Source organism: Mus musculus, chromosome Y (genome assembly GCF_000001635.26).
Source record: "Mus musculus strain C57BL/6J chromosome Y, GRCm38.p6 C57BL/6J".
NCBI lineage: Eukaryota > Metazoa > Chordata > Mammalia > Rodentia > Muridae > Mus > Mus musculus.
Window position 1 is genome coordinate 62,181,252 of NC_000087.7, and position 72,089 is coordinate 62,253,340.

The 72,089-nt window shown below is 37.8% G+C and overlaps 1 protein-coding gene across 1 annotated transcript; it reads left to right on the forward strand.

Moving 5' to 3' along the window:
* The first annotated feature begins 11,037 nt into the window (after nucleotides 1-11,037).
* Gm21518 (predicted gene, 21518) lies at nucleotides 11,038-35,691 on the forward strand. The gene is made up of 7 exons (XM_017318712.1): nucleotides 11,038-11,155; nucleotides 16,491-16,557; nucleotides 17,244-17,278; nucleotides 32,176-32,293; nucleotides 33,060-33,159; nucleotides 35,204-35,302; nucleotides 35,662-35,691. Exons 1-7 carry the CDS (start codon nucleotides 11,038-11,040, stop codon nucleotides 35,689-35,691), a joined length of 567 nt encoding a protein of 188 aa, XP_017174201.1.
* The last annotated feature ends 36,398 nt before the right edge of the window (nucleotides 35,692-72,089 follow it).

Sequence of the window (72,089 nt, forward strand, 5' to 3'; positions counted from 1 at the left end):
AAGTGGGAGAAGATAAGCTTTTATGGAATCTGTTTAATTGTATAAGAAAGAGAAACATCACTTTTCTTCACATGCTCAGAATATAAGAGGGGGAAAAGATCCATGTGATAATCCAGTTCTATGTACACAAAATTAAGCAAGATCCTCATAATTAATGTGTGAGTACACAATGTCTGACTCAAATTCTATCATAAACACTCAAGTCCTGTCACTGAAGGCTCATCAGTCTCACTGTATTATTGTTTATTATTATTATTATTATTATTATTATTATTATTATTATTAATTGCTGTTGTTTTTCTTTTTGTTATAATTACATAATTTAAATTTAAAATTTATTCAATTTCAGTAAATGATATTCAAGAAATGTTTAAAACTTTTAATATTGACCAGGGGCAAATGACTCTGCACTAAAAAACTAGATCTCATTCCCCATATTATTATCTGTTAACAGTGTGCACAAGAAGACCTGAGACCTAACAAAGTTGTCCTTTAGTTCCTCAGTTTGCTCACATCAGCATCTGTAAACCATTGCCAAGTTCAGAGGCTAAGAATCTGCATAGTATCTTTCACAGACCAAGTCCTCATCGATGACAGAAACTGTGGCTATGTACTGTGTTTATACTTTATTCCTCATGATGAAGGAAGAGCTGAAAGCAAGAAACTGATGCTCTAAAGGGCTTACCAAGAAACTTCCCTGGACAATATTGGTATGAATTAATACAATTTGACTAAAAGAGCACTTTGTCCACCAGGCTTGGAAGATGTAGAAAATGTAAAAATATTAAAGAGAAAAATGTAAAGCTGTACTTGTAATATGGTTAACAAAACACCCATGGAAGGAGTTACAGAGACAAAATTTGGAGCTGTGACGAAAAGATGGAGCATCTAGTGATTGCCATATCCAGGGATACATCCCATAATTAGCTTCCAAACGCTGACACCATTGCATACACTAGCAAGATTTTGCTGAAAGGATCCAGATATAGCTGTCTCTTGTGAGACTATGCCGAGGCCTAGCAAACACAGAAGTGGATGCTCACAGTTACCTATTGGAATGGGTCAAACGGCCCCCAATGCAGGAGCTAGAGAAAGTACCCAAGGGGCTAAAGGGAACTGCAACCCTATAGGTGGAACAACAATATGAACTAATCAGTACCCCAGAGCTCTTGTCTCTAGCTGCATATGTATCAAAAGATGGCCTAGTGAGCCATCACAGGAAAGAGAGGCCCTTTGGACTTGCAAACTTTATATGCTCCAGTACAGGGGGACGCCAGGGCCAAAAAGGGGGAGTGGGTGGGTAGGGGAGTGGGGGGATGGTATGGGCAACTTTTGGGATAGCATTGGAAATGTAAACGAGGAAAATACCTAATTAATAAAAAGAGAAATAAAAAAGACTTTATGGTTAATGAGAGTAAATTTTTGTTAAGATTTGTTCACATAGCCTGTCTTCCACTTAGCTCTATTTCCATAGCCAATGGAATGAAATTCTGCCAGGCCTTGTCTATCATCAATATGAGTGGATGTGCAACTACAATAGCCAAAACTAGAAGTTATCATGGAAGATCTCTTTTCTGAAGAAAAATTGAGGAAGAGTGGATTGGGGTAGCAGGAGTGGAGGAGAAGTCAGGGAGCAGAGAAGAGAAGGAATACTAGGTTTGGGATGTTGATTGATTAACTAATTTAAAAAATCAGCTCCAGGACAGATTATTTTCTGGTGTTAGAGAAAACTCAGCTCAACAATTATTATTAAGGAGAATTTTATTATCTGAGATCCTACAGTGAATTCGTATTGGTGTTTGTGTCTGTGTCTGTGTGTCTTGGTGTGTGAACCTACTATGTTGCTTAAAGTAGCTAGCAAAATATAATTTGTCTTTCATGAACTCACAAGCCAGGATTCACTTCTCTGACTACACGGCCATGTTAAAAAGTATCCTCCTGACCAAGCAGTTGTTATTTCAACATAAACCTGGGATTCAATCTACCCTGCTTCTAATTGGGACCAAATGTATAAGCCACATGTGTTTCTCTGCCAGACTATTAGTGGATGAGACCCTCGAGTATCAGATGCATACCATGTTGGAGAGGGTACAGAAGCTCCCATGCACTGACCTTATCAATAAATTAATGCTCAAACTTTTCTATAGAGAAAACTGCTATACTCATTTAAAATTAAGAAATCACAAATTGTACATCCCTTTAGGCACAGGAGTGGTATGCAATCATTTAAAAATTCCAGTGTGTGTAATAAAAGCCAAAATAATCAAAGTCACTTTACTGCTCTCTTTTACTTCCACAGAGATGGATAACTAGTATGGACAGTGAGATCTGTAAGTGGACTTCAAATGCTTACAACTTTCTTAGGTTTGTGCTGGCTTTCAGGTCTTCTTGTGTTCCCCAAGCTTCCTTGAAAATAGACAATGTCAAGGGAGAAACTGAGGTGACAACTACCATGCTTACACTGAAGGAAGACACAGTCTTATCATCTTGTTCATAAATTTACCTGAATCTTTGTTTTGGTATTCTATGACGGTCAACATTATAGCCACTGAAACTATGCCATGAATATTAATTCTTTCTGACTTCAAGGGCCATAATAGCATTTTACATCTCTTCTGAGAAAAGTGAAGAATTAAATCATAGTCCATGGTACCTGAAACCAGAGGATAGTGTCTAAGAAAACATTGCTATGGACACAGATGTCTAACAAAAACATAGGTATGGATACAAATGTCAAACAAATACTCATTTCTTTTATTACTAATACAAAAAAAAATGTGTGGATAACACAGATAATGAAAGACAGTGGGAAACAACGTAGAATTCTATTGTATCTTTTTTTATGATATGAAACATAACTCTCCCAAATTTTCTAGATTTTAAACCTTCTTTACATTCTGTCTCTGCAATATGCTATTTTTCCTTAGCTTGGCCATTCTGTCTGAGTTTTCTGACTAAGTACATTCTGGTGTCTGAGAAGCCTTGATCATCTGTTAAACATTTTCTCACACAGGTTACATGTATAGGGATGGTCAGCAATGTGGGTCAGCTGGTGCTTAATGAGGTGACATTTTTGAAGGAATGGTCTCCCACATTCAATACAGTTAAACAGGATTCTCTCCTGTATAAAATCATTCATGTTCAACTAAATTTGTATTATGATTAAAGGTTTTCTGGCAACAGGAACACAGATGTAGTTTTATTTCTTAGTGAGTCAGATAATGTATTTTAAAATCTGAACGGTGTTTTTCTGTGTGTGAGGGTGCATGTGTGTGTGTGTGTGTGTGTGTGTGATATGTATTCAGAATCCAAAGAGACCAGAAGACTTAGAGACACAAGTAGGTTTTTATTCTTGTTTTTTTTTTTGTTCTTTTGTTTTGTTTTGTTTTGTTTTGTTTTCTAGACAAAGTTTGTTTGTTTACCCCTGGCTTTCCAAAAACCCACTCTGTAGACCAAGGTGGCCTCAAACTCAGAAATTCGCCTGCCTATGCCCCCACCCCCCAAATGCTGGGATTGAAGACCTGTTCCCACACTGCCTGACATTAGACAGTTTTTTTGTTAAACTATATTTGGTGCTATAAACAGAACGGGAAGTTTAACATGTACTGTTTAAGAATTGAGCCATCTCTTTCTTCACAATGCAAAGAATAACAAGAATGAATAAAATAGAAAAATATTGTATAATAGATATGAGGGCTTATCTATAATTGTTTAAGAGTTAAATAATAACAACAAAAAGTCAATCAGCTCAGTCTGGACATATGTATAGAAATTGCCAAGTAACTTTTAACAAAACACACAAGCAATTCAATGAAGGAAGGCTATAAATGTCAATAAATGATGGGGAGCCAATTGGACAATGTGATGAGTGTTCTTGGGTTTGAACTTTACTGCATCAAGAATTAACTAAAATCCAACTGACTGGGCAAGACATTAATGGATTTTTTTCTTAATAATTTGAGATGGCAAGATCCATTTTGAATCTGAATCTTTCAAGTGGGAAAAGTCACTTTAAACCTGGCACACACTTATATAAATGTTCTGCAACCTATATGAAAGACATGGAAGAAGAAAGTTTGTTTTCTTTGCCTGTTTGCCCTCATTGGGAAGCCCATTTCTTCACTGTCAATACAAGCCATTTTCAGTATTCCATAATACACTGGAGACTACCTGAGACAATCCACCTCATTAACTGAATAACTATGAGGTTCTTAGAATATCAGTTGGTAGACAGCTATTGTTGGATCACACCCTGTAATTCACTTTAAAGTATATTTAAACTACATTTAAAGTATATTATATAACAAAATATTATAAATGATAAAATATATTACATATAAAATAAATTATATATAATATATACACCATAGTTTTATAAAATTATGCATATATATAATTTGTGCTGTATGTTTTGTTTCACCCGAGAGCAGTGACACATAATAGGTAAAAGAGTCAGCCTCACACTCAATCTCAACTTCATACTGTATGAAAAATAATTCACAAGGGCAGGTAAGAACAAAAAAAATTAGGAAAATTGGAGTATATGTATGATTAAGAGAGTTAAGAGTGCTAGATTTCATGGAAGAAATATTCATTCTAAGAGAAATAATTGATCCTCACTAAAATTAAGAACTTTCACGCTGAGCTGGATGGTGGTGGTGTGTGTTTTAAACCCAGAACTTGGGACACAAAGGCAGGTGAGTTTGTGGTAAACCTGCTGTACAGATTGATCTTGAGGACAGCCAGGGTTATGCAGAGAACTTGTATGTTAAAAAAACAAAGAAAACAAACAACCCCAAAACAAAAAATAACATAGAAAATATTTTATTTTTCTGTAGCAGTTCCTGATTCAACAGTGAGGAAGCAATCTAAATCAATTATAATCCAAAAGGCAATATCTCCCAGAGTATATTTTTCACTGTTACAGTCCAGGTTACACAATGTATACACAAAGGAAAGGAGTTATAGTTAACCAGTTAAACTAGTCAGGTGGTTAGCTTGTAGATGGCCAGCATTACAACACTGTAGAGTGTCTTCTTCCATGGGTTAGCATAGCCCATTCTACCTCAGATAAATAAATTTGTATATCGTCAAATATTAACATTCCTGAAGAAGAGAAAGGACTTGAATTTAATACTGAGTCAGAAGCAGTTGTTGTACCTGTCTGTGAATCATGGCAGGCTGCATACTGAGGAAATTATCAGTAACGAATTTAGGTGGAGAAACTGGGATAACCAGAGGTAGGCAAGTGGACCAGATAATTGGTTGTAAAATATCCAGTTTCCACTCTGATCCTGACAAGTCTAGTCGCCTGGAGATAAGTAAGGTTGAATGTACCAGAGAACACTAGTGGTCTTAGCAGCAGGAAAAATCTAAAATGAGACTGCCTGAATTCAAAAGGGAAATGTTAAAATAAAATAAAACAATAACAAAAAGCAATCTGACTTTCTCCAGCCCCTCTATGGTCCAGTAGCCTCCATGGCTTTTTAACACCAACAAACCACTCGTAAACACTACTGTTGGGCAGATTTGTGTGTTGCTATAAAGCTGCCTTGATCATTTGCTTTCTTGGGTGTTATCCTTCATGAAGTTATTTCTCTCTTTTCCTTCTCTGTAAAATATATAAGACTAAACTTAAAAGCATTTTCTGAAGTGATACATGAGTCCCAACCTCTCTATATAAGATCTGTTTACCATGAGTCAGCCAAAATAAACTCTGCCTGACATTCTTAGGTTGGATTCTGAAAGAGGTGGTTTCTGTTGTCACTGGGGTGTCACTTATTTCCCCATTCACTAGCAGCACCTAGAACATGGCACTAGGGTACAAAGGCCAGTGGAAGTCCTCCTCTCTCAACTCATGGATGTATTTTCATAAAAAAGATATTAATCCCAGCATCTATTCCACCTCTAGAGAACATGAATGCCAGCCTAGGCTCCTATACCTAACAAAACTCTCAATCACCATAGACGGAGAAAACAATATATACAACGACAAAGCCAATTTTACACATAATCTTTCCTTAAATCCAGCCCTACAAAGAATAATAGGTGGAATACAACAACACAAGGAGTGAAACTACACCATAGAAGAAACAAGAAAGTAATCTTACAACAAATCCACAAAAACATGCTTCCACCTCTAAGAATAAAACTAATAGAAAGTAACAATCACTTTACCTTAATATCTATTAATATGAAAATTAATATTACCATCATAACCTAATTGAATGAAATTCAAAATATGAGGAATTAGAAATTGTCCGTTTTTCATTATGTTGTTCCTAATTTGGTAAATAGGATTAATAAGTCCAATATTGTATAATCCATATAGTCTTTCTTCTTGTTTATACATAACACTGTATTGCTGTGTGCCACATAATGGTCTTGAAAACATGGTTCCCCTATCTCAGCCTCTGTATTAGTAGGATTGTTTATTTGATAATTTTACACTATACTATGGTTTTCAGAACAGCTTAAATTTTTCAAAACTCTTTATAAACCAAAATAAATGTAGACAATTAATTTGGGAGGTGGCTTATAAGAGAACAGCAAAGAGTGAGACTAAAGGCTTTGCTTGATATTTATTATTATTGTATAAATTCTGAAGAGGACTTTATAAGTTACTATTATTCTAAGGTGAATGCTTTTGAAAAAACATCACATCCAATAAAACTGAATTCTATCATCAACTAACTTCTGTGACACTCTCCAAGCAGAACAATTCTTCATTGAAACAGTTGATCAATGACTTCATGGATAGACCATCTTAATAAACACCCATTCCATAAGTGAATGTACCCTGTTACATGTGGCCTGAGAATGACAACAATCACTCAAATCAAATAGCTTTGAACATAGCAGGAAATTAGTATCCAAAAATCATGCCTACAGTTCATTCCTTGCCACAGCAGATATATCAACTCTACCCTTAGTACTATGGAGGTAAAATACTTTGGTGATGTGAGGGACATTCAAGTACAGCCTTATTACAATGAAATCCAGTGTCCATAAATTGTTCTTCTTTTTTTCTTTTCTTTTTTTTTTTTTTTGTATCACAGTAAGCCAAGATTTTTTTTTTAATTTTACAATTATTATATACTTTCTTCGTTTACATTCCAAAAGTCCCCTCCCGCCTCCCCCCTTACCTCTCCTTGATCCCCAACATACCTACTCCCACCTACATTCCCTAGCAGTACCCTGAGCTGAGGCATATAACCTTCACAAAACCATAGGCCTCTCTCCCCACAGATGGCCTACCAGACCATCTCCTGCTACACATTCAACTAGAGACATGAGCTCTGGAGGTACTGGTTAGTTAATATTGTTGTTCTTATTTAGGGTTTCAAACCATCTCAGTTCCTTGGGTACTTTCTCTAGCTCCTCCATTGGGAGTCCTGTGTTCCATCCAATAGATGATTGTGAGCATCCACTTCTGTATTTGCCAGTCACTGGACTATCCTCACACAAGACAACTTCAGGGTCCTGTTAGCATAATCTGTAAGTCAAGAATTTTAAGATCTCCTAAAAACACAACAAACAAACAAACAAACAAACAACAAACAAACCAAAAGACTATTTATGTTCACCAAAAAAACTAATAGTGATATATTATTTTAATATATCATAGAGTTAATATATTTGCAGTTATTTAAAATTTATGAGAAAAAAGAATTTTCAGTATTGCTGCAGACAAATATATAAATTGATTGTTGTTTCTATCAAACAACATTTTTAATATTCATTTTTATTGTTACAATATTTTATAAATATTAAGGAACATGATAAAAAATGGAAGGTTGATAGGTTTTGAGTGGGCATCAGCTGGAGGAGTTGGGGTACAAAATAAAAAGAAGAATGTGATGTAAGTCTGTTTACTCAAAATATGTTTTTAGATGTTAACAAATTCAGATAAATTGAAATTATGTATATTTTCTTATCATAATGCAATAAAAATTAAATCAAAATATATTTCTAGAACTGGTGGGATTGCTCAGCAGTTATGAGAACCGGCTATTATTTTACAGTTCCTGAGTTCAATTCCCAGCAACAACATGGTGGCTTACTACCATATATAAAGTGATCTGATGACCCCTTCTTTCATGAAGGTGAACCCATAAAAAGAGGACTCATACATTTTAAAAATGATAGACTTAAACACATTAAAATGTTTCTATTATTATTATTATTATTATTATTATTATTATTATTATTAAAGTGTCTAACTACTTCCTTTCATTTCTTTCCACCAAACCAGCCTTGGAAATCTAATGCACAAGTAGGAAAACACTGCAAGTTAATGGGCGGAATGCTCTTGGGTACATGAAATACACACTAGACTAGTTGAAAAAATGGAAAAACTAGCTGTTAAGGGCAACTTTTGGTTAGGCAGTGGTGGTTCATGCCTTCAATCACAGCACTTGGGAGGCAGAGGACAAGGATTTTTGAGTTCAAAATCAGCCTGGTGTAAGTTCCAGGACAGACAGTGCTACACTGAAAAACCCTGTCTTGAAATTTAATAATAATAATAATAATAATAATAATAATAATAATAATAATAATAATAATAATAATAAAAGCACCTATTCTATGCAGAGGACCAGGCACAAAGCACCCACATTGTGGCTCATAACATATGCACAATCACAGTTTCAGAGAAACAGTGCTCTCTTGCAGCGTCTGTAGGCAACAGAGGCATGAGAGAGAGGGGCTGCTCAGCCTAGCACATAAGTGAGAGAGGGGACCTGTGCAGCCAAGCATATAAGTGAGAGAGAGGCCCTGCCCAGCCTAGCACATAAGTGAAAAAGAGGGCCTGCAAGGACTAACATCTAAGTGAGAGAGAGGTCCTGGGAAGCCTAGCACATAAGAGAGAGAAGGGCCCTGGGCAGTCTAGCACATAAGAGAGAGAGAGGACATGTGAAGCCTAGCACCTAAGAGAGAGAGAGAGAGAGAGAGAGAGAGAGAGAGAGAGAGAGAGAGAGAGATAGGACCTGCCCAGCCTAACTCCTAAGTGAGAGAGTGGGCCTGAGTGGCCAAGCACATAAGTGAGAGAGAGAGGGCCTGCACTGCCTAGCACACTCTTCTATCAAGCTGAGGACTAGGAAAGTAGAGAAAGGAGAGTACCAGGGGTTGTAGGAAATCTGCATGTTCCCTTCTGAACTCTTAGGGCAGCATAGACTCTTCTGGTGTGCGTGTGTACATGCAGAAGTCCACATTATTAAATGTTTATGCACATAAATAAATAAAAAACCAAAAATGCTTACAAGAGCCTCTACAGCTGAAATTAAGTAGAGCCATTTGCTGTATTTCATATGTTACATATTTGTTCTGGATTTTCAAGTTTGTAAGCACTTGTCAACCAACAAACTGGAAATCATTTGTCTTAAAGCCAGTAGATTACTCCCACCTTCTAAAAACTCCCTTCAAAGTACTTGGTATTCCGTGAACGCATGCGCAGGGTGTATTCAGCCAATCAGCACAGTCCTTTGGTGAGACCTATTTGCTCCAGCTGGCATCACAAAGGATCCTCTGAGGCTTCTGTCTGGGTGTGGCCCCTGACAACGGTTTTTTTTTTTTTTTTTTTTTTTTTTTTTTTTTTTGCCATTGAGGAGCTAAGCACAGAAGGGTGCGGTTTGGAAGGTGTTCTCCTCTTAGATGAGCTGTAAGTGATAGTCTGCCCTGATCAGGGTTGTTGGACAGTTAATCGAGGTGTGACAGGGTGGGGAATCTCAGGCCCAGGAGGCCACTATGTGAGGAAAAGCCTCCTGATCGCCATTTTCTGTGGAATCTGAGGGTGAATGGAAGGTGGAGGACCGTATTCATGGAAGAGGATCGAACAGGTCAGGGCCATAGAGAATTGGGAACCCTTGGAAGAGAAAAGCTTGGGGCCTGGGGATAGGATCAGAGAACCAGCTGCAGGACTGTGGGTCAGGGAACAGGGAGCCATTGGTGAGATGCCTTGGCGATTGTCCTGTGTGATATTCAGGATCCCTTAGAAACACACTGAGGATTCCTCCCTCCTCATTGTCTTCTCTATGGTGTGTTCCTTTGGTATAGACTGTATGAACATTGCAGACAGTAGAATGGCATAGGAAGATGAATGAAAAGAAGAAGAGGAGATAATTGTAAGAGATTCATAAGTCATTGGGGATGGATTCTGACCACAGATCTTTCTGTCTCAGTCTCCCATGTATTGGGATTAAAGACTTGCACCACCAAGTTCAGCTTTTTCTCTCAGTTTAGGTTCTGTAGGATGGGATCTATCTTTGTAGTTTCAGCTGGCCCGGCTTGGCCTGGCCTTGAACTTACAATCTTCAGATGTTTGAAATCCTCGGCTTCCCCAAATCCCTAATTTCTCCAATATAAGGTCTTTCTGTGTGGGTGGTGGTGGTAGTTCATGTTTTTTTGTAGACTTAGTGGTGGATCTTTTTGATATGAATATACAGTTACCATGTTCTTTATCTTTCTGGATAGAACTGTGAGTTTACGTTAGACTGAGATAAACTGGTAAACAGAATTGCTGATGTTTTGTTTAAAAATATTCTGTGGGAGATAGGACCAAAATTCAGATACCTCAAAGGTTAAAGGATGTTGCTCATCGTTTTTTGGGAGGAGGGGAGGACTCATAGGTTGAAGGTTGGCCAGTTTTTGTCTCTTTTTAAACTGAGAAATTGCAGACTAATAATTTAGGTTCTAAAGGAGGTTTTTAAAGAAGTGAGTTAAAGAAGTTTTTAAAACAAGTTGTGAGGGAGAGGGACATGATAAATGGGATACACGGAGGAAATGGTACGGGTAAGTGTATATATATATGCATCACCATATTGAATATGTACACAGAACTCTCTGATAAAGGCAATTGATTAAAAATATACATGTTAAGTAAAAAAAGAAATGATCTTTCATTGAGCTAAAATTATTATTTGATTTTTTGTTATTTTTAATTTTTTAAATGATAATTTTTAATCAGGTAACTAAGTTCTTTTTTTTCCTTTTTATTTTTATTGTTTTTTTTTTTTAAACTAAGAAGACTACTGTGTTCTTATGAGAAGAATGGCTCTTAAGAAATTGAAGGTGATACCAAAGGAAGGTTACTTATTACTTTTGGACTTTGATGATGAGGACGATGACATAAAAGTTTCAGAGGAGGCTCTTTCGGAAGGTATCGCATTTCCAGTATTAATTGTGTCCTGCAGTTCATTAGACTTTACCTAGTCACCTGAAATGGAAGAAGTCTTTGTTAAGAGTTTACATATACTTCATTTCTAATTTTACCTATATCTCTCTATTCCTATATACAAGGTTTTGCAGCACATAAACCTACTCTTGGAACTATATCAGCATATGTTGAGAGAGAAGAACTTTCTTGATTTCGCCTCAAGAAAAGACATGAACATTGTTCATATAATATGTTTGCCAAACATGAATTTATTTCATAAAACTTGCAAATAAATTATTTCCTTTCTTTTTCTATTATAACTTTTCCTTATTTACATTTCAAATATTATCCCCGTTTCTAGTTTCCACTCCAAAAAATCTCCTGTCCTCTCCCCTCTCCCCCATCTCCCCAACACATCATCTACCAATTCCTAACCCAGGTATTCCCCCATACTGGGGCATAGGATCTTTACAGGAACAAGTGTCTCTCCTCCCATTGATGCCTGACTAGTCCATCCTCTGCTACATAAGAAGCTGGAATCATATATCCCATTATTTGTTTTCATTGATTGGTGGTTTAATCCCATGGAATTGTGGGGTACTTGTTAGTTCATGTTGTTTTTTCTTCTATGGGCCTGCAAACTCCTTAAGCTCCTTAGGTATTTTCTCCAGCTCCATAATTGGGGACCCTGTGCTAAGTCCAAAGGATGTCTGTGAACATCCACTTTTTTATTTGTCAGGCATTAGCAGATCCTCTCAGGAGACAACTATATCATTCTCCTGCACCCAATCCCTTGTTGGCATCTTCAGTAGATTTGGTGGTTGTATATGGGATGGATCCCCAAGTGAGGCAGTCTCTGTATTCTTTTATTCTCAGCTCCAATCTTTGTCTCTGTAACTCCCTCCATGATAATTTGGTTCCCCATTCTAAGAAGGAACGGCATATCCACACTTTGGTCTTCCTTCTTCAGTTTCATGGGTTTTGCACATTTTACCTTGGTTATTCTGAGCTTCAGGGATAATATCCACTCATCAATGTGTGAATATCATGTGTGTTTTTTGTGATTGGGTTAACTCTCTTAGGAAGATATCATCCAGATCCATCCATTTGTATAAAAATTTCATGAATTCATTGTTTTTAATAGCTGTGTAGTAATTCATTAAGTAAATGTGCCATATTTTCTATATACATTCCTCTAAAGAGAGTCATCTGGGTTCATTTCAGCTTCTTGTTATTATACAAAAGGCTGCTATGGACAAAGTGAAGCATGTTTCCTTATTACAAGTTTGAACTTCTGGGTATAACCTTATCAGTTTATGAGGTCCCATTTGTCCATTTTTAATCTTATAGCACAAGACATTGGTAGTATTTTTTTTCAAGAATATCCCCCCTTTGCCCATGTATTCCAGGCTATTCCCCACTTTCTCCTCTATAAGTTTCAGTGTCTCTGGTTTTATGTGCAGTCCCTTGATCGACTTAGACTTGAGCATTGCACAGGGGATGAGAATAGATCAATTTACATTCTCCTACATGCGAACTGCCAATTGAACCAACACCATTTGTTGAAAATGCTGTCTCCTTTCCACTAGATGGTTTTAGCTCCTTTGTCAAAGATCAAGTGACTAAAGGTTTATTTCTCTGACTTCAGTTCTATTTCATTTATCTACCTGTCTACCACTATACCTGTACCATGTAGTGTTTATCACAATTGCTTTGTAGTGCACTTTGAGGTCAGGCATGGTGATTCCACAAGAGGTTCTTTTATTGTTGGGAATAATTTTTCCTATACCAGGTTTTTGTTTTTTGTTGTTGTTGTTGTTGTTGGTTTTTTGTTGTTGTTGTTGTTGTTGCTTGTTTGTTTTTTTCAAATTCCAGGAGAATTTGTAAATTGCCCTTTCTAACTCAGTAAAGAATTGAGTTGAAATTTTGATGGGGATTATATTGAATCTATAAACTACTTTTGGCAGAACAGCCATTTTTACTATATTAATCCTTCCAATCCATGAGCATGGGAGTTCTTTCCATGTTCTGAGATCTTGTTTCATTTCTTTCTTCAGAGACATGAAGTTTTTATCATATATATCTTTCACTTTCTAAGTTAGAGTCACACCAAGCTATTTTATATTATTTGTGAGTATTGTGAAGGGTGAGTTTTCCCAAATTTCTTTCTCATCCTCTTTTTCCTTTGAGTAGAGAAAGGCCACTGATATGTTTGAGTTAATTTTATATTCACCTACTGCACTGAAGTCATATATATGGTTACGATTTCTCTGGTGCATTTTTGGGTCACTGATACATGCTATCATATATTCTGGAAATAGTGATATTTTGACTTCTTCCTTTCCAATTTGTATTCATTTGTTTTCCTTTTGTTGTCTAATTGCTCTGGTTAGGACTTCAACTACTATATTCAATAGGTATGAAGAAAGTGGGCAGCCTTGTCTAGTCCCTGATTTTAATGAGATTGTTTCATTTAGTTTAATGTTTCCTACTCGTTTGCTGTCTATTGTATTTTTTTTTATGTTTAGATATGGGCCTTGAATTCCTGACCTTTCCTGGACTTTTATTATGAATGGGTGTTGTGTTTTGTCAAATGCTTTCTCAGCATCTAATGAGGTGATCATGTTGGTTTCGTCTTTGAGTTTGTTTCTATAGTGGATTAAGTTGACAAATTTCCATATATTAAACCATCCCTGCATTACAGGGATGAAGTCTACTTGACCATGATGGATGATCGTTTTGATGTATTCTTTTATTTGGTTTGCAGTGATTTTATTGAGTATTTTTGCTTCGAAATTCATAAGGGAAAATGGTCTGAAGTTTCCTTTCTTCATTGTGTTTTTGTATGGTTTGAATATAATTGTAATCTGGCTTCATAGAACAAATTCAATAGTGTTCCTTCTCTTTTGATTTTGCATAATAGTTTGAAGAGTTTTGGTATTAGGTCTCCATGTGTAAGACCCCGAAGATGGACCTCCTCTCAAGTCCAGTAAAGTCCCGGGATGAGCTGGCCAGCACCCCAGTGACTTGAGAGAAATCCACACCTGATGCAAACTGCAAGAGGTTTTATTATCAGCTAGCTAAGGACAAACTCCTTCCACTGTGCAGGGCAGGGGCGTATGACTCTGAGATGTGACAGAAGAAGGTTTTTATTAGCTAGCTGAGGAATTGGGATGAGTTGGGAGGAGAGTTTGGAGGAGTTGGGAAGAGATGGGAGGAGTGTTCTTCTCTGCCCAGATGTCCTTGTCAAAACTCCAATTTTGAATCTCTAGCTGTAAGGCTCAGAAACCAAAAGGATTTTTGGTGGCTGTAGAGAACATAGAGTCTCTTTCTGGCTGTATTTTTATAAATCAGGGAAAACAATCTTGGAGAATGTCCAGGTGCTTTACCTTCCAGGGAGAAACGCTCTAAGTTGTGGTCTCACATTTCCCACTCCTTCTAGTACATAGTTCTGATCTTATAAGTTAGAAAATTAAACCTCTGGCCCAGCTGCCAAACAAAGCCAACATGAGGTCACAGCTTTAGGATATGTAAGATTGAGAACCTCAGAAGCCCATTGAATGAGACAAAAGAGCCTCTTGCCATTGGGAGGAGGGAGGGAGGGAGGTTCCTGTGCAGTGCCCACTGTGTGTGAGCAGTGCCAGGCCAGTGGGCCATGGCAGGCTGGATGCCAGAACTGGGCACATGCTCGAGGTGTGGCAGCAGGGCTTGTGAGAATCATCAGGGAAAGTCCTTTTGATCTGAGTTCAAGTTTGCCAGAATGGTGGCACCAGACCAGGACAGGTACTCCTGTTTGAAATTTATGTGGCACCAAGATGGTTTCTGGTTCGTATGTTTTTTGTTTTTTTTTTGTTTTTGTTTAAGTTTTTTATTGTGTTTCAACATTTCCAAGGCATCTTTTCTGACCAGTTGTAGGTCCTTCAAGTGAGCTAGTGGGAGTTCTGAAAAAGAAACATGAGGGTCAAACATTCCACCTGCTTCTGTTAAAGGGGGGGGGGTCCCCAGTTGAGGAGTTCGAATGGTGTAAGTTTAAATTTCCCTGTGGTGTTCCATACTCAGAACAAGGTGAAGGGAAAAAGAGCTGCATAATCTTTTCTGCAGGTCTCTAAAACCAATTTAGTCAAGGTTTCTTTTAATGCTCTATTCATGTGTGTTTTTGAGCTTTACTAAAGTTTCTTTTATGAGTGTGGATGACATTGCATTTGGCGTATAAATGTTCAGAATTGGGAATTCATTTTGGCAAATTTTAACATTGATGAATATGAAGTGTCCCTCCTCTTTTTTTTTTTTTTTTGATAACTTTGGGTTGAAAGTCGAATTTATTTGATATTAGAATGGCTACTCCAACTTGTTTCTTTGTAACATTTCCTTGGATAATTGTTTTCCAGCCTTTTACTCTAAGGTAATATCTGTATTTGTCCCTGAGATTTGTTTCTAGTATGCTTGGTCTTGCTTACACATCCTGTCTGTTATTCTATGTCTTTTTATTGGTGAATTGTGTCTGCTGATATTATGAGATATTAAGGAAAAGTAGTTGTTGCTTCCTGTTATTTTTGTTGTTAGAGTTGGAATGTGATTCATGTAGCTTTCTTCTTTTAGGTTTGCTTCAAGATCAATTTCTTGGTTTTTCTAGAGTGTAATTTCCCTCCTTATATTGGAGTTTTCCCATTATTATCCACTTGATGGGCTGGATTTGTTCGAGCATATTGTGTAGATATCGTTTTTTTTCACAGAATACCTTGTTTTCTCAATCTATTGTAAAATTTTTTGATGCGTCTAGTAGCCTTGTCTGGCATTTCTTTTCCCTTAGGGTCTGTATGACATCTGCCCTGGATATTATGGCTTTCATAATCTCTGGGGATAAGTTAGGTATAGTTTTGATAGGATTTCCTTTATAAGTCACTTGACCATTTTCCCTTAGTGCTTTTAATATTCTTCTTTTTCTTTTCTTTTTTTTTTATTATGCATTTGGAGTTTTGATTTCTATATGATGGAAGAAATTTCTCTTGTGGTCCAAACTATTTGGAGTTTTGTAGGCTACTTGTATATTCATAGGCAACTCTTTCTTTAGGTTAGGGAAGTTTTCTTCTATAATTTTGTTGAATATATTCACTGTCCCTAAATTTGAAAAACTTACTTGTCATTGATACCTATTATCCTTAAGTTTTGTCATCTCCTTGTGTCCTGGATTTTCTCGGTGTAAATATTTCCTTTCTAAAATCTCTTCCAAAAATTTACATGGAGAGTTTTTCCAGATAAATTCAAATCGATAGTACTTTATTAACTATTACTTATATAGAATCCTTTCAAATGTTTCTGTTTTCTATTGTTAATACAGTAAAGAGCCCAGCATTTGATAAAAATGAGAATATATCGCCTCAAGCAGAAGCAGATGAAGATATGGGGTAACATTTTCAATATTTTTTGCCAGCTCAATAGATTACTTCATAAGTAGTGTTTGTATTACCTTCACTGGAGAAGTAGATTCAGGAAGATAGCAATACAAATCAGACACTGCTATATGTTGAGTTCAAGCCCAGCTTGAGGTCCTTCAGACCTTGTGATAACAAACACATAGCAACTAGTATAATATGACCACCTGCCTGAGATCTTCCAAGATATACACACAAAGAAAAGGAGAAAAATCATGAAAATAAGAGGGGGACCATCTGGCAAGAAGAAGGGTCTCAGCAAGAGTGGGAGAGTAATGAATAAACTACTGTGGGTGTAAATGTATGAATTGGTAAAAGTAAAGGATACAAGATCACTTTGATACTCCACCATGTAATATATACATATATATATATATATATATATATATATATATATACATACACATATATATATATACATACATATACATATGTATATATATATACATACATATATATATACATACATATACATATATATATATGTATATATATATGTATATATATATATATATATGACATTTGTTCTTAACCAAACATTATATATTTATTATAAATAATTAAAAGAAAGTTGTTTTTAAAGTTTTGTGTGGGTAAGAAAAATGCCTACCAGTCCACTATATTTCTTGCATTAATTTTTTATTTTCCTTTCTTCACAGAGATGAAGTAGACAGTATGTTGGATAAATCTGAAGGTATGTGTTTTTGGAGGTATTTGCCTGTTTTTTAAAGAGGTCAGAAGAGGGCATCAGATTTCTAGACTGTATAGCAAAAGGGGATAATTTTGGGTTCACAGTAATTGTAGTTTCCTTTAAAACACATATGAGATAACTTCTCAGCAAACATTCAGAATGCAAGATTAGCTGAAGATGTAGCTCAGTGGTAAATCACCATTTAAAAGTGATGAGTTTCATCTTCAGTGGCAAAAATAAACAAACAAAAACAAACAAAGAAACAAAACAAAACAATAACAATAAAAACCCCAAACAAACCAACAAATGCACCAAATTAACAAAAATCCTACCAAACAAGCAAAACACAGTTATAAGTCTTGCAAATGAAATTTTAGGTTGTCCAGTTTGCCAAATTAACTGCAAATTGTAAAATGAGCAAGAAACCCAGTTTGCTCTTGTAAGGAAACAAGCAAAACCAGCAATAAGCATTTTAGGAGCCTAAACTTAGGCATGATTAGAGAAGAAAAAAAAAATATACAGTGGCTACCACAAGAGAACAAACCTCTCAGAGGGGCTAGAGAGATGGCTGTTTTGGTAACGTGCTTTATTTGAAAGTATATAAATTAAGGAGGGGGTCTTAAATCGGCTTTAAAAATGCAGGCTGCAACCCAGTGAAAAGTAGTTGGAGACAGCTTGCTGGCTAGCCAGGCTAGTGGCATTGGTGAGCTGCAGATTCAGAGAGAATCTGTCTCATGTTTTAAATTTGGGTAGTCAGAGGTGGTTCATGCCATAATCCCAGCAGTTGGTAACCAGGGTGAGGTCCAGGACTACAACCCTGCCTTGAAAAAAAAAAAAAAAAAAAAAAAAAAAGGAAGTTGGAATGTGATTGAGAATGCAGCAAATGTCTATTTGTCGCCCTCTTATGCATACTTATACTGGAATGTATATGCATCAGTTTTTTACAATGCTCTTTATCTGATTTACACAATCCATTAAAATGATGGTTTTTGTCTTTTTGTTTTTTCTCTATGAGCAAATTGTCAATATTAAGAAAGTGTTATAATTTTGTAATCTCCACTGTATAGTACAAATAAACATCTTTCAAAAAAAATGATCAGCACACCTTAAAAGACACAAAGTCAGGGATGGAAAGATGGCTTAGAAATTAAGAGCACTTGTTGTTCTTGGACAGAACCAAGTTTTAGTTCCTAGGACCCACACAATGGCTCAAAACCATTTTTAATTCTATATCCATGGGTTTTGGAATTCTCTTCTAGTTTCTATGTGCACCACACATGCATGTTTATAAACACAAACATGCAAAAACAAATTACTTAAATAAATAAAACAATTGAAAATTACAAACAACAGCACCTTCATCTGAAACAAAGTAGGAGAGTCTTGTTTGGGATCCGTTTTATTTTAGCTTTCAAGTTAGTATTGTAAACTTGGAAAATGGAAAGCCTCTGGGTAGTAGTGGCAGCTAAAATACTACCTCCTTTTTGCTCTTCAATGACAGACGACTGATTGAGCCTTTCTCACCCTTAGTACACATGTGCAAACACTGCCAATCAGCAAGGGCCTTGGCTGAGATTGTTTTCCCGCTATCCAAACCCTGTTACCCAGTATGCTTTGTGGTAGTCATCAAGCCGAGTTCTTGTGGAAGCAAGGTTCTTGAGGAAGCATGGTAGGGAGAAGTCTCAGTAGAGGTAGTCAATTGTCTGTTGAAAGATGATTAATACTGTTTGAGCTGGGGGCCTGTGTGGGGAAGAAGGTGGAGGGGTGGAGGTGTTACTTTAGGAGTAAGGAGAGGAGGTGACCCTCACTGGACTCAGGAAGGTACTGCTTCCAGGCTCACAATCAACTTTTCCCACTTAGTTCTCTGCTGAGAAAAACAGAGAACTTCGCTAAGGGCAGGGGTTTGAACAGAATTATCTTCTAACAGAAAGCAGGAAGGCCAGGGAATTGGAGACCCTGGAAGTCTTCTTGGGGCTTGGGGAGGTGAGGAGTGAGTAAATTGGAAGTCAGTTAGTGGAGCCAACAGACTAAAACCTTCTTTTAGCTGCTGCTGCCTGCCAGGAATTCATTAAAAACGAACTGAAAACCAGTCTTCATTTACCTCTACCTGTTGTTAAAAGGGCAGATTCCCGAAATTTCTATGTATAGGCTCCAATTGCCTCAAAATACAGAGGCTCCTCTCAGCCTCAGAAGTGCTGGGACTTCAGACATAATTCAGGCCAGGTTGTTGTTATTTATTTGTTGTTTTGGTTTAGGACAGTAAGCTCTAACTCTATATCTCAGGATTGTCTGAAACCTCACCTGCAGCTTTGACTGGCCTTGAAACTGAAGTCCCCAGCCTTACAAATGTACCTGGGCCTGAGGAAATATGTGTTCTTTATTTTTTATATTTAAATTTTTGTTTGTTTGTTTGTTTGTTTGTTTGTTTGTTTTTTATTCCTTTTTTCCTTGTTGAAGATTGAAACCAGAGCTTCTTGCTGTAGCAGTAAAATATTTTTCCAGCCAGAAAAACTTTATATTTTAGATCTGCTTTAGATTTGTATTATGATGAAAAAAATTGAGGAGCTTGGTTATGATAAAAGCAACCATGATTTCATTTGGAGATTGAGATGCAAACACATTTACTCTAATTTATCAAAACCCTAGCAACAATGGGACCAAAATTTAGATCATCCTGTGATTGCATGTAAACCCACTTGAAGTCACAGTTAAAGCCATCATATTAGGTGTGTGTGTGTGTGTGTGTGTGTGTGTGTGTGTGTGTGTGTGTGTTTATTTACGTTTCAAATATTAGTCATTTCCTGGTTTCACCCCAGAAATTCCCTTTACCATTCCACCCTCCCTCTGCTTCTATGAGCATGTTCCCCCACCCACCAACACCCATGTCCCTGCTCTGGTATTTGCCTACACTGGGACACCAAACTTCACATGACCAAGGACCTCTCCTCTCACTGATGTTTGACAAGGACATCCTCTGCTATGTATTTAGCTGGAGCCATGGTCCCCCTCTTTGTTTGCTGGCTTCGTCCCTGAGTGCTCTGGGGGGAGGGGGGCGGTCTGCTTGGTTCATATTATTGTTCTTCCTGTAAGATTACAAACCCCTTCAGCTCCTTCAGTCCTTCCTCTAACTCCTCCACTGTGGACCCCATAATCAGTCTGATTGTTGGCTGTGAGCATGAGCCTCTGTTTTTGCCAACCTCTGGCAGAGCCCCTAAGGACACAGCATTATTAGGCTCCTTTCAGCAATCATTTGTTGGTACCCACAATAGTGACAGGGTCTGGTGTTTATATACGGGATGGATCCACAGGTGGGGCAGATTCTGAATGGTAGTTCCTTCAGTCTCTGCCCTGCACTTTGTCTCCATATTTCCTCCCAGTAGTATTTTGTTCCCCATTCTGAGAAGGACGGAAACATGCACACTTTTTTCTTCCTTCTTAAGGTTTATGTGGTCTGTGAATTACATTTTGGGTATTCTGAACTTTTAGGATAATATCCACTTATCAGTGAGTGCATACCATATTTTTTCCTTTGGGATTGTGTTACCTCATACAGGATGATATACTTTAGACATATCCGTTTGCGTGTGAACTTCCTGAAGTCATTTTTTCTTTATGGTCACTATACATTTTTATCACTATTTCTCTATAATACAGCTTGAGGTCAGGGATGATTCCCCCTGAAGTTCTTTTATTGTTGTGAATAGTTTTACAATATCCTGGATTTTCGTTATTCCAAATGATTTTGCATATTGCTCTTTCTATCTTTATAAAGAATTAAGTTTTAATATTGATGGAGAGGGCATGGAATCAGAGCTTACTTATGGCAAGATAGACATTTTTACTAAATTATTTGGGACACCAATCTATGGCCATGGGAGATCTTTCCATCTTCTGAGAATTTCAATTCTATCTTCAGAGACATGAAGTTCTTGTCCTACAGAACTTTGACTTGCTTTTTTCGTGTCACACCAAGGTATTAAAATATGAGACTATTGTGAAGAGTGTTGCTTCCATAACTTCCTTTTCAGCCTGTTTATCCTTTGAGTAGAGGAAGGCTACTGATCTATTTGAGTTAATTGTATATCCAATCACTTTGCTAAAGTTGTTTCTCAGGCTTAAGGGTTCTTTAGAGGATTTTTTTGGGGTCACTAAATATACTATCTTATTACCTATTAATAGTGATATTTTCATTTGTTCTTTTCCAATTTTTAACTTTTTGACCTCTTTTTGTTGTCTATTTAATCTGGCTAGAACTTCTAGTACTATAGTGAATAGGTAGGGAGAGAGTGGGAAGCCTTGTCATATATTAGTGGGATTGCATCGAGTTTCTCTCCATTTATTTTGATGTTGGATCCTGGTTTGCTACTATGTTTAGTTATGGGCCTTGCTTTCTGAATCTATCCAAGACTTCATCATGAAGGTGTGTTGATTTTTTTTAAATGATTCCTCAGCGTCTAATGAGATAATACTGTGTTTTTTTCCTTGAGATTCTTTACATATTGGATTACATTGATGGATTCCCATATATTGAACCATTCCTGTATCCCTGGGATGAAGCCACTTGATCATGAAGGATGATCATTTTGATGTGTTCTTGGATTGTGTTTAACAGGATGTTATTGAGTATTTTTGCATCAATATTTATTTAGTTAAATTGGTCTAAAGTATCCTGTCTTCACTGGGTTTTTGTATGGTTTGGGTATAAGAGTAAATGTGGCTTCATAGAACAAATTAAGTAGTGTTCATTTTCTTTTGTTTTTGCATAATAGATTGAAGATTGTTGGTATTGGTGTTTCATTGAAAGCCTGATAGAAATCTGTACTAAACCCATCAGATACGGGGCTTTTTTTTTTTTTTTTGAGGGGGGAGCTCTTAATGACTGCTTCTATTTCTTTGGGGATTATGGGAGAGTTTACAGGGTTTATCTCAACCTGATTGAAATTTAGTACCTGACATCTGTCTAGATAATTGTCCAATTCATCCAGATTTTCCACTTTTGCTAAGTTACAGGCTTATATAGTAGGATCTGATGATTTTTTTGGATTTACTAAGTATCTGTTGTTATGTCTCCCTTTTCATTACTGGTTTTGTTAATGTTGATATTTTCCCTGTGCCCTGTAATTAGTCTGGCTTATGTTTTATCTATCTTGTTGACTTTCTCAAAGGTCCAGCTCCTAGTTTGTTTGATTTTATGTTATAGTTCCTTTGTTTCCACTTGTTTGATTTCAGCCCTGAGTGTGATTAGTTCCTGCCTTCAACTCCTCTTGGGTGAATTTCCTTCCTGTTATTCAAGGGGTTTTAGGTGTGCTGTCAACCTACTACTGTATCTTCTCTCCAGTTTCTATTTAGAGGCATTCAGAGCTATGAGATTCCCTTTAACACTGCTTTAGTTGTGTTCCACAACTTTCAGTATGTAGTAACTTCATTTTTTTTAAACTCTAAAAAGTCTTACATTTATTTTTTTTTTATTTCTTCCCTACCTGATTTATCACTGACTGGATTTTTGTTCACCTTCTACGTGTACATGGGTTTTCAATTATTTATATTATTATTTCAGATCAGCCTTAGTCCTTGGTGATTAGATAGGATGTATGAGATTATTTGGATATTTTTATATCTGTTGAGGCATGTTTTGTGACTGATTATATTGTTAATTTTGGAGAAGGCGTCATGAGGTGCTGAGCAGAATGGACAATTTTTGTTCTAGAATAAATTGTTCTATAGATATCAACTAATGTATTTGTTTCATAACTTCTGTTAGTTTAACTGTGTCTTTTTTTTAATTTTTCTTTCCAGGATCTTTCCATTGATGAGGAGGGTTGTTGAAGTCTTCTGCTATTATTGTGTGTGGTGCAATGTGCATTTTGAGCTGTACTAAAGTTTCTTATATGAATATGGATGCCATTGCATTTGGACTATAAATGTTTAGAATTGAAAATTCATCTTGGTAAATTTTAACTTTGATGAATATGAAGTGTCACTCCTTGTCTTTTTTGATAACATTGGGTTGAAAGTCAAATTTATTTGATATTAGAATGGCTACTCCAAATTTGTTTCTTTGGAACATTTGCTTAGAAAATTGTTTTCCAGCCTTTTACTGTAAGGAAATGTCTGTCTTTGTCCCTGAGGTTTGTTTCTGGTATGCTGGGTCTTGCTTACACATCCAGTCTGTTTGTCTATTTCTTTCTAATTGGTGAATAGAATATGGTGATATTAAGAGATACTAAGACAAAGTCTTTGTTTCTTCCTGTTATTTTTGTTGGAATTTTGTTCATGTAGCTATCTTCTTTTAGGTTTACTTCAAGATTAATATCTTGCTTTTGCTAGCATGTGATTTCCCTCCTTATATTGGAGTTTTCCCTTTATTATCCCTTGAAGGGTTTGGTTTGTTCAAAGGTATTGTGTAAATATTGTTTTTTCACGGAATACCTTGTTTTCTCAATCTATGGTAAAATAGTTTTACTGCATATTTTAGCTTTGGCTCTTATTTCTGCTCTCTTAGTGTCTGTATGATATCTACCGTGGATCTTATGGCTTTCATAGTCTCTGGGGAGAAGTTAGGTGTAATTCTGATAGGAATTCCTGTATATGTTACTTGACCATTTTACCTTACTGCTTTTAATATTCTTTCTTTGTTTTGTTCATTTGGTGCTTTGATTAATATATGATGGCAGGGATTTTTGTTTTTGTTGTTGTTATTCTGGTCCAAACTATTTGGAGTTCTGCATGCTTCTTGTATGTTCATGGACATCTCTTTCATTAGGTTAGGAAAGGTTTCTTTTATAGTTTTGTTGAAGATATTCACTGGCCCTATAATTTGGAAATCTTACTTCTCATCTACACCTGTTATCCTTATGTTTTTTCTTCTCCTTGTGTCCTAGATTTCCTGGATGTACTTAATTTTACTTAATTTTTAAAATCTGTTTCAAAAACTCAAAATGGGCAGTTTTTCCAAAGAAATTCAAATTGATAGTACTTTATTAACTATTGCTAATATTGCATACTTTCAAATGTTTACATTTTCTATTGTCAATACAGTAAATAATCCAGCAATTGGTAAAGATGAAAATATATCGCCTCAAGTAAAAGGAGATGAAGACATGGGGTAATATTTTCAATTCTTTTTCTTTTTTTCTCTTTTTTTTTTTTTTCTTTCTTTTTTTTTTTTTTTTGCCAGTTCAATAGAGTACTTCAAAAGTAGTGTTTGTGTTACCTTCACTGGAAAACTAGATTCAGGAAGATCAGCATTTCAATGTCAGATGCTGATATATGTTAAGTTCAAGCCCAGCTTGGGATCCTTTAGACTTTGTGATCACAAACACATAGGAACTCATACAATAGGACCACCTGCATGTGATCTTTGACACACTCAAAGAAAAGGAGAAACATCATAAAAATAAGTAGGGGACTATCTGGGGGAAAAAAGGGTCTTGGCAATTGTGGGAGAGTTATGAATAAACTCCTTGTGGGGTGTAAACGTATGAATTGTTAAAAGTAAATAATCCAAGTTCAAGTTGGTAGTCCACCATATATTTTATATGCATATGACATTTGTTCCAAACCAAACATTATATATTTATTATAAAAAATTAAAGAAGGTTCTGTGTAAAGTTTTGTGTGTGGTAAAAAAAATGGCCTACCAGTCTACTATATTTCTTGCTTTAATTTTTTATTGTTCTGTCTTCACAGACATGAAGTAGGCAGTATGTTGGATAAATCTGGAGGTATGTGTTTTAGAAATATTTCCCTGTTTCTTGAAGAGGCCAAACGAGGGAAACAGATCTCTATAGAACCTATAGCATAGGGGGATAATTGTAGACTTCACAGAAATTATAGTTTTCGTTAAAAAATACACACAGATAACTTCTCATCCAACATTCAAAACTAAAGATTAACTAAAGATGTAGCTCAGTGGTAAAGCACCATTAAAAGTTATAAATTTCATCTTCAGTGGTGAAAACAAAAACAAAAACAAAAAACCAGCAAAAAAAAACAAACCCAGCAAATTAAAAAAAAAAAAAAAAAAAAAAAAAAAAGCACCAGAGAAACAAAACACAGCAATAAGACTAGTAAATGAAATGTCAGTTCGTCCAGTGTGCCAAATTAGCTGCAAATTGTAAAGTGAGCAAGAAAACCAATTTGCTGTTGTAAGGAAACAAGCAAAACCACCACTAAGCATTTTTGGAGCCTAAACTTAGGCATGATTAGAGAAATAGAAAAAGAAACCAAACAAACAAAAAACAAACAAACAAAAAATTGCAGTGTCTATAGCAACAGAACAAACCTTGAAGAGTGGCTAGAGAGATGGCTGTTTTAGTAAAATGTTTTTCTTGAAAATAAAAGTGGGGGCCTAGAATCCACTTCTAAAATGCAGGCTGCCAACCAGTGCTGAGTAGGTGGAGACAGCTTGCTGGCTAGCCGAGGTAGTGGCATTGGTTAGCTGCATATTCAGAGAGAACCTATCTCAAGTTTTAAGTTGGGTCAGTCAGTGGTGGCACATGCCTTAATCCCAGACGTTGGGAGGCAGAGGCAGGGAGATTTTTGATTTTGATGCCACCCTGGTATACAGGGTGAGTTCCTGGTTAACCAGAGCTATACAGATAAACCCTGACTTGAAAAAAAAAAACTGAAAATGAAAAAGAAATTTGGAATATAATTGAGAATAAAACAGATGTCTATATCTGGCCTCCTTATGCACCCATATACTGAAATGTATACACTCCATTTTTATCCTGAAACTATTTATGATTTACACAATCCATTAAAATTATGTTTTTTTTTGTTGCTGTTTTGTTTGTTTGTTTGTTTGTTTTTCTGTTTCTGGAAATAGACAACATTAACAAAGTCATTTTTTATACTCTCCATTATATAGTAAAATTAAACATCTATCGTGAGAAATGGTCCAGCACACTTTAAAACACACACAGGATAGGAATGGAAAGATGGCTTAGAAATTAAGAACACTTGTTGCTTTTGTACAGAACCAAGGTTTAGTTCCTAGAACCCACATAATTCTCAAAATCATTTTTAATTCTAGATCCAGGGATTTTGGCATCCTATTCTAGTTTCTAGGGGAACTAGTCATACATGTTATATAAATACAAACATGCAAAACACTTTAGTTTAAAAAAAAAAACCAAAAAAAAAAAGAAACAAAAAAACAAAACAAACAAACAAACCAAAAAACAATGTAGAGTTACATAGAACAGTCCCTTCATCTGAAACAAAGTAGGAGAGTCGTCTTTGGAGTTCATTTTATTTTAACTTTCAAGTTAGTATTGCAAACTTAGAAAATGGAAAGCCTCTGGGTAGTAGTGGAAGTTAAAATACTACCCGCTTTTTGAAGCTTTAATCACAGATGACTGAAAGAGCCTCTCTTACCCTTAGTACTCATGTGCAAACACAGCCAATCAGCAATGGGCTTGGCTGAGATTATTTTCCTGCTGTTCAAACCCTGTTACCCAGTATGGTGGCTACAAAGAGTTCTTGAGGAAGCAAAATTCTTGAGGAATCATGGTAGGATGAAGTCTCAGTGGAGGTAGTCAATTGTCTGTTGGTTAATCCTGGTTCAGCTAGGGGTCTGGGTGGGGATGAAGGTGGAGTTTTGGAGGTGTTTCTTCAGGAGTAATGAGATTAGGTGACCCTCACTGGACTCAGGAAGTTGCTACTTCCAGGTTCACAATCGACCTTTCCCACTTAGGCCTCTGCTGAGAAAAACTGAGAACTTCACTGTAAGTGCAAGAGTTTGAACAGACTAGCTCCTAGCAGAAATCAGGAAGGCCAAGGAAATGGAGACCCTGAAAGTATTCTTGGGGACTGGGGATGTGAGGTGTGAGTAAACTGGACTTCACTTAGTGTATGAAACAGACAAAACCCTCTTCTGTGCAACTGCTTCCCACCAGGAATTTATTAAAAAGAAACTGAAGACCAGTCTACATTTTAACGTGTTGTGAAAATGCCACATTGCCGAAATTTCTATATATAGGTTCCAAACTGCCTCAAATACTAGAGGCTTCTCTCAGCCTCAGAAGTGCTGGGAATTCAGACATAATTCAGACCAGGCTGTCTTTATTTATTTGTTGTTTTGGTTTAGGAAAGTAACCTCTAGCTCTATATCTCAGGATTGTCTGAAACCTCAATTGCAGCCTGGACTGGCCTTGTACCTGAAGTCCTCAGCCTCAGAAATGTAATGGGGCCCGAGGAATCATGCCTTCTTTATTTTTTATATCTAAATTTTGGGGGTTTTTATTTTTCATTCCTGAAGATTGAAACCAGAGCTTCTTGCTGTAGCAGTAAAATATTTGTCCAGCCAGGAAGAATTTTATATTTAAGATTTGTCTTAGATTTGTATTGTGATGAAAAAGGTTGAGGAGCTTGGTTGTGATAAGAGCAACTATGGTTTTATTTGGAGATTGAGATGCAGACACATTTACTCTAATTTATCAAAAAACTAGCAGGAATGGGAAAAATTTAGATCATCCTGTGATTAGATGTAAACCCACCTGAAGACACAGTTAAAGCCATCTGTGTGTGTGTGTGTGTGTGTGTGTGTGTGTGTGTGTGTGTGTGTGTGTGTGAGTGTGTATGTATTTATTTACATTTCAAATATCAGCCATTTCCTGGTTTAATCCCAGGAAATCCCTATTCCATTTGACACTTGCTTTGTTTCTATGAGCCTGTTCCCTCACCCACATACTCCACCTCCCTACCCTGGCATTTGCCTACACTGGGGCATGGAGCTTTCACAGGACCAAGGACCTCTCCTCCCACTGATGTCTGACAATACCATCCTCTGCTCTATATGCCGCTAGAGTCATGGGTGCCCCTCTTTGTTTGGTGGCTTAGTCCCTGAGTGCTCTGGTCTGTCTGCTCGGTTCATATTGTTGTTCTTCCTGTAAGGTTGCAAACCCCTTCAGCTCCTTCAATTCTTCCTCTAACTGCTCCCCTGGGGACCCCATGATCAGTCTGATTGTTGGCTGTGAGCATCAGCCTCTGTTCTTGCCAAGCCCTGGCAGAGCCTCTCAGGAGACAGTCATATTATGCTCCTATCAGCAAGCACTTGTTGGTATCCACAATAGTGACTGTGCCTGGTTTCTGTATATGGGATGGATCCAAAGGTTGGACAGAATCTGGATGGTCATTCCTTAAGTCTCTGCCCTGATCTCCACATTTCCTATCAGGAATATTATGTTCCCCATTCTAAGAAGGACTGAAACACCTACACTTTTGTCTTCCTTCTTCTTCAGCTTCATGTGGTCTGTGAATTACATTTTGGGTATTCTGAGCTTTTAGGGTAATATCCACTTATCAGTGAGTGCATACCATGTTTTTTTTTCCTTTGAGATCACACAGGATGATATATTTTAGATCTCTCCATTTCATGAAGGCATTGTCTCTGTACCATTACCATACATTTTTGTATCACTATTTCTGCATAATACAGCTTAAGGTCAGGGATGATTCCCCCTGAAGTTCTTTTATTGTTGAGAATAGTTTTGGGATATTCTGGAGTTTTGATATTCCGAATGGTTTTGCATATTGCTCTTTCTGTCTCTACGAAGAATTGAGTTTCAATTTTGATGGAGAGTGCATGGAATCTGTAGATTGCTTTTGGGAAGACAGCCATTTTTACTAACTTAATCTATGACCATGGGAGACCTTTCCATCTTCTGAGATATTTCAGTTTCTTTCTTCAGAGACTTGAAGTTCTTGTCATAGAAATCTTTCACCTGCTTGGTTTGAGTCACATCAAGGAACTATAATTTGTGACTTTTGAAAGGTGTTGTTTCCATAATTGCCTTTCAGCCTGTTTATCTTTTGAGTAGAAGAAAGGTACTGTTTTGTTTGAGTTAATTGTATATCTAGCCACTTTGCTGAAGTTGTTTTTCAGGTTTATGGGTTCTCTGATGGAATTTTTGTGGTCACTTAAGTATACTATTTTATTATCTGCTAATAGTGATATTTTGATTTATTCCTTTCCAATTTTTATTCCTTTGACCAATTTTTGTTTTCTAGTTGCTCTGTCTAGAACTTGTAGTACTATAGTGAATTGGTAGGGAAAAAGTAAGAAGCCTTGTCTAGTCCTGTCTTGTCTTATTTTAGTGGAATTGCATCAAGTTTCTTTCCATTTAATTTGATGTTGGCTTCTGGTTTGCTTCTATATTTAGGTATGTGCTTAAAATTCTTAATCTATCCAAGACTATTATCATGAAGGTTTGTTGATTTTTTTTCAAATAATTTCTCTTCATCTAGTGAGAACTGTGTGTGAATTTGCTTCAATATATGTGTGCATGTTTGGATGTGTGTGTCTGTGTGTGTGTGACAGATACATATATATGTATCTGATGAATCCGATTGTTTCATAACTTCTCATTAGTTTCACAGTGTCTCTTTTTCATTTCTTTTTTTTCCAGGACCTCTGCGTTGCTCAGAGTGGGGTGTTGAAGTTTCTCACTATTATTATATGGGGTACAATATGTACTTTGAGTTCTAGTAAAATTTCTTTATGAATTTGGTTGCCCTTGTATTTGGAGCATAGATATTCAGAATTGTGAGTTCATCTTTGATGAATTATCCTTTGATAAGCATGAAGTAACATTACTTACCTTAAAAAACAAAAAAAAGTACTTTGTGAACCTCCTCTTTTCACAGTAGGCCCTCTTGACTACTGAGGCTTTTTTTGTAACAGCTTTGAAGGAATTTTAAAAGGAAAAAAAATAGATGTAAACAATTTCACAGTTCCATGTACTCATAGCTAAGTGATATGTATACAAAATTCTGTACATGAAACATATTTTCATTGATCCAGTGCTAATTTTATATTAAGTCAGTTTCTTTTCTAGGAGTCTTCTGTGCTTCCTTCTTTATATGGCACAGTGCAAAACTGAATTCTTTAATGTAACCCTTATAACTTATTTTTAAATTTTATGTTATGGTTATTGTTTTTTTTTTCTTTCACGTGTGTATGTGCACAACTAGTGTGTCTTGTACCTGAGGAAGCCAGATGAAGGCCTTGAATCCCCTGAAACTGAAGTTATAGGTAGTGAGCCACCTTGTGGGTTTTGGTACTCCAATCTCAGAAAGCTGGAAGGGAACCAGTGCTCTTAACTGCTGAATCATCTCTCCAATCCCTTCATTGTTTTTTTTTTCTTTTTATGAAATGAATTATGTAACTGTAAGTGGAAGACAACTTACTAAACAATGAGAGAATGATACTCAGATTCTAAAGTATCTGTTTTAAATTATATGTAACTGAATGCTAAGTGAGCTTTCTCAGAAGACAGTAACTTGTCTTTGAGATATGGTGTCATTATGTAGTTCAGGCTGGCCTGCATTTTCCTATTTAACCTATGCAGTCTTTACACTGGAAATCTCCTGCTTAAGCTTCCAATACTAGGATCATACACACACAAAAAAAAACATCTTTACATGGCTTACTAAACAATGCTCCTAATACCTATTTTTGGACTTATTTATGTGTATTAGTGTTTTGCTTACAGTTATATATGTGCACCACATGTGTACCTGTTGTTCAGATATCAGTTGATTATTTCAGATACCTGGAACTGGAGTCAGATAGTTGTGAGCCACCATATGAGTGCTAGACACCAAACCTATGTCCTTTGCAAAGAACAGGAAGTACTCTTAACTGCTGAGCCATATCTCTACCCCCATGAAACAATATTATATTTTTAAAAAATAATATTTTGCTTCTTTCAAGTTACCCATTTTACCAAATTATTTTTTTTCAACTGAAGGATTTGCTCTATTTAGAGGAGGCAGAATAATCATTTAATAATCTGATTTTGTCTAGTACTATGTATGGTGAGAATATTAAACATGTACACCGAAATATAGCTTCATCCTAGTTACTGAAAGCTAACTGTGCATGCTAGAAAGGTACTAAACATTTTCTGAAGCATTACAATTTTCATGAACTGCAGCAGTTACTGATCAAAAGTTCCTACCATAATTTTCTTCAAGTGTTTTTTTAAAGGATATGTTCTGAAATATAATTACCAATTCACTTTAGAAATAATTTTATTTTGATTAAAAAAAACTTGGAGATCATTGTTTTAAACATAGATTTTAACATTTTTATCTATTTTTATTTATATAGGTATTTTGCCTATAAGTATGTCTGTGAGTCATATACATATGTACCTGGTGCATGCAGAATTTAGAACAGGGCATCACATCCCCTGGAACTGGAGTTGGAGATATTTGTGCACATTATGTAGGTGCTAGGAATCAAACGCAGGTTTGATTCTGACAGGGTCTCATTTGTAGCTCTGACTGTCCTGGAACTCAGTATGTTGACCAGGTTAACCTGGAACACACAAATATCTCTCTGCCTTTTCCTCCAGAATACTAGGATTAACATGGGAACCAATATGACCGGTTGCCCTCTTATTTTAATTGAATATTTTAAACAATGGGTCTAACAGTTCTACAGTCAAGTTTGTTCTTTCAGTTGCATCATCTTTTTTAGATTTGGAAAAGAATTAGCCTTTATTAAAAGTGTTTCCCTATGAAGAATTAAGTATACTTTTGATCCTTTTTTTTGTGCATTTGTTCTTTTGAAAACTGTTCTTGAAGCTCAAAATTATTTTCCTTACAGAAATTAAAATTCAGATAAGATTAGATATTTCTTATCCAAAATACATGGACTGTTTTTTTCTATGTTGTGGAACATTTCTGTAGACTTTACAGGTTGAACATCCTTCATCTGAACATACCAAACCCTAAGTATTCTAAAGTATGAAGCATGTTTGTGATATCTATCATTTAATTTTAAGTTTCCATAGCATTATTGAATGAAATTTATCTATATCTATTTTTACTTGAATACATGGAATCATCTAATTTTTCTTCAAAATGACTCTTTATTTTTAATATAGATGACATTTATAAGACGCTTCACATAAAGAGAAAATGGATGGAAACTTATGTCAAAGAATCTTTCAAATGCAGCAACCAGAAATTAGAAAGATTTTGCAAAACGAACGAACGAGAGAGGTAGAGTTGTTATATTTGTAGGGTCAAATGTGTATCATTTTAAAAATTATATGTGGCTGAAGTTTAAAAAAAATTATATCATGTCTGATTCTTTAGTAAAAATGTGTGGCTTTGATTTTGTCTAAACAGTTAACCCTATAACATCATGCCTTCAAGCAAACTAAATCTAATTCATAGAAATCTATGAAAATTTTATTTTCTGCTTTAAGTCAATGTTAATGAGATTTAAATTTTAATTTACATTCATTGTGGAAATACAGAAGTCTTGCACATAGTCTTAGGAATGTAATTTATGGATTATTATGTTTAACAATATTCAAAAGGAACAACTACAATTACATATGCAGACAATTTGTATATTTTATTTGACATGTTTTGCACTGTCTTTACTAAGGCAATGTATGAAAAATAAATTAGAACTTATATTTGGTAGAAAATAATGAAAAAAAAACACATTGAAATATAATTAAATTTTGTACATGTATATATATATATATATATATGTGTGTGTGTGTGTGTGTGTGTGTGTGTGTGTGTGTTACGTGTGTGTTGTTTGTGTTTATATTTCTTTAATTTTGAAAAGCTAAAACGTAAATGAAAACCTCTCTGATAATATGTTAGGGGAAAAATCTATAATGATTTCCCATTAGATATTTTATACTGCTATTTTTCTTTTTATAGTATGAAATGTTCAATTGAATTTGTTCTGAGTGTTCTTTTTCATATTGGTATGAAATGTGCCTGCTTTTGTTACTGTGCTTTACAGGAAGAACATCAACAACAAATTTTGTGAGCAGTATATAACTACATTTCAGAAGTCTGATATGGATGTACAGAAATTCAATGAAGAAAAAGAAAAATCAGTGGTTGGTACCATAAAAAAAACTTAATATTTAACCTAGTATTACTAAGTAGGAATGGAACAACTAGCCTTGAGTTGAGCATATGAAACTAAATTAAGTTCCATTATCTATCTATCCTTGCTTCTGTTCTAGTCTTACTGAGATATAAACTATTGATTGCATACTATATCAATGAAAACGACTAGGCATTTTATGGTATACCAGATCATAAGTTTTCAAGAGGCAGACATTTGCAGAAAGATCAAGAGATGATTACCAGTGACTACAAAAAAAAAAAATAAAACAAAAAAAAAAAAAAAACAAAAAAAACCACAATATATCAGAGTTCAAAGAAGAGAGAAAGCTTATTTATTGGTTTCACCTGGACTCTGTTGTTTATATTAAAAAACCAACTCAATTTGGTAAATCAGTTCTTACAGTCCTAAATTTAGTAAAGATTTAGTAATAACAGAGGATGGAAACAAACAATCTCAACAGCCCTGGAAGAATTTTCCTGTGGAAGAATATCAGCAAACAATTTTAGATCACGTCTCCATTACTCTACCTGTAGAGTCATCACCTGGTTTCCAAGTAAGATCTGAGACAACGATAATCATATTAACCATTTTATTTTATTTACTGGTTAATAGTTTGGAAAGTATTCAATTTGAAAGGAACAGCAAATTCATTCTTGCCTCAGAAGGCATTGAGGAACCTGCCATTATGAGTCAGTTCTGGAAAGAGATAGGAACTAAAGATAAATAATAAATACTCCAATTGAAGACAGTTTTTAAACATTGGACTCTGGATGACATTTCAAGGGAAAGTGATCATCCCTGTAAATAAGGAGTCTAAAGACAGAACAGCAGGGTACTTCAAGATTTGTAATTCTGCATATGGCAGCTGGTGAGAGGGAGCCAGTAAAGGAAGAGAACCACTGGTAGAAAGAAAACTACCATGAGTGAAGGAAAGTTTTAAAGAAGAAAAGATCCCTAAATGTGTCATATGCTGCATGTGGGCCCAATAAGATTGATTTACAGGGCTGGAAGATGGTTTAATTGGTAATCTTTCTCCCGTGTAGGCATGGAGACCCCAGCTTATATTCCCTGCATTGGGATGAATGCCCACACCACCACCACCAACAACAAAATAAACAACAACAAACTAGCAACACTAAAAACAAACCACCACCACAACAACAAAAAAAAGTTGGTGTGGTTGTGAGCATTTTAAAACAACCAATCTCAGATTTAGTTCAGAGAAAAGAAGATCTCCAGATCTTTGTAGCCACCAGGTGTAGCATAAATGATGAGCTCTAGGTTTAGTGAGATTCTGTCTCTGAAACAGTACTGTGAAATCAAAGATGACACCCAATATTAACCCTTTGTCTCCAAATGTATGCAGGTGCACTTTTTTTAAAGATAAGCATTGCAAATTAGAGGTAATTTTACTTAATTATGATGATTTGAGTGCAAATGTGAGGTAAAAAATTGATCACAGTGAATAAAGGGCAAAACAGGATTGTAGTAGCCCAAGGTGAAAAGGTGTAAAGGGCTTGTCTTAATTTTTTTTTAAATGCAAATTATCATGGTTGTGCGCAACCCTAAAGAATACAATGAGAACTTTATGTTACTACTTCTATGTGTTGCTTGAGATTGGAATCTAGAGAAAACCAATCTAAGCTTCCAAGACTAGGATTTTACCGAGTTCATGTATACATGGTGCATGCCTATAAACATAAGAACTTGGGAGGCTAAGGCCAGTCTGTGCATTATGAAAAACTCTTTCACATTAAAAAAAAATTCCTACCCCACAATTGGTAGCATAATGTTATTTCATATTATTGTAAATATATATATATATTTAGTCAAAATAGTTGTTAAAATTTTAAATCAGTTGGAAAACTATTCCTTTTAACTTTCATATAGAATTATTTTTGCTCACATAAATGTTTTAGTATTAGATATACATTTAGTGTTTTATTGTTAGACTACCATGCATGTTGCATGGCAGTAACAACAAAAATAAACAGAATTGTTATACTAATGTTTTCCTTTTACATTTGTAGAATAGTTGTCAAAAAGAACAACAAGCATTGAAACTGTCCAAATGTAGTCAGAACCAGACCCTGGAAGCAGTTAAAGAAATGCATGAGAAGTCCATGGAGGTATGTTGCACATGGTCCATAAAATGACCTTAGGAATCTAAATATGTTTTAATAATCATAAAGTTTTAACTACTTATTATTTTGAATTATTTCTTACTGAAATGACTGCTATTATCCATAAAATCCTAATGGCTTTGTATGAATTATTAAAGTTATGAAATGATAAAATGGGAATTTGACCTCAGATGTACCTCATACTTTAATAACACTATAATTATCCTGCTTTATTAAACATAACCCTAACACTAACCCTAATCCTAATCCTGACCTTAACCTTTACCCTATACATCATCTGCACAGAATCTTTCATATTTGTATCCTTGGGAATTTATTTAATAAGAGGTACTTTTCTGTTTTAGGTTTTGATGAACTTGGGGACCAAGTACTAAGATATGCTTTTTGGTGTAGATGGTGAACTGAGAAAAAAAAATGTCTATGTTTGAAAGAGCCATCATGGAGAATAATCTGAAGTTCTCTTCTACTTTCCCATCTTCAGAAAAATGAAGCATGAAAAATTTTCACTTGCTGGTATATATATAAACAAATAAAAAAATCTCTAACTTTTTTGTTTCCTATGAAACAGAGTTTTAAAGTTTCTTTAATCCTTGTTATTCTGATGATTCTGAGAAGGAAGTTAATCCCAGTGATGTGATTACAAAGTTAACTAGCAGTTATACCTTTAGAGTTAAAATAGAACTTCTTTATTTTTAAATATCTTTAATCATTTTCTTGTTTAAGTATAAGTGCATCTTTATATTAACTTCCAAAGGAAATCTAAATGAATATGTGAATGGTATATAGTCCCGTGGACTGAAATTCCACACACTAATATAGTTGAATTATTTAAAATTTATTCTTATACTTTTTTTAAAGTCGAGATTTTATTCTTCTCCTAGTTCCCCCTCTTACTGTTCCACACCCCATATCTCCTGCCTATATGCCCCCATGCTCCCAGGGCCCCAAGCCCACAATCCCCATCTCCAAGAGTATGACACCACCATCCTGTCCCCTCTCCACCAGACCTCCCTGCTCCCTGGGGCCTGAAGTCCCTTGAGGATTAGATGGACCTCATCTGACTGAGTCCAGACCTGGCAGTCCTTTTCTGTATATGTGTTGGTGGCTTTATATCATCTGGTGTATGAAGCCTGGTTGCTGGCTCAGTGTCTGAGACATCCTGGGAGGTCCAGGTTATTTGAGATTGTTGGTCCTCCTACCGGGTAGACCTCTTCCTCAGCTTCTTCCAGCTTTTCCCCAATTCATCCACAGGGGTTCCCAGCTTCTGTCTATTTGTTGCATATAAATTTGAGCATCTGACTCTTTCACCTGCTGGTTTGGTCTTTCAGAGAGCAGTCATGATAAGCCCATTTTTTGTGAGCACAGAATAGCATCAGTAATAGTGTCAGGCCTTGATGCCTCTCCTTGAGCTTTATCACAATTTGGTCTTGTCACTGAATCTCCTTTTCTTTAGGCTTTTCTCCATGTTTTTTCCTTGCAGTTCTTTCAGACAGGAACAATTCTGGGTTAGAGCTTTTTACTGTGGGATGGTAACTCAATCTTTCCACTTGATGTCCTGTCCCTCCACTGGAGGAGGACTCTACAAGTTCCCTCTCCCCACTGTAGGGCATTTCTTCTAAGGTCCCTCCCTTTGAGTCCTTAGGGTCTCTCACCTCCCAGGTCTCTGATATAACCGAGGGTTTTCTCACCTCCTACCTCAAAAAGTTGCCTGTTTCCATTCTTTTTGCTTTTCCTCAGCACTTCAGTTATGTTCCCCACACACATAATACCTGATCATGTTCACCTTCTTGTCCCATTTCCCACCCAGGCTCTTTCCTCCCCATCACTGTAGTGATTTTTTTAACCTTCTTAACATTTAAAATTGTTTTCATTCATACAGATAATTGAAATTTATTTATTTTTTGATTCATTATCTTATTAGTTTCCAAAGGTAAGAGATACAAATAAAGAAGGTACATTGGGTTGATTTTATTTCACTTCATTTCATTTTTGAAATAGGCACATAGTATGTTGTGTATTGTCCAAGAAGTTCTAGAATGTTTAGGTTCCAGGTGATCTCAGCATTCCATGTAGGTATTACTACAGGTATGTGACAACATACCTGGCTTATATTGTTCTTAAGAAAGTAGTCCCACAAAAATTTCCTATAAACACTTTAAAATTAACATTGCTCTCAGAGATGAAAATATTTCCTGTTAACTTACAAAATTCATAGAAAGTATATTTCTTTCTTGAAAGAAACTAAACTGCTAACTTCAAGGCAGGATAAAAGGACTGATTAGCCCCCTCTCTCTGTTCTAGGCCCAACCTCTCTGTTCCCATTGTTCTTGTTTCTATAGCTCTGTCTCTCTCTTTGTTTTCAGCTACCCCTCTATCTGTTCTTTGCCCCACATTTTTCTGACCTAATGGTTTTGTTTCTGCCTCTATGCCTCTATACCTCCCCCATTTCCTCACTCCTCTACCCTCTCCCAATCATTCCCTTTATACCAGGTCTGTTCCGTGGTGTAATTTCTGAAGGTCACAACATGCATGGGTCCAGCAAATGTATTCCCTTGCCATGTAATATTTCATAACACTAACACATTAAAAGCAACTGACAAAATCTATAAATATTAGTTTGAGACATTGATTTTTGTATTCCCAAAAAGGAATCAAAACAACATTTCATTTGGCTTGGCCTTCAGATAAATTCAGATAACCTAACCTTACCTAATCACTAAGAATGCTAAATTATGCACTTGTTTTTCTCCTTGCAACAATGTATGTCCATCAGTGCCCTTTGACACAAATAAATCCACAAACTTGCTCCATTGACAAGAGCATTGCTCATTTAATCCTGTGATAACAAAAGCAGGTGCAGCAGGAGCAGCATCTGCCCTAGGTCCTCTCAGGAGCTCTTTCTTTTATTCACTCTCAAGAATCACTAGAATTTCAAACAAAAACTATCTGCAGCTGGGGACAGACATGAGATTAAAACAAAACAAAATAAAAAAAAAAACTACACATATAACATTGCTGGGTTTTTATAGGAAGCAAAATTCTCATACATTTTTTCCTATAAGGAGGATGGAGGATCCTACAACTCAGAAGCAAATAAAACTTCCAAGTTTTAGGAAGCTCAGAAAGTGCTAGGTTTGCTGAGGCCCTCCCAAAGGCAAGAAAAGAGGAACACAATTGCTGGGGTGATGTTTCGCCTACCTCTTCCTGGTAAAGAGAATTCAACACAGTTGAATTCTTTTCAACAGCTTAAGAGCAGGAATGCCTCAATGCTACAGGAACCCCAGGAACCCAGGGAGGACTGCTTAAATACACCCCAGCACTGGGGAGGGCTATGCGTCCTGCTAGGGTTGGTCAGTCTGCAGACATGTTAATTTGCATGCACCCACTCAGGAGGGGTTGGTGCCAGATTTGGTCTAGCACCTGCTCAGTGGTGTTGTTTACTGCGATGGTGTACCGGAGACCAGCACCATCTTTTAGGTGCTGGCTGCCTACAGCATGAACAGATTTTTTTTTTAACTACTTGCTTGGACTGATCTTCCCCTGCTTTGTGGGCCCAGCCTGCTAATTCTGTTATCTACTGTATTTGTCTGACTCATTTGGGATAAGGATTTACTTGGACCCAGCTTCATTTGTCACATCCACTTTTCAAGTATAAAAAAAAATCACATACTCCATCTACCAACATGGGAGACATTATTTTTTGATATGCAGTTTTCCCCAACAGTGGAATGACAAGACGACCAGAGCCATCCCTTAGGACAGGGACAAATGATCCAAAAGTTACTATTCTCTAACCTAGGACAACCAGTGTCAATAATTTTATATGTCTCTGCAAACCTAGATTATGGCTGATCAACTTCATTGAGTCAGTGGTAGCACTCAGAGTGGGCATACAGGCTAAATGATAACTATATATGTGAACATCCTTCAACTCTGGCCAGATGTACCCCTAAAGCCCATTTTTACATTTCCTACTGGAAGCACATCTTATGAACAACCTGGCACTACAAGTGCAAAAATGGTGCTCCTTCAAAAGGAGCCTTCTGCATCAGACTGTCAACTAGGGACCTGGAAACATTCTAATTTCAATATCACTAACTTAAGAAACCCCTGACAGAATACTGGCTGGCAGATTGGAAAGGGCACGATCACAGGGTCTGTGTTAAATGTCAAGAGAGTTTCTATCATGCATTAAGTGACATCCAGATCTTCCATTCTTTTCATGAGGAAATAAAAATTAGCCCATTTCTCATTGCTCCCATAGCAAGAAATCTGTTTTTGGTCCTGTTGCCACAGACCCTCTGGGTCCCTCTTTCTGCATGGAAAGAGTCACTAGTCCGAGATGGGCAAAGAGTCTGCGAATGACAGAAAGATGAACACGTGAGATTGTGTACTATCTGAATGTCATTTGTCAAATTGAGCATCAAACTTTTTATACACAAGAAAATAGGGAAGTTAGGTGACACATTGGCAAAGTACAAATGAGGTTACTGGGTGCTTAATGGCTCTTACACAAAACAGAGGAATGTAAACACAAAGACAGGCAGGAACTGGTCAATAAAACAACTGAGACAAAGTCAGCCCTATCTAAGGTCACCTAAAGTCTTAGAAGCCAGGTGTGAGGTCTTACACTCCTAGGGCAATGGCTTTCACACCCAAGTCATATTTCTAATTAGGGAGTTTGGCTCTAGCTAACCATCTCATTACCCTAAAACCACAGCCAGATCTACTGCCTAAACCATTGTAAATTCCTGTATGTGGGAGTGATTTGGCTTTTATTCTAAGTGATAGTGTAATACCAAAGGCAATTTTGAATGTCACTGAATAGGCAACATTGAATTCCAAACCCATGGTCAGCTCAAGGACTTTCTAGGACATTGGAACACTGGCAAAGGCTTAGCTATGTCAGAAATCAATCTTAAAAGGCACTTATAATAAGATATTACTAAAAGAGAGCACATGGATCTGTACACCAGACTAACAAGGGGATAGGGTATGAATATGTGGGTTATGAGAATGCCAAAGCTCCAGGAGTTGAGTTCATTTTGAAACTCTTTGACTCATGAGTGCTTCCAGGGCTCTTGGACTGCCAAGCAGACTTCACTACAGTGTGCATGTGCGGCATCCTGGTAGACACTAGAGTCCAGTAGCTAAGGGTGTATTTTGGCCATGCATGTGAAAAAACTAACATGGAAGAACTATGGCCTGGATAGATAAAAAAAAAAAAAAAGAACTGGATTCCTGTAATCCTTTGTATGAGACAAGGTTCCCCGGTCCTGCTACAAATCTTGACTCACTAAAACTTCAATTATTGGGACTAGGAGTGGTAATAGCACACGTGTTTAAACCTAAGCACTCCAGAGTCAGAATCCTCTGTGATTTTGAGGCTAGCCTGGTTTACACAGTGTGTTCCAGATTACTCTGACCTACATAATGAGATCCTGGACAAAACCAAAACCAAAATTGAACTAATACTTAAGTTGTTGGGGAAAACTGACCTACCTAATGGAAGGGTGATTTAAACTTCAGCTGGAAGCCCCACATGCCTGGGCCAAACATTCTTTAATGCAGTCACTTGGGAAATTCAATGGTGTGGATTCCCAAACCACTTTGAACAAAACATCTATTCCTTGTCTAGTTTCTCTAATCTCTGACAGGACCGAAAAAAAATGTCAATGCAGGTATCAGGTACCATGCCCTTTGTGGGCTATACTGGATATGTTGGGTACACAGCCTCGATTATACTTTTTCTCACCTAATCAGGATTGTGTGTTTTGGGGACTAGCTGTACAATTTTCTTCCTGTTCCAACTTACCAGAGGGGACCATTTAGAAATCTAAAGTACTAGCCAGGTGGTGGTGGCACTCGACTTTAATCCCAGCACTTTGGAGGCAGAGGCAGGCAGATTTTTGAGTTCGAGGCCAGGCTGCTGTGCAAAGTGTGTTTCAGGACAGCTGGGGGTATACACAGAAACCCTGTCATGAAAAAAAAAAAAAATCTAAAGTACTGGTAGTCGCAAAGTAAATGGTGTGCCCTTGAAATTGGCAACTAAAAATAAAATGAATGGCAATCTGAGTGTAAAATTGATTAACATGATCCAGCTACCTGGACAGAGTCCTGAGGCTACCAAACTCCCATGTATATGTGAAACCATATTAGCAGTATAAGACACAGTTTAAATAATTATTAGTATAATATTATTTTGTGACATAAAATTATTAACTGTACAATACAAGAAACATTGAATTTATTACTACTATAACTCCCAAATCCCTTAATATACATTTGTATAATAGTATCCTCAGAGGATTGAAACCTTCCACCCTACAGGAAGCTCCTTAAGCAGAGAGATAAACAACTCAAAAGAAATCCAGGAAGCTCTTTAAGCAGGAAGGCAAACACCTTCAAAGAGCTTCAAGGAGTCCCTCAAACTGACAAAAGTCAGTAGGCTTCTCCCTGCCAGAGAAAGGAATAAAAGCTGAGAGTCCCTCTCATATGCAGAAAGATGAGGTACAAAAGAGAAATATGAGGCCAAGGCTTAGAGCATTTCTCCCTGGAAGGTAAAACCCTGGACAATCCCCAACCTTGTTTTCCCTAATCTCTAAAATACATTCAGAAAGAAGCTCTTTGTTCTCTATAGCCAGCAAAAAGCCTTTTTGTTTCTGTGCCTTACAGCCAGAGATGTGATAATTGTAGGAAGACCTATAGGGATATGGAGATAGAGAGGATATGCAGACTACTCCCCACCCATAGCCAAGTTTACTCCCAACTCCTCCCAACTCTCCCCATCTCCTCCGAACTCTCCTCCCAACTCCTCCCAATTCTTCATCTAGCTGTTAAAACCCCCTGTTCTTACTGCTCAGGGTCAAACTCCCCTGCCCTGCAAGGCAGAAGGAGTTTGTCCTCTGCCACAGGCCCTCTGGTCTCTTGTGCCTGCGTAAGAAAGGGTCTCTAGAGTAGATGGGCAGAGATAAGATGTAGTGACAGACAGTCGAACACGGAGAATGGTGTTGGATCTGAATGTATTGTACTGGTTGAGCTTTAGACTTATATAACAACGAATTATCAGAGGATACAAATTACAAAAAGACAAGATACACTGAAATTCACCAGTTACAGCAGAAAGGAATTTACAGGGACTAATTAAATGTTTATATTAGGGATAACAAGCCCTGTCTAGGATCAGCCTAATGTCAGGCAAGAATTTCACACTTTAAGGTTAAAAGCATCAGGGGGTTGTTAACTCTTGACAGGCCTTAAGAGTAATGTGCTATCACAGAGCTCTAAATTCTTAGGTCTAATAAAATTTATCTTGTCTGGAGAGTTTCTCCTTATCAGGGTAGTATATCAACTTATACTTGACATGGAATGAAGCCTGTAGTAAAAGATTTCTATCTCAGTGAGACTTTTAGTCTCTATCTGTAAACAGCTGAGTAAAATGGCAAGTGCTTAATTGTTTACTGAATGGGTTAAGTTCCTTGCTGCTATCTGGAATCTAAGAACACTGGGAAAAGGCTTTAGCTATGTTAGAATACAATCTTAAAAGGCATTTACTATAAGGTGATGCTTAATAGAGTGCACGTGAATCTATACACTAGATTAATGTGGTGGAAATTTGAATATAATGGGTTAGGGAAAGAGATGCCATAACTCTGGGAGGAAAATTTCCCTGGACTCTTATCCTCGTGAAACAGCTTCCAGGCTTTTTGCCTGACAAACCGATCCAAACTGGAGAGTTGGCTTTCGCCAGAATATCCAGCAGGAGAGTCCTAGAAATTCATTTCTCATGAGCAGCTTTTTGGCATTTCTGCCTCACAAGCTGACTCCACCAGAGTATCCTGACAGTCCTCAGCTAGATTTAGTAAAAACTCTTGAATTTGGCATCAGGGGGGGTTTTCTCTTGAGTCTTTGGGGTGCTGGCCAGCTCATCCTAGGACTTGAGTGGAGGCCCAGCTTTTGGTGGTCTTACATGTGGGTGCTCATTTGCTGAGATTTGTGGCCTACCCCAGTTCTCAGAAATCCCCGCTGAGAGGTAAGATCCTGCCTTTGTCTATGTCTTTGTCTATGTCTTTGTCTGCAGGCTTTTTTTGAATTTTGTATTCTTAGTTTACAGTAGCCTGTGCACATGAGAGCAACAAATTCCCTGTCTGGGATGGAGGGGAGTGTTACTGACAGACGTGTCAGGAGTAACTGCCTGCCAACCTGGAAGACATCCCAGAAGGTCTGAGGGAGCTCCAGGGATGCCTGGGTATTTCCCATCGGGGAGCCAATTGAGACTGTGCTCACTCACCCGTCTGTTTCTGTTACTAGGTGCTAATTGAGTGGTGCTCACTCAACCATCTGTTTCTGTTACTGTGTGCCAATTGAAAGGTGCTCACTCAGCAATCCATTTCTGTTACTGGGTGCCAAGTGAGAGTGTGCTCACTCAGTCATCTGTTTCTGTTACTGGGTGCAAAGTTAAGAGTGTGCTTACTCGGCTGTCTGATTGGGTACTGGTTGCAGTTATCGTAAATTATTGTGTGTATATCTTGTTTGTCTCCCTGAATGTGACTCTGACAATGAGACAGACTCTTAGCACTCCCCTCGTATGAGTCTTGTGATTTGGACTGAAATTAAGACTAGGATTCACAACCCGTCTGTAGATGTCAGAAAGAGATTTTGAAGAACTTTCTGCTCTAGGGAATGGCACGCTTTTGGTGTTGGTTTAACACCAGAGGACACTCTTGATTTGATTGTGATTTCTGCCCTTAAAAATGTTGTTTAGGCAGAGGGGACCAGGGTCTCAACCAAATCAAGTGCCATAGAATCTCATCTAAAAAAATTTAGCCAAGGATCCCCCCCATCCTTGTTGAAACCTTGAGTTCAGTGGAAAAAGCCAGACTCCTGAGACCTAACTCTCTGCCACTCAGAGAAAAAAAAAAAAACTGAGATAAAAATAGTGGAGTCTGAACTGCAACCCTGGCTCCCACAAAGATATATCCAGAGTTAGAAGAACCTCCACAATGGCATAACACCCTACCACGATATCCCCAACTCATCCCCTCCCAGACCTCTCAACATGTCTGAGGTGCCGCTGGAGATGTGGGGGTGGGACCAGCAGCTGGAACCTGAGGCTGTTGAGCTCGGAACCTAGAGGAAACAGACTGCACAGTGCTGCCTTTATATACTTACGGCCCTCCTCCATCAGAACCCAGACAACTGCAGTCCCTTTAGTACTGGCCATTTTCCTCTATTGATCCTATAATTTGAAGGCATATCATGCCCCCTTTTCTGGAAATCCCTCTAGCCATACTCATCTAATGTAATCTCTCATGTTCTCTCATCAGCCCACTAGGGATAACTGTCAACAGAATTTGAGCATTCTTTTCACCACAGAGGAGAAAAAAAAGATACTGCTGGAGGCAAGAAAGAACATGCTAGGGGTCAATGAATGGCTGTCACATCTTCTGAATGAAATAGATGCAGGCTTGCCTCTGACAAGTCCTGACTGGGACCCTGAAAGTCCTCACAGTAGGGGGCAGTTGACAGTTTTCCTCTGGGCTCTAGTAACAGGGCTGAAAGGAGCTGGCAGGTGCCCCACTAATTTGGCCAAGGTAAGAGGGATCCTACAAGAGGAAAAGTAGCACCCAGCAGTGTTTTTTTTGAGCACCTCTTAGAACCATACAGGCCTTACACTCACTTTGACCCTACATCAGAGGGCCAGCAGGCAGCGATGGCCATGGCTTTCATTGGCCAGTCTGCTTCTGACATTAAAAGGTTACAGTGTCTATAGAGTCTGCAAATATTATCTTTGAAAGATCTGGTTAAGGAGACAGAGAATGTGTACTATAAGAGAGAGACTGGAGAAGAAAAAAGAGAAAGAGTAAAGAGAGAGTCTGAAAAAAGATAAATTATACGAGATAGAAGGCTGTAAGAAATTTAACTAGGGTTTAGACATAATTCCAGGTGATAAGGAATATTATAGAAAGGGAGGAGGATGTAGGCATACAGTGTACCTGGGTAACACAGCACCAAGAAGATGTCAAAACTCCAGAGGACCTTCACAACCACCTCTAGATAAGGACCAATAAAAAAAATGGACACTGGGCAAAAGACTGCCCCCCCCCCAAAAAAAATAGATATAAGTCCTCCCAAGGTCCTTAACCCAGATGACAATGCCTAGGGCAGATGGGCCTCAGGCCCCCCTCCCCGAGCCTAGGGTAATCCTAACTGTGGAGGCGACCACAACATATTTCCTTGTTGATACCAGAGCAGAATTTTTAGTCCTGAAAGAGCCACTGGGGAAATTGAAGAACAAGAAAACTGTAGTAATAGTGGCTACTTGTCAGAATCCATACTCTTGGACCACTGATAATAAAGTTGATTTAAGAAGAAGCCAAGTAACTCATTACTTTCTCATCATTCCTGAATGCTCCACCCCATTGTTGGGGAGAGACTTACTATCAAAATAAAAGCCCACATAAGTTTCTTTTCAGAAGGAACTTCAGTCTCTTGGATTCCACCATCTCTATAATTTTAGCTTGAAAATCAGAAAACTAATATAGATAAAGTGAGCCTCAAACCTGTTAGAGAAAAGTTCTAGAAGGGAACTGGTTAGAGAGATATCCTCAAGCCTGGCCAGAGACTGCAGGTATAAAAATGACAAAAAGGGTGCCCCCATCGTTGTGATGCTCAAAGCTGGTGCGACTCCTATTGGGGTATGATAATACCCCATGAACAAAGAGGCCTTCAAGGGCATCAGACCTCACCTCAAAAGGCTCTTAGAACTGGGTGTTTTATTCCCTTGTCAGTCTTCCGGGAATACTCTGTTGCTAACAGTTAAAATTCAGGCTTCGCCCCGGGAAAGCAGCTAAGAGGTGACCCGCTAGGGGCATACTGGGCAATAAATTTTACTGACGTTAATCCAGCCAAGTACAGTAATAAATATTTATTAGTTTTTTTAGAACCTTTTTCAGGGTGAATGGAAGCCTTCCACACTAAGAAGGAGACCACCAATGTCATGGTAAAGAAGATATTAGAGGAAATTTTCCCAATATTTGACATCCCTAAGGTAATTTCATCAGACAACATCCCCTCCTTCGTTGCTCAGATAAGACAATTGCTTATAGACCCCAGATTTCAGGACAGGTAGAGCAGATAAAGAGAACATTAAAGTAAACCTTAACTAGATTGGCTTTAGAGACCAGCAGAAAAGATTGGACAACACTCCTAACCTTCGCCTTGTTCCCAGGGAAATTTATACTTACACCCTTTGAACTCCTCCATGGGAGACCTAATGAAGCAGGGAGAATGTTTGACCTGGTGTTCCTTTTTCCCAACCCCTGCCAGCTCACTTGAAGGCCCTATAACTGATCAAAAATGATTCCTGGGAATTGCTGAAAAAAAAATCAAACAAAGACACACAGACACACAGACACACACACACAAACAAACAAACAAACAATACATAGGTACCAGGAACCACAATGGGACCACATCAATTTCAAATAGAGCATCCTATCCTGGCCTGACACCACCTTTCTAACAACCATAAACCCAGACGAAAAGGACCCTAACTGGTGTTTGTGACAAGCTCTGCTGCTGCTCCTCCAGCCTGTGTCTGGCTCCTCCTATTGGCCCACCGAGGACCACTGACCCAGCCCTGCTTGCACTAACTGGCCTTGGCTCAGGAACTGAACCTCCTCCCTCCATCCCACCTCTGGTGAGAAACTCTTTAGTCTCATTAAAGCGCTTCTGGGGCTCTCAATGTAACAAATTCTGAAGATGTGACCTCATGTTGGCTTTATTTGACAGCTGGGCCAGAGGTTTAATTTTCCTAGTTCTAATATTAGAACTATTTACTAGAAGGAGTAGGGTATGTGAGACCCTGTCTTATAGCATTTATCCCTGGAAGGAAGAGCCCCTGGACATTTCCCAACCTTTTTTTTTCCCTTGATCTCTAAATAAACATCAGAAAGAAGCTCTTTGTATTCTATTGCCAGCAAAAGGCTTTTTGTTTCTGTGCCTTACAGCCAGAGATGTGATAATTGTAGGAAGACCTACAAAGATATGGATATAGAGAGGAGGTGCAGACTACTCCCCCACTATACCCCCACCTATAGCCAACTCTCCTTCCAACTTCTTCCAATTCCTCAGCTAGCTGTTAAAGTCCTGTAATGTTACTGCTCAGGGTCAAACTCCCCTGCCCTGCATGGCAGAAGGAGTTCCTCCTCAGCTACCTGATAATAAAACCTCTTGCAGTTTGCATTAGGTGTGGTTTTCTCTTGAGTCTTTGGGGTGCTGGGCAGCTCATCCTGGGACTTGAGTGGAGGCCCAGCTTTGGGGGTCTTACAGAGTCTTGGTGAAGTTGAGACTAGTTGTCTGAAAGAAGCAGAAACAAGAGGGAGCTGGAGCTACCTTGCCTGGAAGAGGTTTAGATCCACTGAGCTACATTGAAAGGATTCTCCCCAACCTGTTGAGCTGTCTGCTCTATTCTCCAGGTTCCCGTTTTTGTGGACCATAGTGGGGTGGGCTTTGGTGGTACAGCTGTCCCTGAGTCATTTCTGCTCCTGTAAGTAACCCCTCACACTTATTCCTGTAAGGAATCCCAGTAAAACTCATTCATCAATCAATTTGGAATTCAGCAACATTTATAGCATAACCAGTTCTAATTCCACCACAGTTAATGCAATAGCCAACATTTGGCCTTAATTATTACAGATTGATTATTTTTGCTTGTTTATTGTGTATAAGAATAACTCAGTGAAATTCTACCTTTCTCCCATATGGATTCAGTCCTTGAAATCCAGATGCCAGGGAGCAAAAAAAGAAATTTGACTTGCTGAGCCTTCTTGCCAGCTCTGATTTTGCCAACTTTAATGCTTATAGCAGAAACATGGCCTAAAGTCAAAATATTTGTATTTATTTATTCAAATTCATTTGTTTATTTAATATATTCGTGTGTGCCTATTCTCATGCCACAGTACACAGGGTTTTTGGGCATTGCAGTTTTTAGTGTCTTTTTTGGGGTTCTATTTTTTTTAAGGTTATTTTAGAGTTTTAGGTTTTTTTTTTTTTTCATTAGTTTGTTTTATATTTTGTTTCTTTGTTTCATTTGTTTTTTTAGTAAGACTTCTTGAGTTCTCTTTAGAATTTTAGATTTTTTCTTTAGGGTTTGTAAAGTTTTAATTATGTCTTTTAGGATTTTTTTTAAGGTTCTTTCATATAAAAAATAATTTTAGGGTTTCCTTAGTGTTTCAGGCAACTTTTTAAAGACATGTTGTTGTTGTTGTTGTTGTTGTTGTTGTTGTTGTTGTTTGTTTTGTTCTTCTGTTTTGTTTTTTGTTTTTTTTTTGTTTTTTTTTGCTTTTACAATTTTTAAGGTCTTTTTAGGGTTCTTGAGATTTTGGGGAATTTTAGGGCATTTTAAAGTGTTTTTAGAATTTTTAATGGTCTTTTTAGAGTTCCTGTTTTTTGTTTGTTTGTTTGTTTTGTTTTGTTTTGTTTTGTATTTTTGTTTTATTTTTTGTTTTGTTTGTTTGTTTAAGTATTTTCGGGTCTCCTTTCTGTGATGTCCAATGGCTTTAATCCCAGCATATGGCAGGCAGAGGCAGGCAGATTTCTGATTTCAAGGCCAGCCTTGTCTAAAAAGTGATTTCCAGGACAGGCAGAATTACACAGAGAAACACTGTCTTGAAAAACCGTAAAAAGTATATAGATAGATAGATAGGTAGGTAGGTAGATAGGTAGGTAGGTAGATAGGTAGATAGATAGATAGATAGATAGATAGATAGATAGATAGATAGATAGATAGATAGACAGATAGATAGATAGATATAGATAGATAAGATAAGATACATAGATAAGATAGGTAGGTAGGTAGGTAGTTAGGTAGGTAGGTAGGTAGATGATAGGTAGAAAGGTAGATAGGTAGATAGATAAATATAAAGTATTTTAGGTTATTTTAAAAGCTTTTTAGGTCTCTTTTAGTGTTTGGTTAAAGATTCTAAAGTGTTTTAGGGTTTTCTTTTTTAAGATTTTAGGAGTCTTTTAGGGAGTTTTAAGTATTTTAGAGTTTTTAGGATGGGGGGCTTGAATGACAGGGATTTTATGTAGGGTTTTAGTTTTTTATGATTTAAAAATATTTCTGGATTTTTTGGGATTTTAGGGTTTTCTTGAGGTCTATATTTGGAGAGGGATGGATGTTTCTTGATTTCCTTTGAATTTTAAAGTATTTTAGGGTATTAGGGTCTTTTAGGGCTTTTAAAGGATTTTAGGATTTTTTTTTTAATTTCTATTTTTTTAAGGCTTTTGTTTTGTTTGTTTGTCATTGTTTATTTTATTTTATTTTTTAGAAATTTGGTATATTTTGTTAGGGCTTTAGGGTCATATATATATATACATATATATATATATATATATATATATATATATATATGTATATATATATATATATATATACATATATATATTTATTTTCTTTTTTGGTTTTCTTGATTTTTTTAAACTTTCAGTGTTTTTTGGGTCTTTTGCAATTTTTATATTTGCCTCTCACCATTTGTTTATCTCAGATTTTTACTGGCCTTATTGTTTCTGACTGGATCCTGTTCCTCCAACGAGCTGATTATGAACTGGTTGTGGTGGAGCTTCCGGGAATCAAAGTTGTCGATGGTTGTGGGACTGGATCTGGAGCAGTGGCTCTGGCCCAGGCCGAGTTTTCGGCCAGAAGGAAAATGTATCTCTACCAGGGCAAGACAGATATGGTTTGCTTTCACTGGGCCCCTTGAGGTCCCAGGTAGGCACAGTATTGTGGCAAGTGGTATCTCATCTGTGAGCTTGGCTATGACAGACCTCCTAGTAGTCAAGATATCTCTGTATGTGGGAGGAGTTCTGGAGCACCAGCTCTGCTGCAGGGAAGAGTTGTGGCATCATGATAAAGTCTTATCCCTCTGGAATGATAAGACAAAAAAAGCTTTCCTTCTACTAGTTGCCTTGGTAATAGTGGTTGATCACAGCAATAATACAGCAATTGCTAACTCCCCTTTATGTTCATTATGATAAGTAATATATTAGGTTTTCTATCTTTCTGCAAGAGAATACTATCACTCAACCTCACACATGCACGAAATTATATAAAAATGGCCTCAAACCCGTATGAGAGCAAAACTATGTTAATTACCTTATTCCAAATCTGTGTTAACTCACCTAACAAAACACTCTCCTTCCATCCATTTTCCTCCAAATGCCTTGATTTCAGCTACTGCTACAAACACACCAGTAGTGACCCACCTGACAGGCCGAAAAGCCTAGACATGGTCCCGAGGCGAAAACTTCACGGAAACTTAGTCTCCTGTATTCATGGTAACCTGTATAATGAATGTTCCAATGTCCTTGCTTTAGTCGGTAAATGGATCTGTGTGCTTTCCCTTAATATTGCTTTTTTGTAAGTGCCTCTAAGGATTGATTTTGACATATTGCTAAGTTAGATACCTCACCTAGGAATTCCTGTCCTAGGCATTCCTTGAGCAAACTATGGTCTTTGAATTCACCAAGGATGCTGCCTATTCAGTGACATTCAGATTTACCTCTAGTACTGTAAGAGAGATAATGAAAGAAATCAGGCATTACTATCTGTTCCACAGAGTTAGAATTCTCAGGGCAAACTACTACCATATGCAAGAATTTACTATTATCTAGGAATAAGAAAGGTTGTGTTATAAGAAGAAACCAGAATATATAATTAGAACTATAGATATTTGAGCTTCAAACATACACAGGAATTTGCAATGACCTAGGGGCCCGAGGTATTATATGATAGACTAGAAGAGGAACTATTGCAAGGGCACAAAACCATTGCCTATGACTTCTAAGATTAAGCAAACCTTAGGGAAGGCTACTTTTGATCCCAGTTTTTAACATTGAATTTTATCCCAATTGGTCCCTGACAGTCCTTTGTAGGCATTCCTCTATTTTGTGTAAAAGTCACTTATAAGACTATTGCTCCCTTTGAGACAAATTACATTCAGATCCACACTCCTTTGTGTCCTGTCTGTTTCTCAGCCTCTCTTCTTGTTAAATCCTTGCCCACCTTTACTCAGAATCCAAGATATGCCCATGGAGCAAGGACCCAAGTGAGGTTTGTCTGTGGCAAGCTACCTTTCAGTTGACTAAAATTATATCATATATATATACACTCCAGCTCTATTCAGGTACCCCAGGAGAAGGCATTAGATCTCATTATGGATGGTTGTGAGCCACCTAGTAGTTACTGGGATTTGAAATCTGGACCTTCAGAAAAGCAGTCAGAGCGCTCAACCACTGAGCCATCTCACCAGCCCTATATACCACATTTCATCTATTAAGTTCATAATGGAAAAGAAACGGTTCCATTTCCTAGCTATTGTGAATATTGCAATAAACATGCATTGAACATATATCAGATGTAGGACGTGGGATCTTTAAGTATTTGTCTTGGTGTGTGACAGCTAGACTATCTCATAAGTCTAGTTTTGAAAACCAGTGTACTAATTTACACAGTGCTGCCCATGTTTACATACCACCATGGATACATATGGGAGAGGAAGTAGTCAATTGATCCCCATTTGTAGAAAATGCAATCCTGTCCTTAATAGTTTCAACAGAAAACTTATATACAAACAGTTTCAGCAAATTGGAGTGATACAAAGTCACATTAAAAAATCAACATATTTATATATGCCATCAATGAACTTGCTGAGAAAGAAATAAAGGAAGTAAAAGCCAATTCCTAATAACATTTTTTTAAAAATAATAGGAGCTGGGAAATAGTTAAGGGGATATTGTGCTTGCCACACAAATGTGAGGAAAAGAGTTCAGATAACCCAGTACCCAGTGGTGAGTGAGTGTGTCTGCTCACCTATACTCTGAGCAGAGGAAGACTGGAAATCCTGGGTCAAGCTGCCTTGCTAGACAACCCAAACCCTGCTCAGTAAACAGAGTGAAAGTCATCAAATTACACAGCTTTAACATGTGGTCTGTACATGCACATGCACACACATGAACATATACACTTACATATATGTACAGCTTCATACATGAAAAAACATTATATATACATGCCATTAAGATCCACCTCCATTCTCCCTCATCCACTCTACACACACACAAACACTCACACACACACACACACACACACACAGAGAGAGAGAGAGAGAAAGAGAGAGAGACAGAGACAGAGACAGAGACAGAGAGACAGAGAAAGATAGACAGAGTCACAGAAAAACAGAAAGACAGAGACTGAGAGAAAGAGAAAAGGGATGAGGAGGAGTCATAAGAAGATAAATTGTAAGAAAACATTAATACAGGACAAACAAGAGTGTCTTACTGTTCCCACAAAACTCTGCTAGGAGAAATAGCATAAAAGCACAATGGTGTCATCATTACAGCTCCAGTCATGAAAAAGAAAATACACCAAGGCCCTATTAAATATCCAAACCAACATTTTGTTTGACTGACTTCCAGTGTCAAGCTTTTAACATGCCAAATGTCAAAAGATATTAATTTAGTTTACAAAAAGACTTGGTCTTATGTCTTTCCTGGTCATTCAGTTGTTTGTTCATGTAAGAGAATAAACTTAAGAAAAGGAATAGATTTTAAAAGCTTTATTAAAGAATATTAATTACTGTGTTAAATGCTACAAACCTATTCAGTTATTTTCATTATTACATTTACAATGAATAAAAGTCATTTTATTTGAACAACATTATAATGCTGTTATTAATAATGATATGTTTAAAAACATATCCAATATTTAGAAAAATTCACAGAAAACTTTTCAAAACATAAGTCAAGTAATCACCTTCATAGATTTAATTTCAAAGTGAAAAATTGAACTTTCTTTTCAATATCACCATGCTTAAATCAAGCATTTCTCCATTTATAAACCACTACTCATTTTGCCTTTATAGATTATCTGAAAGAAACATAGTAACAGTAACTTAAATCCAGAAAGCTATTTTGTTCTGACATTAAGATTGCACAGCTAATTCTCAAAAGGTGTATATTATCTGAATCGATACATATAATTTCCTACCCATTTTACCATGCAGCAAGTTCTTCATGCCTAGCAGGATTGTTCTGTTACTTAAATTCAATGTTTTCAGAGATAGCAAAAGACCAACTAGAAATTCAGATAAGAATAGTTAATACAGAATTAGCCAGGAATACAAGTTACCCCAGATTGTAGGAGAAGAGTGGATATTCTGACAGCAAATAGCTTTTAAATATAAACTCCTGAGATAAGTTGGAGATAAAAAAAAAAGAGAGGGGGTGGTAAAGCATTCAAGAATTCCAAGAAGAAAGAACTTATGGCATAGCACTGAGGCAATGGCACAAGGAAATAACTGGTTGATAGAAAGTGTCCCTGAGTTTCTGAATGATGCAAGACTTTATTGCTGCACAGCCAAAGGGAAACAGAAATCCTTCACAAAAATCAAAGAGAGGAGCCAAATAAACACCTTTCATCCAGCAAGATCAAAAACTGCTCTTAGAAAACTGGCAAAGTGTACAAAACAGGCAAAACAAGTTTCTGTGTCAGTAAAGTAGGATCTTCACTTATAGCCTCAATTTTACACTTTCTCAGTGTACCAATTTCTATAAAACATGACCTTTCAAAGAATCAGCTTGACTAAGTGTTTAATAAACAATCCTGTGCAACTATATTCTAGCTGCATCATTGGACATAAACTGAATTTTCCATGTGTTGCCACTGATGTGAGCCATTATCCTGTTGTGCTTCAGGAGATTTATATGACCTTCAACAAGCAATCCAAATATGAAAATGAATAAGAACCCAACTTGCTAACTGTGACAGACAAAACAATTCTTTAAGGCCACTAGTGCTACATTCAGGAGTCCAACTTTGTCTGTGTTCTGAATCTAGTCAAAAACAGTTAAAACATTGGAAATAAAACTTGCATCTGTACTATAAATAGATTACTGTTTTGCCCTTATTCTCTGAACAATAAAATGTTAATTGCACAGTAATATTTCAGTAAGTATTAGTCATTCAGAGATGTCTTTCAGCATCCAGTTAGACTCACAGTTGTCACAAATTTATCTAGGAGAGTTCGTTTTTAAAATACAGAATAATATCTGTGATATCAATTCCATGCATTCTTTGCTCTATTCAAATACTATCACCAGTTCTTTCCCTAGCAAGTATGCCAGTGTTTGTCTATCCCCATAGCCTCTGAGGAGGAATTGTATGGATAAAACTTACCCATTCATTTATGAGATGGAAACTGACGTCACTGAAAATCTCACTGACTACCACAGGTTATAGGGATCTATCCTGGTGTAAAATGGACTTGAGATCACAGCCTCCTAAGAACATGTCCATTATTTCATATCATGCTCTGACTTCAACAATTCCTTGTCATGACCCCTTAGAGTGGGCACCAGACCAGGTAGCACTCTGGACCCTAAAGAAGAGAGTCCTCGGGGTCCTTCCTCATTCAGAAACTTTGGACGATTGCCGTGCTAACTGAAGCAGAACTGCAAAGTGAGGCAGCCTAGGATTGGCCAGTGCAAGAACAAGGACAACCAATCTACAGGTTCCAGATTGGCCTGTGCAGGCAAGAGGGTAGCCATTATCTAGGCTCGGGACAGGCCCGAGAAGGCATGAGGACAGCCGTTCTCAAAATTTGCTTGATTCCTGAGGCCACTGTTACTTATATTCTGTGCGATTTGCCTTACGATATGTCCAAAATTTTCAGGAGAGAGCATCACTCTTAAAGGATGCTGCTTCATTGTTTCTTTCTGCAAGTCACCATTGGCAAGTCCATTCCTTGCCCCTTTAAGGGTCAGTCGCCCATTTCATGTTTCTTGAACAATTTTCTTAATGATTAAATGGCAAGACATGTGGAGAGATGGCAGCGAGCCTCAGCACAGACTTGACCCTATGACCACAGACCACAGGTTTCCCTGCTTCTAGAGCCTGGTACTGCCTTCAGTGTCGCCCAAAGAAAGGTGATACCCTACCCCAATCGGGGAATAGCCTGGGGCCCACTTCACTGACCCCCAGCTGTATTTAACACCTTAAGCCAACAGGGGAAGCATTTGACCAGCAGAGACCCGAAGGACTTTGTGCCTCCAGGGCTCCTTATACAGAAACAGCACAAGTTCAGGTGCCTAAAGCCCTATGAAGACCACAGATTCAAAAAAATCTGATGCTCATGTTGCAGACGAGCTACAGAAACCCAAAGCTCTTATAAAGCGTTTAGCCATTTACACGACCCTGGGCCCTCTGAAGGAGCTAAAAGAGAACAAAAAAAAAAAAAAAAAAAAAAAGATCAGTTACACTTTCTCTGATGTTTCCTGAGTTCATGAGTAACCCACTGAGCAGGGTACCAGACAATCTGTTTTACCACCTTCCACCAGAAAATGAGTGGCCTCATCTGCTGTGTCCATGCATAGATAGGTGAAAAGTAGCCAGCCTATGTCCACTGGGTTTGAAGAACCTAGGGATTTTGACCAGTCGGGTGCCAGAGTGCCTGCAGCATCTTCCAAACACAGGGCTGGAGATACCAGTCACAAATTCAAAGAAGATAACACAGTGCCTGGGCCATCGTCTGCTGGACAACATGGACAGGTAATTTCCCCACACATTCAAGGTTCCCTACACCCTTCCCAATCTAACCAAGGAGATCTGGGATCTTCAAATTCTCAGGGCAGGTCCTTATGCACCAAAAAGTTTTGAGAACTAACGCAAAGTTTCCAAGACTCTATGGGACATTGCACATCTGCCCAGGCATCCCATAGACTTCCCACGTGTGCTTAAAAGAAATTCATAAATGCCTCCTCTTCCAGAAGGAGTTCAAAAGTTTGTTCCCTACCCTACATAACTGTATTCTTTCCAATTCTCCTCCAAAGCATTTTGGAGAAGAACTCTCTTGTCAAGCAACAGGCCCCATCAGACAAAGAGGGCTCCAAACCTTCTTCGCCTAACGGTAATGTCAGTGATGTCTTATTAGTCCCTAATGCATCAAGTCCCACCTCCTCTTCCCAGGAGAATTCAACATGTTTGACAGATGCCAAGGCGGGGCAGAGAGCTAAGTCCTCTCAAAATGACAGCCAAAGATGTTCCCTTTCTCCCCCAAAGTGCCATATGCAATCTGCTTTTAGTAAAATGAGTTTGAGAGCGGACCCTGCTGAACAAGGGGGTTTCAAAACTTCCCCATTAAACCAAGAGGGATTTCAAAGTCATTTATCATTATAAAATGGGCTCATGTCATCTCTTACAGTAAAAGGGAATTAAATGCACAACTTCCTAAGTGAGCCTCACACAGCTCATACCTGCCCAAGCAGAGAGAAAAAAAATTCCACAAGGAGCTCAAGTACTTTGCCATTCATGGAATTGCACTTGAGTGTTCCACACATACTCAAGATGTGGTAGAATCACTTAAGTCCTCCAAAGGGACTCTACTTTACTTCTGCACAAAGTGAACTAGAACCATAGGCAACTTCCCCAGGCGTTATGATAAATTCTCATTCTGTCAGGGGGCCAAGAAGATTATCCCCCTCTATGGAACAGATTCAAAGACAATTCTTAAGTTTTCTCTACCACAGAAAGGAAGATTATATCATTCTCCTGCTATGAAATGTGACACAAACATTGTCATTCTAGTAGAAGACTGAAAGATGCTCTGTCCAAACAATGGGTCTTCAGAAAGTCCTGATCTGATCAAGAATTATTCAGATATCTCTTATCAGCCAAAAGAGCCCTCTTGATTTGTCAGCAGGCCCCAAACACCTGAGAGATTATTCCAAAACACTTCCAGTGAGATAAACAATTTCAATATTTGTCGTAGAATACACAACTAAGAGGATATCACCCTCTCAGCTGCCACTGGGCACACTAGAGGCTGTGAAGAATTCCCCATATATGTCCAAGTTTCTAGGATTTCCAAAACCTGTACAGGAGTCTCTGCATACTACTCTATCACATAAAGGGACTGTAGGACAGGATAAATCTACAGAAGAGAGTTCTAGCCACAGTCCCATCTTTAGAAATGGCTCATGGATATGATACATCTTCAAAAGATGTTCTAGGACAGATTCCATCTGTAAAGAAGGGTCTGGATCCAATCCTATGTGAACATGGTGCTATCGGATGTGATTTGCATGCACAAGAGTCTGGAGCATCCTGTACAGCCCAAAGAAGGGAATTCCATGTATTCTACCTGTGCACAAGAATTCATATGATCTCCCCAAACTTCACAGGAGACTATGAGAACTTCTCTATCTCTCAAGAGGATCAGCCCTCTTCTCCAAATACACATTCTTATTCACCTGCACAAGGGCTGTTGGTCCTTCTCCATGCCTGCATAAGTCTCCATAATATATTCCAAATGCCTGAAAAAGCTCTGGATTTTACTTCATCTTCCAAAGGGCCCTTGGAACCTGTTTGCCCATCAAGTATTCTATGACACCTGAAATATCTACACAGAAGTTGTTATCCAATTCTCTAGCTGAAGAAACTTTTCTTGGAACTTCCACTGTTACACAAGGAGGTCTAAAAATTTCACTAAATGCCCATGAGGCTCTTAGACCTTTTACACATGTCCATGAAGCTCTAAGAGAGGCCACATCTACGCAGGTATCTCTAGGGCCTTCTCCTAATTCTGAAGCTATTGTCAAGACTTGTACATATACACAAGGAAATTTAGACCTTCACCATCTGTGCAAAAGGTCATATGTCTATCATATCTGAACAGGGTGCTTTACAATTATTTCCATCTACCCTAGAGTGTTTATTTTCCTTGTCTTGTCTGGTTGAAAGCAGTAGACATTTGCCCTCTACCAAAGTGATCCACAGGCATCCAGTTTCTAGGAATTAAAAAACAAAAACAAAAACAAAAACAAAAAACAAACAAACAAACAAACAAAAAAACCAGGTTAATTGTTGATCCTTCTGAAATAGGACACTTCAGAAATTCTGTTAAAAGGTAATACTTGCATCATGTCCTGCTGAGAAAAAAACAAAAAAAAAAAAAAAACATCAAAAGCTACAACTATTCCTCAGGTGAGTCCCACAACATCTCTATCCAAAATACCTTGAAATGTTCAACAAATGACCAAGGGACTGTGGAAACTTTCTTGTCTACCCAAGAGCATGTTGCCCACTTACATACCTTATAAACAGACTCTGCATTCTTCAATATCTACATTAGGGTATTTCCATTTGCAAAGAAATGTTGAAATGTCATCACTGGCACAAGGAACACTAGAGTCTTTATATCATCCCACAAGGAAAGGTACAAAATACAAATCAGAATAAGACATTCTGTGACAGTCTATATCACCACGGGGGACTGTAGAACCATCACAAAGTAATATAAGGGCTTTAGGATCTACTCAACATGCTCATGGGAAGGCTCAAATATTTCCATCTACTCAAGGAACTGAGAAACATTCTTTGTCTCTTAGAGGGGCTATGGGACTACCCAAATCTGAAACTAGGCCCTAAAAAATTCACCATCTGAACCAGGACCTGAGAAAATTTTCAGTTTTTTTTTTTTTTTTTTTTTGGGAAGTCTTCTACACGTTCTCTATTTTTGTAAGATACCCTGTGACATCTACCATTTGATACAGAGGTTCTTACATCTTCTCCATCTAACCAGGGGACTAAGAAAACATTGTTATCTTCCAAAGGGAATGTGAAACCTTCATCAACTGCAACACATGCTCAGAAACCTCCATGCACAATGACGGGAACTTTAACAAATGTCAGATGTAACCAAGGGCCTCTAGAAGATTCTGTTCCTGTCCAGGTGAAGGAGGGATTTTTACTTCTATCTCAGGAATTCTAAGAGCGTTCAGCACCTTTCCAAAAGAAGCTATGGTACTTGTCACACATGGTAGAATCTCTAGATACCTTGCCATCTTTCCATGGGACTACAAATCCTCTGCCTTCTACAGAGGTTATGTGACCTCCCAAATCTGAACCTAGGAAGTCAGAAACATCTCCATCTGAAAAAAATTCTTCATCCACCAGGAAAACTAAAAAAAAAAAAAAAGAAAAAAAAAGAAAGAAAAACAAACAAACAAAAACAAAAACAAAACAAAAAAAACAAACAACAAAAAAAAACATTGTTATCTTCCCAAGTGACTGTGAAACCTTTGTCTTCTGTACCATGTGCTCAGAAATTTCCACTAATTACATCAGGTACTCCAACAACTTTGAGATGTAAACAAGCAGTTCCAGAATATTCTATACCTGTCCAGGAAACTTTGGATTTTTTGCTGACGATTCCCGGGGTTTCTCGAACATTCAGCATCTTTCCAACAGAAGCGAGGGAACTAGTCAACATGGTAGAATCTCAGGATACCTCACCAATATTCCAAAGTACTACAGGCCCTTTGCCACATCCCTCAAGTCATACAGGATATTCACAACCTGACCAATGATCTCAGGAGAATTCTTTAGAAGTCCCAAGGGATCTAGCACCTTTGAAGTCTACCAAATTTTCATATCTGTTGAGGCATGTCTAGGCCTTTCACTATATGCTCAACAGTCTATCCAGCAGTCATCATCTTCCCAAAAGATTCTGGGAACATCAGAGTGTGCCAAGTGTATTCATTAACATTTTTCTTTCGTCTCAGGTTCTTTGGGAATGTATTCATGTGTCCTATGGATGACAGGAACATTGCTACAAGTCCCAAAGCCTATTGGACATTCCTCACCAATACAAGCATGTCAATCCCCTCCACCATCTATGAAAAGAAACTGTGAAAACCTGTATTCACAAGCAACTCTTGTAGCATAAATCTCTCCATTGTTCTCACCATCTACTCAGGTGAATGGACAAGCTTACCTCAATCAAGAATCTACTTTGGGACAGCCCATAGCTGCCCAGGGAGTTCAACAACTTTTGTTGTCCAGCCCAGGTTATAAAGAAAGTGACAAGCAGGAAATAGGAATTTTTCCATCTTACCAAGTACTTCTGGGAATTTCCTTACCTGCAGAGGGAATGGTAGGATCATGACCATCTGTACAAAGGGTTCTGGGAACTTCCCTATCTGTCCAAGAGTCTCTGTTCACACCCAAACAAGAACCTGTAGGTACTCTGCATCTCTAACAAAGTCTTTCAAATATCAATCTACACACTAGAGGGCTCTCAAATTTTTTCCATGTGCTCAACATACAATGTTCATCATGTTCCCCACACTAATGAACCTCTCCTTTCTAGCCAGAAAAATCAGAAGAAATTTTTATATTTGCCAGGTTATCCAGAACACTACCTATCTGCACCAGATGGTCAGGGGCATATAATACCTACTCGAGTAGCTGTAATACTTTTGCTTACTTCTCAAGGGCACAAGAAAAACTTAACAATTGCAATGGAAACTTTGCATTTTCAAAGTTCTTTGTCATCCATTCAAAGGAATCCATTACCTTTGTCAGATTCCATAGGTATATTGGAATTAAGACAATGTAAACACACAGAGACTTTTTTGGACCCTTTGCCTCAAGTGAAGAAGGATGCCAGATCTTCTAAATCTGCTTTCCCTACTGTAGGAAATTAGTCACCATCACCTCGAGAACCTGTGAGACATTCATCTTTTCCTAAAGGAGGTATAGAAATGCTCTCAACTGGTCTAGGGAATCTAGTACCTTTGCAATCAATCCAGGGGCCTTTGACACTTTATATCTCAGCCCAGACAATGACACATAACTCAGGATCTGCCAATGGGGTTGTACTGCATTCAGCTTCTTCCCCAGCAGTTTCAGAAAGAAATGAATATTCTCCATTTACCCAAGGGACTTCAGAAAGTTCCAAAAGATCTGGATTGCATCTGGATCTTACTACATCACTACTGGTAACACAATCATCTTCAAGATTTGAACAAGGAATTGTGGAAACTTGCTTATCTGAACAAGGGACTAAATTTAAAGAAACATCTATAGGGTTGTATGCTTATGCTCAGGATACTATGGGGCATTCTTTATCTGCACAAGCCACAGTATGAAAGTCCATGTCTGCAAAGCAGACTTGGAAACTTTGGCTACCACTACAGGACCTTTGGGGTCTACACAAGTGACTCTTGTAGTCTCAGAGTCATTGTCATCTGATCAGAGGCCTCTGGGAATTTATTTAACTTCAACGGGAACTCTAGGCTCTTCGTCTTCCATAGAGGCTTTTGGAATATCCCTTTCTGAGCAAGGGTCTCTAAAACAGTCCACATCAAAATTAGGGTCTGTAGAAACTGTGACATCTTCTCCAAAGACTGTGCATCATCCAACATATTGCCAGGAAGCTATGAGATTTTCTCCTCTTTCTAACATTTTGGACAAAAATCCCCAGCTTTTTCAAGGTTCATTGGTCTGTTCCTACCTCGCCAGAAATCTCAAAAATCCATTTCATCATTCATCACGAGATGTAACATACTCATCATCTGTACTAGGTACTCAGGATCACCCTCTTTCTAGTCCAGAGTTTCAAGGATATTTTCTGACCTCTCTAAAGTCTAAGGAATGTCTCACAGCTGCAAAGAGAACTTTGACTATGCAAATTTCTTTGTCATCCATCCAAAGGTATGTAGAACCTTTGGCAGAATTCACAAGGATATTGGGAATGGGACAATGTAAAGACACAGAGACTACTGTGGGCCCATTGCCTCAAGTAATGAAGGATATAGAAACTTCTCCATCTGCTTTGCCTATTCTATGAACTTTGCCACCATCACCTCAAGAATCTGGTAGACATTCATCTTTTCCTAAAGGTGGTGCAGAAATATTTCCATCTGGTCCAGAAATTCTAGGACATTTGCAATCAGCCCTGGGGCCTCTGGCACTTTCCATCTCAGCCCAGGCAATGACACATCACTCAAGGCCTACTGACAGGGCTCTACTGCATTCAGCTCCTTGCCCAGCTATATCAGAAACAAATGAATATGCTCCATCTTTCCGAGAGACTTCAGACACTTACAGATGTGCTGGACTGCATCTGAATCTTACTACATAGCTACAGATGACACCATCATCATTGAGATCTGAGTAAGGAACTGTGGGATTCTTGTCTATCAGAAGAAAGGTGTCTGAAAGTGACTAAATCTAAAGAAAGTACTATAGGGTATTCCACATCTGCTCAGGCCACAGAGGGGCATTCTTTATCTGCACAAGCCATAGTAGGGAAGTACATATCTGAACAGTTGCAATTGGAAATTTGCCTGTGCAAAGTTCTTTGTCTGGGCACACTGTGCAGACTGTGAGAACTTTGCCTCCCACTCCAGGACCTTTGGGGTCTACCAAATATACTCAGGTGCTACCAGAATCTGTGTCATCTGATCAGAGGCCTCTGTGAGTTTCTTTAGCTTCACAGGGAACTCTAAGTTCTTCATCTTCCCAAGAGGCCTTTGGACATTTCTGTTCTACCCAAATGTCTCTAAAACTGTCCACATCTAAACAAGGGACTGCACAAAATGTTTTATCTGCTCAAAATAGTTTGAATGCTCCAACTTCTTTGCAAACAGATATGGGATTTTTTCCAACTTACTAACATTTTGCATAAAGATTCCCAGCTTTCCCAAAAAACACTGGAATTTCCCTACCTAGTCAGAAATGTCAAGTTTCCATTTGTCCTTCACCATCATATGGAGGACATTTCACACCTCTACTAGGTGTTCAGGAGCATATTGTACCTATGTGGTTTTAGAAGCTTTTCCATCTTTTCAAAAGCCCAAGAAAATTTTCAGGACAGAAGAGGGAACTTTGCACATACAAAGTTATTTTTTCTTCAACCATATAAATCTGGAAAATTCAACAGGTTTCACATGGATATTGACACACACACACACACACACACAAAAAGACTCACAGAGTAGTTTAGGGCATTTGCCTGGAGTGATAGAGGATATAGAACCTTCTCATTCAACTTCAGTGACTCTATGAACTTTGCCACCATCACCTCCAAAAACTTTTAGACATTCATATTCTACCCAAGGATGTGCAGAGACTTTCCCATTTGGCTAAGGGTATCTAGCACCTCTGAAATTTACCCAGGGGCCTCTGAAACTTTCTATCTCATCATAGGCAGTGATGAATACATACCAATGATATGAATGTTCTTCTAATTCTCTAGGTCTTTCCTCCTCAGAACAAGGGACTCCAGCATCTTCAGATTCTCCTCTTGGAGGTGTGAGTCCCTGCCTCTCTGCACAGGAGACCTTATGTCTCTCCACATGTCCACAAAGGTCTACCCAAGATTCTACATGTTCCAAAGGCTTTTAAATCCTTCTTTACATAAACAAGGTATAGGAACTCAGTCCACATCTACATACTATACAGTAGAAGACTCACCAACTTCCCAGCTGTGTCAGGGATATACTGACCCTGCTCCAAATAAAGCAAGGACTTTTAGATCTATCCAAGGACCTCTGAGTATTTCAGGAACTGCATAAGGCTCTATAGAACCTTTGCCATCTCCCCAGGGGACTCTAGGATATTCATCATTTGCATCAGGTGGACAATCATTTTCAACAGCTACCCCAGGACATGTGATATGCAGTGACTCACCAGTGTAACTTGCAATTTCTGTCCATCTTAGTTCCTCACTTTTTTCCTTAAGCATTTTGAATCCATTCATTTACACATAATCACTCTAAACCTACAGAGGGGTCTTAAACTTCATGCTACAGACCAAATTATTATTTGATTACTCCACAAATGGTCCAACAAACAGATCCATATGCTTCAGATGCTTCAGGATCTACTCATTTTTCCAAAGGAGTCATGGTAATTTCTTTATCTGGACAGGGAACACTATGACCTGTATCATCTGCCCTAGAATCTTTGACAATGCCCTCATCTTCTCAAGTGAATCAGAACCTTCTTTATCTATTCTAGAAGTTGTAGGCCCATGCCTATCTTCTACAGGAAAATCTGGAAGCTTGTCATGTACAAAAAGCAAGCCAGGAATAGCGAATGTTTCACCAGGAGCTTTGGAAATTTCACTATCTACCATAGTGAGTCTAGGGTTTCCTTTATCTGTCCAATTGGATTTGAGTGATACAACCTGGATTTTTTTCCTCAGAGACTTTCTCTGTATGCCCATGGTATAGTAGGACTATCAACACCTGCACAATGACCTTCAGACACTTCCTTTTTATCACAAGAGACCCAAAAACCGTGTTTGGAAAAAGAGGCTTTAGGTTATTCACCATCTGATCCTAAAGATCTTGGACTTTTTGCCGAGGACAAATTATAAACATGGCCATGTATGCAAAACCATTCAGATATAACACCTGTCACCAAAGAGATCATAGCATCTTTGTCATCCATGCAAGATACTCTCAGATAGATGGGTGGATGGATGGATGGATGGATGGATAGATGGATGGATGGGTGGATGGATGGATGGATGGATGGATGGATGGATGGATAGATGATAGATAGATAGATAGATAGATAGATAGATAGATAGATAGATGGATAGATAGATGAGATAAAAGAGATAGATGAGATAGATAAGATAGGCTGAGAGGTAGAGAGGTAGATAGGTAGATAGATAAAATATACTATATATAAAGCACTTTAGGTTATTTTAGAAAGCTTTTTAGGGCTTTTTTAGGGTTTGTTTAAAGATGCTAAGGTTTTTGAGGGTTTCCTATTTTTAAGGTTTTAGGTATCTTTATGGTGTTATACGTATTTTAGAGTTTTTACAATTTTAGGGGGAATTGAATGACTTAGGGACTTTATGTAGGGTTTTAGTTTTTTATGATTTTTAAAATAATTTTGGATTTTGGGGGGTTTTAGGGTTTTTTGGGGTTTATTTTTGGGGGGGTTGGATGTTTCTTGAATTCATATGGATTTTAAGGTATTTTGGGTTATTAGGATTTTTTAGGGCTTTTAAATAATTTTAGGATTTTTTTTAAACCTTCTATCTGTTTTGTTTTGTTGCTGTTGTTTGTTTCTTTTTGGCTTATGGGTTTGTTAAAGGTTTTAGTTTTTTTTGGGGGGGGGCTCTTTTTAGAGTTCTAGAAATGTGTTTGTTTGTCTTTTTTTTTAATTTTGGGATATTTTGTTAGTGTTTTATATTCTTAGTTTTAGAATTTAAATGTATATAGTTTTCTTTTTTTAGGGTTTTGTTGATTTTTTAAAGCTTTCAGTGTTTTTGGGTCTTTTCCAATTTTTCACTTGCCTCTTGATATCTGTTTATCTCAGATTTTAACTTGGCTTATTGTTTCTGACTGGATCCTGTTCCTTGTATGAGCTTGTGTACTGGTTGGGATTCAGCTACCAGGAATCAGGCTGTCTAGGGTTGTGGGATGGGATCTGGAAAAGTGTCTCTGGCACAGGCCAAGAAGTGGGCCAAAAAGAAGATGTGTCTGTAGCAGGGCAAGACAAATAGGTTTTGCCTGCACAGGGACCCTGGAGGTCCCAGGTAGTCCAGGTATTGCTGCAAGGGGTATCTCATCTGTGAGCTTGGCTATGACAGATCTGGTAGTCAAGGTATCTTTGTATGTGGGAGGAGTTCTGGAGCCCCAGCTCTGCCTCAGGGCTGAGTTGTGGCATCATGACGAAATCTTATCTCTCTGGAATGATAAGACAAAAAAAGCTTTCCTTCTACTAGTTGTCTTGGTAATAATGGTTTATCACGGCAATAATACAGCAATTGCTATACACCATTTTATATTTTTTATGATATGTATTCTACTTTGTTTTCTATCTTTCTCCTAGATAATAATATCACTCAACCACACACATGCATGAAAATATATAAAAATGATCTCAAACCCGTATGAGAGCAAACCTATGTTAATACCCTCATTCCAAATCTATGTTAACTCACCTAACAAAACACTCTCCTTCCATCCATTTTCCTCCATGCCTTGATTTCAGCAACTGCTACAAACACACGAGTAGTGACCCACCTGACAGGCCAAAAAGCCTAGACATGGTCCTGAGGCGAAAAATTCATGGAAATTTAGTCTCCTGTATTCATGGCAACATGTATAATGAATGCTCCAGTACCCTTGCTTTAGTCGGTAAATGGATCTGTGTGCTTTCTCTTAATATTGATTTATTGTAAGTGCCTCTAAGGATTGGTTTTGACATATTGCTAAGTTAGATTCCACACATATAAATTCCTCTCCTAGGCAGTCCTTGAGCAAACCATGGTCTTTGAATTCAGTAAGGATGCTGGCTATTTGGGTACATTCAGATTAACCTCTAGTATTGTAAGAGAGACAGTGAAAGAAATCAGGCATTACTAACTGCTACATAGAGTTAGAAATCTCAGGACAAACTACCATATGCAAGAATTTACCATTATCTCGAAATAAGGAATGTTATGTTATAAGGATCAAGCAGAATAGATACTTAGAACTATAGATAGTTGAGTTTCAACCATGCACAGGAATTTACAATGGCCTAGGGTGGAGGGGTACTATATCATAGACTAGAAGAGGAACCATTGCAAGGGCATGAGACTCTTGCCTATTGCTTCTAAGATTAAGCAAACCTTGGAGGGGGGCTGCTTGTAATCACAGTTGTTAACATTGAATTCTATCCCAATTGGTCCCTCCCAGTCCTTTGTAGGCATTCCTCTATTTTGTGTAAAAGTCACTTATAAGACTAGTGCTCGCTTTGAGACAAATTACATTCAGATCAACCCTCTGTTTGGTCGTGTCAGTTTCTCAGCCCCTCTTCTTGGCTAATCCTTGCCTACCGGTACCCAGAACCCAAGTTATGCCAATGGATCGAGGACCTAAGTGAGGTTTGTCTGTGGCAAGCTACTTTTCCTTTTACTAAAATTACATCATATATATATATATGTGTGTGTGTGTGTGTGTGTGTGTGTGTGTGTTTATGTGTATGTGTATGTGTTTGTGTATATGTATATACATACACATATACATCAATACATATACATATATATACATTATACACATATACACACATACATATACACATATATATATATGTGTGTGTTTGTGTGTGTGTAAATATGATATATATGTACAGCTTCATACATGAAAAAACATTATACATACATGCCATTGAGATCCACCCCCATTCTGTCTCAGCCATTCTACACACACACAAACACTCACACACACACATACACACACAGAGGGAGAGAGAGAGAGAGAGAGAGAGAGAGAGAGAGAGAGAGAGAGAGAGAGAGAGAGGGACATGGAGACGTAGACAGAGATGGAGACAGAGACAGACAGAATAAATTTGGAAATCACCCAGACAACAGTGGATTTTTCTATTACACATTGCAATAAGTTAAACCAATAAAAGCATATTTGTGAAAATGCTCTAAGGAATCTTATTGCTTTGTACTCTGACAAAGAAAATGAACAGAATTTAAAAGCTTTATTAAAGAATATTAATTACTGTGTCAAATGCTACAAACCTACTATTCAGTTATTTTCGTTATTAAATTTACAATGAATAAAAGTCATTTTGTTTGAACAACTTTATACTGCTGATATTAATAATGATATTTTTAAAAATTCACAGAAATCTTTTCCAAACACAAGTTAAGTTATCATCTTCAGAGATTTAATTTCAAAGTGAAAAATTGTAATTTCTTTTCAATATTATCATGCTTAATGCAGACATTTCTTCATTTATAAACCACTACTCATTTTGCCTTTATAGATTATCTGAGTGAAACATAGCAACTGTAACTTAAATTAAGAAAGCTATTTTGTTCGGACATTAGAAATGTGAAGCTAATTCTCAAAAGGTATATATTATCTGAATTGATACTTATAATTTCCTACCCATTTTACCATGCAGCAAGTTCTTCATGCCTAGCAGGATTATTCTGGTACTTAAATTTAATGTTTTCAAAGATGTAAAAAGACCAACTGGAAATTCAGAAAAGCACAGTGAATACAGAATTATCCAGAATACAAGTTACCCCCTATTGTAGGAAATGAGTGGATATTCTGACAGTAAATGGCTTTTAAATATAAACTACTGAGATAAATTAGAGTTAAACAAAGAAAAGGGGTGCTAAAGCATTCAGGAATTCCAAGAAGAAAGAACTTATGGCATAGCATTGAGGCAATGACACAAGGAAATAATTAGATATTAGAAAGTGCCCCTGTGTTTCTGAATGATGCAAGACTTTATTGCTGTGTAGCCAAAGGGAAACCGAAATCCTTCAGAAAAATCAAAGAGAGGAGCCAAATAAACACCTTTCATCCAGCAAGATCAAAAACTGCTCTTAGAAAACTGGCAAGGTATGCAACAGGCAAACAAAGTTTCTGTGTCAGTAAAGAAGGATCTTCACTTATAGCCTCAATTTTACACTTTCTTAGTGTATCAATTTCTATAAAACATGACCTCTCAAAGAATCAGTTTAACTAAGGGTTTAATAAATCATTCTGTGCAACTATATACCGGCTGCATCATTGGACTCAAACTGAATGGTCCATGTGTTGCCACTGATGTGAGCCATTTGCCTGTTGTCCTTCAGGAGAATTATATGACCTTCAACAAGCAATCCAAATATGAAAAAGTAATAGGAACCCAACTCACTAACTGTGACAGACAAAGCAATTGTTTAAGGCCACAAGTGCTATTTTCAGGATTCCAACTTTGTCTGTGTTCTGAATCTAGTCAAACACAGATATAAGTATTTGAAATAAAACTTTCATTTGTACTATAAAGAGATTACTAAAGTTCTGCCCTTATTCTCTGAACAATAGCATATTAATTGCACAATAATGATATTGCAGTAAGTATTATTTAGTAATTTAGAGATGTCTTTCAGCATCCAGTTATCACAGATTTATCTAGGAGAGGTAGATTTAAAATTTGAAATAATATCTGTGATATCTATTCCATGCATTCTATGTTATATTCAAATATTAACACCTGTTCTTTCCCTAGCAAATATGCCAGTGTTTGTTAAGCCCCATAGCCTGTGAGGAGCAAGGGTATGGATAAGCCTTTCCCATTCAGTTATGAGACAGAAACAAACATCACTGCAACACTCACTGATGACCTTAGGTTAGAGGGATCTATCCTGGAGTAAGATGGACTTCAGAGCATAGTCTCCTAAGAACACCATGTCCTTAATTTCCAACCATGCTTTGCCTTCAACAATTCCTTGTCATGAACCCTTAGAGTGGGCACCAAACCAGGTAGCACTCTGAACCCTAAAGATGAGGGTCCTCTGGGTCCCTCCTCATTCAGAAATTTTGGATGATTGCCCTGCTAATATGAGGTAGCTCAGGACTGGCCAGTGCAAACAGGAGGACAGCCAAACTGCACACTCCAGATTGGCCTGTGCAGGCAAGAGAACAGCAATCATCTAGGCTCGGGAATGGCCTGAGAAGGCTTGAGGACAGCCTTTCTCAAACTTTACTTGATTTCTGAGGCCACTGTAACTTATATTCTTTGTGATGTGCCTTCTTATATGTCCACAATTCTCAGGAGGGATGCTGCATAAGCGTTTCTTGTTACAAGTCACTTTTGCCAAGTACATTCACTGTCCCTTTAAGGGGCAGTCATCTATTTAATGTTTCTTGAACAATTTCCTTAATGATCAAATAGCAAGACATGTGGAGAAATAGCAGTGAGCCTCAGCCCAGACTTGACACTATGACCATATACCACAGGTTTCACATCCTCCAGTGCCTGGAACACCCTTAAGTGTAGTCCAAAGAATAGTGATACCGTACCGCAACTGATTTCACAGCCTCCATAGCCTTGGACTCCCTTCACTGTCCCCCAACTGGATTTTACACCTTAAACTAACAGGGGAAGCAGTTGGCCAGCAGAGACTCGAGGGATTTTGTGACTCCAGGGCTCCATATACAGAATCGGCACAAGTTCAGGTGCCCAAAACCCTATGAAGACGAGAGATTCAAAAAAAAAAAAAAAAAAAAAAAAAAACCTGATCTCATGTTACAGAAAAGTTACAGAAACCCAAAGCTCTTATAAAGCATTCATCCAATAACAGGACCCTGGACCCTCTGAAGGATCTAAAAGAGAACATAAAATGGACATTTACACTTCCTCTGAGTTTTCCTGAGTTCACGAGTAATCCTCTAACCAGGGATACCAGACAATCTGTTTTACAGCCTTCCACTAGAAAATGAGTGGCCTCATCTGCTGTGCCCATGCATAGACAGGTGAAAAGAAGCCAGCCTATGTCCACTGGGTGAAGAACCTATGGATTTTTACTAGTTGGATGCCTGAATGCCTGTAATATCTTCCAAACACGGTAATGGAGATGCCATTAAAAAGTTCAAAGAAGATCACACAGTGCCTGGGGCATCTTCTGCCTACTCTTCTGCTGGCCAACATGGACAGGAATTTTCTCCAAACATTCAAGGTTCCTTACACCCTTCCCGATCTAGCCAAGGATATCTGGGATCTCCTAATTCTCCCCAAAATGCTCAGGGTCTTTCCTTATCCAGCCAAGAGGTAATGGAACTATCCAAATTTTTCCAATACTCTATGGGACATTGAACATCTGCACAGGCATCTCAAAGACTACTCACTTGTGCTGACAGTAAAATCATAATGCCTGCTCTTCCAGAAGGCTTTCCAAAAGGTTATCCATTACACTACATGACTCTCTTCTTTCCAATTTTCTTCCAAAGCATTTTGGAGAAGATCCCTCTGGTCAAGAGGACCTACAACAGGAGTGTAAGTCACATAAAGGGGGCTCTAAACCTTTTCCCCCAAGGGTAATGTCAGTGATTTGTCCCAAAAGTATCATGTCCCACATCCTTTCCCTAGCAGAGTTGAAAATGTTTGCCAGCTGCCAAAACAGGGCAGAGAGCAAAGTCTTCTCAGAAAGACATCCAAAGATGTTTCTCTTTCCCCCCAAAGTGTCCTATGCAATCTGTTCCTACTAGAGTTATTTTGAGACCTGACCCTCCTGACCAAGGGAATTTCAGTCATTCTCCATGAAACCAAGAGGCCTTTCAAAGTCCTCTACCAATAAGAAATGTGCTCACATCATCTATTTCAGTCCAAAGGGAAATACATGCAATCACAATGTCCCAAGTGAGCCTCACACCTCTAATAAATGCTCAAGGAAAGAGAAAAATGTCCACACCTACACCAGGAGCTCAAGGATATTTGCCATTCCAAGAATAGGATCTTGTGAGTTCCATACATACTCAAGACGTGGTAGAAATTCCTGAGTCTTCCAAAAGGCCTTTCGCTTCTGCACATACAGGAAGTGAACTAGAACCATCAGCATCTTCCACAGGCAGTCTGAGACCTTCTCAATCTTTCAAAGGGCAACTTAGAGTGGACACCATACCAGTTAACACTCTGAACTCTAAAGAAGAGGGTCCTCAGCATCCCTCCAAATTCAGAAAATTTGAGCTGCCCCAAACTTTATAGGAGACTATTAGATCTTCCCTATCACCTCAGGAGGATCAGCCTTCTTCCCCAACTAAACAAGATACTATAGATTCTTACCCCCCTACACAAAAGCCTGTTGGTCCTTCTTCATGCCAGCATAAGTCTCTAGAAATTTTCAAATGCCAAAAATCCTCTGGGTTCTAATTCATATTCAAAAGGCCCCATGGAAGCTGTTTTGCCCATCAAGCTGTCTATGACACCTGAAAATTCTATACAGAAGTTGTTATCCACTTTTCCATCTGAAGAAAAGTTTCTTGGAACTTCCACTAGTACACAAGGAGGTCAAGAAATTCGACTACCTGCCCATGGGGATTTTATACCTTATACACCTATCCATGATGCTCTAAGGAGATGCCACTTTCATTAGTAGACAGGGAGGTAGTGAAATTTCACTACCTGCCTATG

Coding starts and splice junctions, on each gene's coding strand:
- Gm21518 (XM_017318712.1), top strand. CDS start 11,038: ATGAGAAGAATGGCTCTTAAGAAATTGAAGGTGATACCAAAGGAAGGT. Junction 17,279..32,175: donor TATGTTGGATAAATCTGAAG/GTATGTGTTTTT, acceptor TTTTTAATATAG/ATGACATTTATAAGACGCTT. Junction 32,294..33,059: donor AAAACGAACGAACGAGAGAG/GTAGAGTTGTTA, acceptor TGTGCTTTACAG/GAAGAACATCAACAACAAAT.